The sequence below is a fragment of the Schistocerca nitens genome, chromosome 3 (assembly GCF_023898315.1).
Source record: "Schistocerca nitens isolate TAMUIC-IGC-003100 chromosome 3, iqSchNite1.1, whole genome shotgun sequence".
NCBI classification, from domain to species: Eukaryota; Metazoa; Arthropoda; class Insecta; order Orthoptera; family Acrididae; genus Schistocerca; species Schistocerca nitens.
Window position 1 is genome coordinate 382419802 of NC_064616.1, and position 72089 is coordinate 382491890.

The following is a 72089-nucleotide window of genomic DNA, read 5'->3' on the forward strand; positions in this document are numbered from 1 at the left end:
GTGAGGAAGATGTTTTCAAGTATGTTTTGTATTGTGAAGTGATGTTTTGTGTGTTACGTGCTATCGCAACAAAAGCAATAAAAAAGAAGTGTAACTTAAATTCGAAGTGCTGATTATTTTTTTACATCACCATTGTGCTAACTTCGAAAGGTTTAATCTTCAAGAATTCTTTGTGAAGCGCATCTACAAAACTTTTGAATATAGCAGAATAAAACCTAGGCCTCTTTGCATTCGAGCTTGGAATCATCACCACCTAGATTTTCGACGATTGAGCCATGATTTTACAACGAGACCAGCGTTGGAAACACGAAAAGATGAGTGCCTAGTTTATTCATTATTACATTAAATGATGGTTGGTTGGTTGTTTCGGGGAAGGAGACCAGACAGCGAGGTCATCGGTCTCATCGGATTAGGGAAGGACGGGGAAGGAAGTCGGCCGTGCCCTTTGAAAGGAACCATCCCGGCATTTGCCTGGAGTGATTTAGGGAAATCACGGAAAACCTAAATCAGGATGGCCGGACGCGGGATTGAACCGTCGTCCTCCCGAATGCGAGTCCAGTGTCTAACCACTGCGCCACCTCGCTCGGTTTACATTAAATGACTTTAATAACTGTGCTCTAATGACACCTTGCACATAATAACTTAGTTGTTGCCCGAAAATGCAGTATTTAGCAGCGTGAGCAACACCACAATCATTATTAAATTTTGACCTTTGTTGTGGTAGGGTTGTTAAAATCTGAAGAAATGAAAAAGTGAGTTTTAAAAGTCCTGACTTCACTTCACTCAAAAACCACAATTCAACACGCGAAAGTTCTTCTGGGCGCCTTAACTCATTCATAATAGTAAAGTTGCAACGATGCAGGTCTTTTTTGATAATTTTTCGATACGACAATATCTTAATTCTCACTTGCACAGATATACAGCGTTGAGATTTCTTCGCAGCTTGTCCCAATATTTTCCTCACTCAAATAATGGTTTCTGGTGTTCGAATTCTTTTGGGGTGGTTATTGTTTTTATTCGCTATAGCGAGCCTCTTTCTTCCCATTCTGACGGTACGTTTTGCATAACAAACTTTGCTGACCCTTCTGTAGGAAGGTGTCACTGGATGCAGTATGGATAGGCGTGGGGCCAGCACACCGCTCTGCCGGCCGCTGTCAGTTTCCGTGATCTGGAGCCGCTATTCGTCAACACCGATTAGTCAGTCTGCATTTGTCTGCACCAGTCTGCATTTGTCCGTACTAGTGTATAGTCAAGTTTCAGTCTGCGCCTAATAAGATTACCATATTCCTGTACATAGCCATGAAGAGAAATGTATAGACACTTTGTCAAGTATCAGAGGTATTTGAGATTAAGATTAACGTACCAAGACCAAAGGAACATCAGATTGTCAATTGTAAACAGCATCCAGAATCAAGTTACGTAATGTCTATGCTTTCTATTATTTTAATAAATGTGTGTGAAAATTAATCAAGTTCTCTTTAAAGTTGGTCACCGTCAATCTGCTACTCTAAACGTGCAAGTGGTATTTCTATCGTCTGACCTAACGGCAGAAGATAAACACGCCACGATAAGACCACGAGACATATTGCAGACACTCGCCTACTTCGGTAGAGCGACAAGTCAAATAATGTGATGGTGTGTGTACCGAAGGTCTTACAGTACGCACACCACACAGAATTGTTCAATCGATGCAATGCGCTTAGTTTGTAAGGTTTCAGTATGAGTTTATTCACAGCTTTGTTAGCAGATGCTTCCCACACTCCGTTATGCAGTGCTAAATTGTGTAACTGGTTTCTGAGACTTCTTTCGAAGGTTGCACGTGTCTCGTGGACTTCGGTTAAAACCGATACGCCACTTGCTGGCGGCTGCGGCTGCGCCTTGACTGCCTTCTGGGTCACCAGTATTGATTCCCTTGCCTGACGTGGTACTCACTGTATAACACGATTCTGCTCTCCGAAATGAAATAATATGTGTACTGCCACTGGTGTGGGGTTGAGCTATGATCTAGGCACACGTTATCAGCGTACAACTTATCATCGTGTTTATCTGAAAATTTCACCCCTGAAATTTCCCGGCACATTAAAAGTATGTTTGTGACCTGCACTCGAGATCGGAAGTTGGGAACGGTGCCTTTGGCAGGTAATGCTCTTATCATCTGAGGAACGGCTTCCCTTCTACCGGTAGCTCTCTTCTGCTTTCTAAATTTAACTGTAGCCTGTATACCTTGATAGACTGGCACTTTCGCCGGAAAGGATAATGCGGAGAAATAGCTTAACCACAGCCCAAGGGTATATTACCAGAATGAATCTATCACTCTATAGCGCCGGCCAGTGTGGCCGAGCGGTTCTAGGCGCTTCAGTCTGGAACCGCGTGACCTCAACGGTCGCAGGTTCGAATCCTGCCGCGGGCATGGATGTGTGTGATGTCCTTAGGTTAGTTAGGTTTAAGTAGTTCTAAGTTCTAGGGGACTGATGACCTCAGATGTTAAGTCCCATAGTGCTCAGAGCCACTCTATAGCGGAAAGTGCGCTAGTTTGAGGCTCCCCTCGCAGATTAATCAGCCAATTTCGTCTTTGTTTTGCAGGTATCGTGTAAGTCGTCGCTGTTCGTATGTCCTGATAATACTAAACAGATAATTCAAAATTTTATCCATTCATATTATAAAAATTGATGTACGTATATATGTATGTATGTATGTTCCACATCTAAACCCCTGAACCGCTTTCAACCAAACTTGGTATGTATGTGAGTATCTATGTTTGTACGTTCCACATCTCCTCGTAACCACTGGAACGATTTCAGCCAAATTTGGTACGCATACGAGGTGTGGCTAGAAAAAAACCGGACTTGTACTGGTGAAACAATAAAACGAATGCAATAAGGCTGAAAGTCGCGTGGCCTGTCACGTGACTCTCGCTCCGCCTACTGCTCGAGTTTCATCTGCCTCCTGCACTCAGTCTGCCCGTGGCGTCTGTTTTAAGTAGTTGACGTTTTGTCTGTGCGTCGGAAAATGTTGAGTGTACAGAAAGAACAGCGTGTTAACATCAAATTTTGTTTCAAACTAGGAAAATCTGCAAGTGAAACGTTTGTTATGTTACAACAAGTGTACGGCGATGATTGTTTATCGCGAACACAAGTGTTTGAGTGGTTTAAACGATTTAAAGATTGCCGCGAAGACACCAGTGATGACACTCGCACTGGCAGACCATTGTCAGCAAAAACTGATGCAAACATTGAAAAAATCGGTAAACTTGTTCGACAAGATCGCCGTTTAACAATCAGAGCAGTGTCTGAGTTAACAGGAGTTGACAAGGAAAGTGTTAGGCAGATTCTTCATGAAAGTTTCAACATGAACAAAGTGTGTTCAAAAATGGTTCCAAAGTGTCTCACAATTGAACAGAAGGAACGCCGAAGAATGATTTGTTCTGACATCCTGGAAAACATTGAAAGTGATCCCACCTTCTTACAAAATGTTATTACTTGCGATGAATCGTGGTTTTTTACTTACGATCCCGAAACTAAACGCCAATCGATGCATTGGAAAACTCCTGGTTCTCCACGACAAAAAAAAGCACGAATGTCAAAATCGAAATTCAAGGCAATAATGATTGTTTTTTTTTTTGACATCAAAGGGATTGTGCACATTGATTGGGTACCAGAGGGACAAACAGTGAATCAGCATTACTACATTAGCGTCCTGGCTACCCTACGTGAGCGAGTACGGAGAAAACGGGACGATTTGTGGAGAAAAAAGTCATGGATCCTTCACCAAGACAATGCCCCAGCTCACAGTGCATTGTCAGTGAAGACGTTTCTGGCAAAACACAACATTCCCATCTTAGATCATCCACCCTACTCACCTGATTTGGCCCCCTGTGACTTTTTTCTTTTCCCTAAAGTCAAGTCAGCTTTGAAAGGAACTAGATTTGAGACTGTTGAAGCAGTAAAAGAAAAAGCGACGGAAGTAATGTATGGACTTACCGAAAATGATCTGCAGCATTGCTATGAACAGTGGAAAATTCGTATGGAGCGGTGTAGAGACCGAGGAGGAGAGTACATTGAAGGAGATAACATGAAATTGTAAATAATTGTAAATAAATGTTTTTTCCAGCATCAGTCCGGTTTTTTTCTAGCCGCACCTCGTATCACCTACTGTCTGGTGGGGTTAGGACCCACTACCTGTCAAAGGGGTGAGGGTGAAAAAGCAGCCTAGCCCAAGACGTGCGAATAGCCATACTTTAATCATTCAGTATTTGAGACTGAGAGCACTTAGTGACTTGTAACAAACTTTACATGTAATTTCAAACCTTTACGAAACTTTTTCTCGCTGACAACAGAGGTGTACACATTCCGCTTTTAACCCGCCCATGCTTGCCTGTTAGCCAGGCGGGCAAGCTGCCGCATATTGTCAGCAGAACGGGTAGGCTGCTTTACTCCTATCCAAAACAAGCTTTTCCCAAATCAAGCAAGCACAAGAGTCTTGCTTGCGTGCCTATCTTCCCACTGTGCTATGCTACGTATTAGATATTATTTCGATACGAACAGTTTTCTCTGCAACCTCACCGTCTTTCGATTAGTACTGGCTGTCATTCTCAGTTCGAAACATCATCATGTCAGCTCTAATACATGTTTTCTCTAGTAAGCTTCACCTCAGAAAATCGAGATCCTTTGCATCTAAGAACCTGAAGATGACTATTATATTACAACGGCAACTAAAGTAAGGTTTTGAAGGTCTAGTTGCTGTAAAATTAGTTTGTTTGAGCCAAACATGACCACAGATATATCAGTTTTAATTACTTTTTCCTAGACTGCAGATTTGTAGAATTCAATCTAAGAGGCCAAAATAGTTCATTCTAAATTCTCCAAATGCATTCTAGCAAACACGAAGTTCGTTTTTCATTTTATTTTGATCTAAAAAGAACATGACTGGAAGAAGAACTTCCTCTCGTACTAAGTTTTCGACGCACTACGTTACATACCACCACAATGTGGTTCTTAATATCCACTGAGCCATATTTTTTCCTACTTTAGTCAATGTTAGCCCTACGTTTAGAAAGCCTATATACTGCAAAATGGCATCAAGACTTAGCATACATTTCCATACACTTGTCAGCTACTATGTCTTTGTCCTCATTCAAAATATTTATGGAGTAAGGAAACTGCGGATCAAATTTACAAATGTGTCGCAACATACTCTAGTTCCTGAATAAGTGTTTAATAACTTTTTACACGGTTTGCATTGCGGGACACCTACCGATTTATTTGAAGCTGCCTCAGAAACACACGAAAACTTTTCCTATGCTGGACTTGGGCTCTGTTTCGTGACTGGTATATATTCCCCAATTCATCATTTTGTCCATTAAGTTTGATTTGTTCATTTTTCTGGCCTCACCGTTATGGTAAATGCGCTGCAGTGGAACAGTAAACAGATACCTGGCTAGACGCGTTGGATTGACAACGCAACCTGTTATCATGTGCAGCAGGCTGAACTGGTCCCGTGAAGCTTGCCAGGCTAACGGAAAGCCAAGCTGGCCTGCTTACCACTGCGCAGCCGGCCCAGGTGGCCGAGCGGTTCTAGGCGCATCAGTCTGGAACCGCGCGACTGCTACGGTCACAGGTTCGAATCCTGCCTCGGGCATGGATGTGTGTGATGTCGTTAGGTTAGTTAGGTTTAAGTAGTTCTAAGTTCTAGGGGACTGATGACCTCAGATGTTAAGTCCCATAGTGCTGAGACCCATTTTTCTTCACCATGGCGATGGGAAGGCGCGAATCCAGGGGAAGAGCTCCTTGACACCTGTGCTGCGGAACGGAGACAAGCTCGCAGCGGCTCCATTACGCACTGCGGAATATTCAGGTGGGCATCCATGGGTGCAGTGGAGCTGGTGAAAGGGACCAAGACTCCCCAGATGAATCGCACACTAGCTGCAGACCATGTACACCCCTTCATGACGATCATGTTTTACAACAGCAGTAACATTTTTCAAAAGGATAATGCGCCATTTCACAAGACCAGATGTGTGGTGGAGTGGTTCCAGGAACAGAGTAGAGAGTTCCAGTTGATATGCTGGCCCCCAATCTCGCCAGATCTGAACCAGATCGAAAACAACTGGAATGTGATTGAACCTGGCGTCAGAGCTTCTCGCCTCCCTCCCCTGAGTTTTCGGGAATTAGGTGACTTGTATGTGCAGATGTGGTGCCAATTCCCTCCAGTGACCTACCAAGGCTTCATTGCTTCCATGCCATGACGCTTCGCCGCTGTTATCCTTGCCAAAGGTGGACATACCAGTTATTAGATAGGTGGTCATAATATTCTGGCTGATCATCGTATATGTGAAATATATTTGACATGTGCATACGTGGGCAAAGCCATGGGAATAAAGCTCATTCCAAACACCTGGATCGATTTCAACCAAGTATGGTACAGATATCAGTTGCGACTTGGGAAGAAACACTGTGGGGATAAGAACCACCGGCGCCCTGTTGGAGTGAGTGTGATAACGTGGAAAGAGAAGGGTAGAGGAAGAGATGGACACAGAGCGGGGGAGAAGGAAATTGATGGAGAAAGGTTCCAATGGTTCAAATGGCTCTGAGCACTATGCGACTTAACTTCTGACAAGGGAACCTCCCCATCGCACCCCCCTCAGATTTAGTTATAAGTTGCCACGGTGGATAGACCTTGAAAAACTAAACACAGATCAATCGAGAAAACAGGAAGAAGTGTGGAACTATGAAAAAATAAGCAAAATATACAAACTGAGTAGTCCATGCGCAAGATAAGCAGTTTCAAGCATAGACAAACCTTATAAGCGCAGTGGTACCGTGATTTAGCGTGAGCAGCTGCGGACCGAGAGGTCCTTGGTTCAAGTCTTCCTTCGAGAAAAAATTTTAATTTTTTATTTTCAGATAATTATTAAAGTTCAGGCACTCACACATAATCAACTTCGCTCTCCAAAATTCCAGGACATGTTCAGATTTGCTTGGACATATGCAGGATTTGACGGTCTACACACGGAAAAATTTGAAAACGTTAAAAACATATGTTTTCACACAGCACAGGGAAAAGTGTGGGACTGTGAGACTTTTGGATTCATTTGTTGCAGTTTATGTGACAAACTCTTATGTTTTCATCACTTTTTTGGTAGTGATTATCACATCCACAAGAAAACCTAAATCGGGCAAGGTAGAAGATTCTTTTTACCCATTCGCCAAGTGTACAAGTTAGGTGGGTCGACAACATATTCCTGTCATGTGACGCACATGCCGTCACCAGTCTCGTATAGAATATATCAGACGTGTTTTCCAGTGGAGGAACCGGTTGACCTATCACCTTGCGATCAAATGTTTTCGGTTCCCATTGGAGAAGCACGTCCTTTCGTCTACTAATCGCACGGTTTTGCGATGCGGTCGCAAAACACAGACACTAAACTTATTACAGTGAACAGAGACGTCAATGAACGAATGGACAGATCATAACTTTGCGAAAATAAAGAAAAATTTTTCGCTCGAGGGGAGACTTGAACCAAGGACCTTTCATTCCGTAGCTGCTCACGCTAACGACGGGACCACGGCGCTCCTCATTTAAGATTATCTTTGATGTTGCCTATGGTCGCGTGGACGACTCAGTTTGTATATTTTGCTTATTTTTTTATAGTTCCACACAGCTTCTTCCTGTTTTCTCGATTGATCTGTGTTCAGTTTTTCAAGGCGTATCCACTGTGCCAACTTATAACTAAATCTGAGAGGGGTGCGATGGGGAGGTTCCCTTGTGAGGTCATCAGTCGCCTAGAACTTAGAACTACTTAAACCTAACTAACCTAAGGTCATCACACACACCATACCCGAGGCAGGATTCAAACCTGCGACTATAGCAGCAGCGCGGTTCCGGACTAAAGCGCTTAGAATCGCTCGGCCACAACGGCCGGCGCGGAGAAGGAGATGGACAGGCAGAGGGGGAAGGAGGAGATGGACTAATGCAAGGTTGAAAGGTGGCTAGCCACTCTCTCACTTTAACTACTCTGTAGGTCAGATTAATATTCATATTTTAAATCATGATCTCCGTGTTCCCCAGTACTACATTTGCTACGTGTGGCTTATGACTATTTTACATGAGGAAGTTGTGAGCAGAATGTTCTTATAACTTCATCAGTAGCTCTGTAAGAGAAAGACGTATTGTGGGCCATAAATGTTGTGTCCAGCGATCTGGCTGTGCTAATGATTTGGGGAAACAGCGCTCTGTGAATTCTGTCTGCAGAAGGACCTCTGGCTGAAGCACTCCACTCTTCCCACTTAGGGTTGGGGCAGGAGGGTGCAGGCTCGCAAAACATTATACATGGACCAGGCGACAATCCGTCGTGAAGGTGGTCAGATGGCAGAAAGTGAATGGAGGAAGCCATTTAAGAGAGACTGCTGTAATCTGAGGTTTTGTGCAAACGGCGGAATGGTCATAAAACTATAAGCATTCTCATGTTAGAAGTTGAGACAATACAATCAGAGTGGCTGGTGCATGGCCGGCCGCGGTGGCCGAGCGGTTCTAGGCGTTTCAGTCCGGAACCACGCGGCTGCTACGGTCGCAGGTTCAAATCCTGCCTCGGGCATGGATGTGTGTGATGTCCTTAGGTTAGTTAGGTTTAAGTAGTTCTAACTTTTGGGGACTGATGACCTCAGATGTTAAGTCCCATAGTGCTTAGAGCCATATGAACCATTTAGAGCTGGTGCATGTGTTTAGTGGAGGCAAGACTGTAACTCCCCTTGACGCCAGGAAGTCGCCAGGTTCTTTCAGCGAACAGAAAAAAAACAAATATTTGACAGGCATGACTGTCTGGGAAGCTTAACAGCCTTCTTTCAGAAATTGGAAACGGTCGGCCTGGAAAGATCCCATCTAGGTAGAAGTATTTTGCAGAAACATGGCCATGCTTACCGTGAAAACGACGCCTCCCTAGTCTGAAAACTTCCTTTTTCAGATAAGAGAGATTTTGAGTCACTGATTGACTCCCCTCAGAATGTGCAAAGGAGAGGCTTGCTCCCCCAGTGTGAGAACCCTGGTGCTGTGTCTGGATTGGCTACCAGGCCAGCAGAACAGTCAAGAGGGGAGAGTCAATGAGTGGAGGCTAGTTCGATTGGCTTGTGCAAAGTGGAGGCGGGTTTTTCTGCTAATATGGCTCCTGTACGAGGTTTGATTCTCTGCCTTCTTCATCTACTGGTCCTCCTCTGGTGGAGAACTTCAGGTCTTTCCCTAGTGGGTGAGACTTGTGGTATGCAAATTGTGGTTGAGTAAGAGCCAGTGGCAGTTTACAACTGTACCGACAGTGGAACTACATATCATCTGGGACATGTCGTGTGTCACGAGGGTGAACTTATTCGTCCTGAGTCTGCCGTCTGACATTCGACGATTCCAGTACGCGCCGTCGTGCCTGTCCATCAAATTGGTTGGCCACAACAGCGAACGGGTGCACCTGCTCAAACTGAAATCTGCCGGGATTTCAGGGTTGTGATAGGAAAGTTTCCCGCGTTCTAATAACCAGAAAGCCAGTCAGCGTAGCGTGCGAGTTTTCGTGGACGCGTCAGAACACTACAGCTGTCACCGCGCTGCGCCTCTCGCCCACAGCGTGCTGTTTTCTGCAGCCTCCTGAATCAGCGTGAAAGGGTTCAGCATTGCTGCACCAGCGCGGGGGTCTTAAATGATATTCACAGCTCCCTGTTCTCCGTGTACCATAGATTGTGGTGTACCTGGTGGTAGGTGATTTTATTTGAATAGATTTGGCGTCACAGAGGATTCATGTAAACGAAATCCGATTGCGTTGTAAAAGGGATTAATTCAGGGGAGAACTTGTATAGTTTCCACTCCAATGAATGCTTTGCCAATCAAGCACCATTCCTTTCCTGATTTGTGTTTGTCATTTTTTTGTAGGATTTATCAGCTGGAGTGTAGTTATAAATGGATGCATAAAAACTTGTCATTAGGTTTGTAAACTTAAATACGCCACTGTTCTCATTCATACTCCTCCAACAATTCACTGTTTTCATAGATACACCAGCAGTTCAGGATGAAATCGTACTAAATTAGTTAATTTAATGATTAATTTGAGTTCTGGAAGTGACCGCAGACAAAGGCAACAAAAGCGGCATGTGTAAATTCACTATTTTCATTTATTAAAATTAAGGGTGTAGCTCACGATTTGAAGATTGTTGAGAAGATAATACTTTTCTTTATGGAAAAACAATAGCATTTAGCATCACTTGGACATATATTTATGAAAAATGAAGCGACCGCGTGCAAGGTTAGAATAAATACATACACAGTCAGTGCCGGGACCTCAGCTAGTATTAAATTAATGTTAAAAAATGCTGAAAGCTTTCCCAATCGCACTGACTGGGAACTGTTACCGATTAAAACAGAAAATACAGTAAGTAGGCCACAGATGTTGCGTGAAAATGCGTAAATCACACAAGGCGAGCATTTCCATTGCCTGTTCTGATTCGCAGTAGCGGATGCTCCAGCCACGGCAGTCCGATATTTATACGTAGATACTGAAGGATTCGCTCATCGCACTCCTAGTAGCATGCGTGTTTCGTTTAATACCTGCTATTTACAGATTTAATAATGCCATTTGAACCTGACGTGCTGTAGGTTATGGTCCTTAGAACTCTCGCTTAAATCGTTTTGTATAAGAAAAGTACAGTGAGCATATTTTTCTGTTACGTTAGACGCATATTTTCCGTTTATTCAACGTACACGTTCCTTTTCTGAATGCAGTCGTTCCTGCCTTTGATTGAAAAGAGAGATTTTTCTGCCTGATTTTGTAGGTTTTCGTATCTACCTTAACCATGGTTGCTTCAACTACATCAAGAACGTCGGTACCAGTCTCGGTGCAAACATCCTCTAAGATGTAAAGTCCCTATGTCACCATCAAATCTAATGTATTTCCGTCGTGGGTCAGATTGTAATTTGTCCAGCTAATACATTTAACACTTTCACAAAAAGTTTCTGCTCGTCTGTCGCTGATAAAATTTTAAATCTCCTGCTTTGTTGAAGAATGGTTAAAATATCGTTCAAATTCTGTAACAGTTCTGAGGAAAAGGAACTCACCAACAACTGAACTAGAAATAGATGCTGTTTTGGACATAAAAGGCTACTCTCGCCACGGAAAATGGAATAATTGTGCGTGTGACGAGTCATGCCTAGTTCTGGTCGTCGCTGTGAGGGTATGGTGCAAGCTATCACCTTGTTTAGGTAAACGTATCTTGGGAGCGGAACGCAAATCCACGAATGACTTTCCTGAATTAATTCTGGCCTATTAGTTGAACGATAGAGTCCAACAGTACACCGCTTCAAAATAGTTCCTATTTAAATAGGTGACAAGTTTATAAGTTCTAAGCACACCTGTTAACTCCAATGTCAGCAACTGATTGTAGCTGAAGTTGATGTATCAAATGCTCTACATGACGCAAGAAGTACATTTGAAATCCACTAATTTATACAGTAAAATATAACTGTTCTAGTGTTACTAGTTATCTCAGTAGACTCAAGCTAGCAGTGAAATCCACAAAAACAGACTCAGTGTCCCTCGCAGTTCATGACTAATTTGAAATATGGAAGTGGTAGATGAAGATGAAATGGGAGATATGATACTGCGTGAAGAGTTTGACAGAGCACTGAAAGACCTAAGTCGAAACAAGGCGCCGGGAGTAGACAACATTCCATTAGAACTACTGACAGCCGCGGGAGAGCCAGTCCTGACAAAACTCTACCATCTGGTGAGCAAGATGTATGAGACAGGTGAAATTCCCTCAGACTTCAAGAAGAATATAATAATTCCAATCCCAAAGAAGGCAGGTGTTCACAGATGTGAAAATTACCGAACTATCAGTTTAATAAGTCACAGCTGCAAAGTACTAACGCGAATTCTTTACAGACGAGTGGAAAAACTGGTAGAAGCCGACCGCGGGGAAGATCAGTTTGGATTCCGTAGAAATGTTGGAACACGTGAGGCAATATTGACCCTACGACTTATCTTAGAAGAAAGATTAAGGAAAGGCAAACCTACGTTCCTAGCATTTGTAGACTTAGAGAAAGCTTTTGACAATGTTGATTGGAATACTCTCTTTAAAATTCTGAAGGTGGCAGGGGTAAAATACAGAGAGCGAAAGGCTATTTACAATTTGTACAGAAATCAGATGGCAGTTATAAGAGTCGAGGGACATGAAAGGGAAGCAGTGGTTGGGAAGGGAGTGAGACAGGGTTGTAGCCTCTCCCCGATGCTATTCAATCTGTATATTGAGCAAGCAGTAAAGGAAACAAAAGAAAAATTCGGAGTAGGTATTAAAATCCATGGAGAAGAAATAAAAACGTTGAGGTTCGCCGATGACATTGTAATTCTGTCAGAGACAGCAAAGGACTTGGAAGAGCAGTTGAACGGAATGGACAGTGTCTTGAAAGGAGGATATAAGATGAACATCAACAAAAGCAAAACGAGGATAATGGAATGTAGTCGAATTAAATCGGGTGATGGTGAGGGAATTAGATTAGGAAATGAGACACTTAAAGTAGTAAAGGAGTTTTGCTATTTGGGGAGCAAAATAACTGATGATGGTAGAAGTAGAGGGGATATAAAATTTAGACTGGCAATGGGAAGGAAAGCGTTTCTGAAGAAGAGAGATTTTTTAACATCGAGTATTGATTTGTCAGGAAGTCGTTTCTGAAAGTATTTGTATGGAGTGTAGCCATGTATGGAAGTGAAACATGGACGATAACCAGTTTGGACAAGAAGAGAATAGAAGCTTTCGAAATGTGGTGCTACAGAAGAATGCTGAAGATAAGGTGGGTAGATCACGTAACTAATGAGGAGGTATTGAATAGAATTGGGGAGAAGAGGAGTTTTTGGCACAACGTGACTAGAAGAAGGGATCGGTTGGTAGGACATGTTCTGAGGCATCATGGGATCACCAATTTAGTACTGGAGGGCAGCGTGGAGGATAAAAATCGTAGCGGGAGACCAAGAGATGAATATACTGAGCAGATTCAGATGGATATAGGCTGCAGTAGGTACTGGGAGATGAAGAAGCTTGCACAGGATAGAGTAGCATGGAGAGCTGGATCAAACCAGTCTCAAGACTGAAGACCGCAACAACAACAACAACAAGTAAAAACTTCAAACTGCCAAGCTCGCTAAATGCAACTTTATTTTGATGACCGGTTTCAACAATCTAAGCTGCCATCATCGGATCTTATGCAAATACACGTTCGTGCATCTCCACCATATTACAGTACGCCGTGACACATCATAAAAAAGTAATTCAAGGAACATGAAGCACGTGATATATCGGCATGAAAATTATTAAACAATGTTTACTAAAAATGGCATGAACGTTGCACCAACTACACACTCTCATGTTCGTACAACAGCTAAATAATTGATCAGATACAGATTTATACTGTGTATCAACCGTCCTCACCCCCCTCGCCCCCTCCATGAAAGCTTTAAAGTGCCTCTAGGATCTCGCTTTCAGAAAAATTCTGTCGTGATAAAGTCACGAAATCATCAAAATCACAGCACTTGCACAATGCGACCATTTGCCACCCAAAAAGCATATGACCACTTTGCGCCCCGAATTAAACCACACAACTTTTCTAACTCGTGTTTTGGTGACGCACTCCTCACCCTTTTTAGGCTCTACCCAGTGTTCCCTCCTCTTGACACCGAAGTCCAGCTTACTATGTCATATCCTCCCTACTTCTTTTAGCTTCCTTCGTTTTGGTTGCTGGTATAACCTCTTCTCTATAATGGCAGTCTGTCCTAGTGATATGCATTACATTACAATTTCACACAACTTTTGAACCAACTGCACAACATTAATTAAGAGACTTGCATAATAAATCGTGCTGAAACATCGAGCGAAATGACTCCAGACGCTATGCAATTAAATTAATAACTACTTATAATATATTATGTTAGTAGGACGGTAGGGTGGGTTCTAGGTTTAAAGGGACACTTGTCTCAAGATAACAAGTTTTACAGGGACAAATAGCGTGGTTTAAAGGGACACACTTCCGGTGATAAAATAGAGGGGTATCAGTGCATGTTCTGGTCCAGATAATAATCTTATCTCAAGGTCTTCGATGAGGAATTCTGGTCGCGTTACGCACTTGGGCTAGTTTTATTCAAGGTCACCCCCACACACTCCTATCTCCTGGTAAATCGCCAGCAAGTGCGCAAGATCACCCAGAGAAGGGGCCCTGCCCATGTACCTTACGCAATTTCACTAGTTGTACTCAGGCTAATGATATAATTCGATACCAATCACATATTCTTGTAAAATATAAAATTGCCCAGAAATCCTCCCATCTCTCTCGGCCAATGGGAGCACATTGAAATAGAGGGAAACCCTTCCCGTTCCCCCTGGCACAATAAGATTAAAGCTCCTCTCTCCCAACTCATCTTTTATAACAAGTTCAGTTGCCTAGGCCTCTTAATTCTAGGGGGAGAGATTCAGATTTGTTATAAACAAATTATTATTAATAATAATTCTACAGTGGCAAGGTTTGGAAATAATGACAATGATATAAAAAATTAAGTAATGGTTAATTAATAGCAATTTTTGCAGTACAATTAATTAGAAGTAGTTTGACTTTTTATTAAATTTCTTTTTCTATTTTTGGTCTCTTTACAAATCTTTCCTTTCTTATATACAAGAATTTGCAAAGCTATTTTAATAGTATTTTAATAGCTTATTCACAAAACTTATTTGTTTCTTATATACAACAATTTGCAAAGCTATTTTTTAAAATCTTTTTTTGAAATATATACACTGATTTACTTTTGTTACAATTTTTTCTGATTCTTTACATACATCACTAATACTGTCAGGAAATACACTAAAAACTAAATACTATGTTTCTCACTTAATTTGTAATTGCTTTTTATTTTTTAATCACATATCGTTATATATACAGTATTTAAATATTTGAATCACTGATTGTTCTATTTATATTTCGATCGTTTCCTTTCTTTTATATGGAAAACAGTGACTACCAGCAGCAGATGAGGAAAAACCACACATACAGACACAAGTATACACAATATTTACACACACACACATAGTGTGCATATAATTTGTGAGCATACATGGTGTGCAGTCATTGACACATATACACACAACTATGACAAGCAGTTCATCCGACCATACCGCAAATACATCCACTATTTACAAATAAAATTAAACAGTCACTCATTCACTCACTCAGTAAGTGCTTTGAGTATGAGAGGGTCACTACTGATGAACCATTTGACATCATGACGTAACAGTCCTACTTTCAGCTGCAGCACAGTATGTACTGCATGGCTTCGTGATAAAAAGACTGCTTGGAGCTACACATATGGAGCGGCGCCAACGCCCTCAAGCAGGAATCTACTGTAATCTTCTATAGAGATAGCCTTTGAGGCTGCATGATGCACACCCTTATCCTACCTTTGGGTGGTACCTGCATGTATACCGTATACTTACATTTTTTATCTTAACCCCATAAACTCCAAAATCTGTAAGTCATTCGCTTCATCTTTCATTGGGCTGACAACCTCCTTGTTTTGTGTTGTTATGTCATAAGGATTATCGGTCGCGTATCCAGACATGTTGAATGTTTTGCAACTGTACCTTATGGCTTACTATAGCTCGCAGCCTTTAACCCAGTAGATGAAACTGTCAGTACCCATATAAAGTAATTTGGGATCAGGAAAGTTTGGTTGCGCAAACTTAAAGCGAAACCGGTACATGTAGTGTTTGAGAAGTCCAGAATACACATAACAATATAGACAGGCTTCGCGAACTACACTGAAACCTTAGCCATCTCCACAGCGACTAGTCCTTGATTGGAAATGGTGGCTTGATTGAAATTTGGCTTAGCGATGTAATCTTCTGCGTCATATCGCCCATCCCAATGGTACACTAAATGAATTTCGTAGTATTCCCTAACATTTTTCATTGTTTTACCGAAAATTGAATTGTTCATTAATTTATAAAAATCTTTTTCGAAACCACAGGCCGCAAATGTGTTCATTGTGGTGTTTATATCAATGTTCTCCTCCAACCAATGAGACTGGTCGAAGGGGATTCCACAGGTGATTCTAACAAGTTTCATCCCCAACCTGAGACACTGTTCGGGATTTCCGTAGTGCAGAATGTATCTATGCTTGTTCCCTAGCGTTGTCATCAGCCTGGTGCTGGAAACTTTACGCAGGGCTAGGCGCTTTGGACACAGCACCAAGCCGCTGTGCATGTCATGCAAATGGATGGGACATCCCTGCACTGCCTCCAGGACATACCCCTCACCAGACTCGGCATCCACATGTAGGATCTTTTCATTCATACTGGCAATCACACCTTTGGACAACCATTGGAAACCTCCAGCCGGCAGGGATTGCTGCATGGCTTGTCTGTAGAGGTTGTTTACATCCTAGTAAACTCATTAGGCATTTCCACACATACCGATTCCTGGTGTGAGCAGTCAGACAGATGCCTTTCTAGATACCCTCTCTTAGTAAAAGAGTTGAGGCATCTACAGAAAAATACCTTGCACTTTTTTGTGCTCCGTTGCGAGAAAAGTAGGCGGGACATGGTTCTGATTTAGATGTAGTGCTGCTTCTCGTGCTTGGAGAATAGCAACAAATTTACGTGTTTAGGACACTGACCGGCTAATTTTGGAAAGTAAAGAGGACCAACTAATTTATTCTTGACTTCTTTCTGAACAATGTGTTCATCACCGTCTCCTAGATTACTATCATCATCAACATTAACTCGGTAAATAGGAACAGAGTAATTAGGGTTCAGCCTTTCGAATTTTGGTAGGTCGCCGGCCGGAGTGGCCGCGCGGTTAAAGGCGCTTCAGTCTGGAACCGCACGACCGCTACGGTCGCAGGTTCGAATCCTGCCTCGGGCATGGATGTGTGTGATGTCCTTAGGTTAGTTAGGTTTAAGTAGTTCTAAGTTCTAGGGGACTTATGACCACAGCAGTTGAGTCCCATAGTGCTCAGAGCCATTTGAACCATTTTTTTGGTAGGTCCTGGAGATTTATGAGGAATTAGATGCCTTTGAAATTATAATGCCCTTGGACATTAGATTTATTGTAAGTACTTGGAAGCACTGCATTTGCTGGATAATTTCTATTGCTAGCCAGAAGTGACCATATGAAGCAATATTCATACCTCTCATCTAGAGCCTGGAGATTAATAGGTGATTTTTAGCGGTAATATCTTTCAGAAGGTAGAATGAACTGGACTCCCCATTAAGTAGATCAAAACCTTGCGACTATATACCAAGGAGGAGTACATGGCTGAATGGCTTTTCTGACACTCTTTCCTGTATTTTGGAAAAATGGCTGAAAATGAGACCCTTGGCAAAAGTTCTATACTACTCGGTGACTGAATTGCCCCATGAAATAGCACCAGTTCTCCCCCAAATCTAGATGATGCTCTTCTCCTCACCGGCATCACTGCCCACTTTTGAGTGGGGTGGGGGCGGGGGGGGGGGAGGGTTAACTCACATATTAGTCTTGGATCACTGTAGCCTGTATTCATGTGGTCAATATGGGCTTGTGAGATTCTTTCCCCAAACACATTAGCAACAACATAGTAGTTCAACGCAGCTGCAGGATTTACCTGAGGATCTGCAACAAAACGGGCAGGGGTATTGATGCTTCTAGCTGCAGAGCAATTTCGAGGTGATGCCTGATGCCATTCTAGTGTCACTACCTAGTTTAGAGTAAAACTTGTAGGACTTTGTGAGAAAACGACTGTGGGGCGTTGTTTGGGTACTGCTTGCCGGTAAGTGCAGTCTAGCGATATATAGGTTATAGCAACATGCACGTAAAATGATTGCAAGATGGGCTACCCATGCTTGGCGAAACCTGCACCACACAGTGGTAATACATGGAGCAGGTGGGCTGGTGTCACCACACCATGGCAAGAACTATGTTATGAGCAACGTGACTGGCGGCTGGAAAGTAGTACAATCAATGCACCCTACAGCGATATAAATAACTGTGAATTTTGAGGGAGATTCATTTTCAGTCCTACAGCACTACCACGATACCAGGGCTATGATAGGGGATGAGACCACTGGGTACTGCCAAAAGCAGCCATGGGTTTGAGACTGAATTAGGGCAGCTGCCTCTTGCGCTAAGTCCACTCTGTGGTACTTGGTGTCACACCACCACCGTCCTCCTGTCCATACCTGCCCCTGGCAGAGGGTCATCTCCCATGCACAGTAGTCTTCCCTTGTCACCATGATGGATGTGAGCTGGACCTGAGTTGCCTGGGCATGGCAGTTCAACAGCAGAATATCATTGCAGTAGAAGAAGGAGAGTTCCGCTGGTGTCAGGACCTTGGCTGACTGACGGGCAGCTGGGTTGCTGCCAGCCTGACATCAGGATCACAGGGTACTGACACATGTACCTCTTCACCAGAGTGGAAGCCAGCCATCTGCTGCCTATCTCCATCCTCTGCACTGGATGGGGGGCGGGGGGGGGGGGGGGGGACTCTGCTGGCAGACACTTGAAGGTAGATGTAAACTGTCATGAGAAAGCGTGCTTTAAAATTTTCAAGAACTGGCTAAAAGTGATGACTCTAGAAATATACTACAAGATGGGGCAAATGAAAGTGGCCCGGCGAACAGAGTTCCAGGGTACAAAGAAACTGGCATAGTAAATCAAATACAGACCAACATGACTGTATCAGATGTTGAAAGCGACCACTATTCATCTCTTGGCCCTTTTGATCCCTGGTCAGCAAGCTGCTGAAGGCGGATCAAAATTGGGTTGCTGGAATTGCTGCAGTCTCATCAGATATATTCTGCTGCAGTTCTTGAAGACTCTGAGGATGAGGGTTGTTGTGATACACCTTAGACTTGAGGGCTGCCAACACAAAGTAACTGCACACTGACGGATCAGGTGACCTGGGGGCCAGCTAGGGTCGCGGTCAGACTGACCTCTGCTAGCAAATCTGTCAGGCGCCAAGATTGTGTAAATGTGATCCGAGGTTCGACTGGCTGTGTGGACAGTTGCGCCAGCCTTTTGGAAGTAACTGTAGGTCTTTTCCCCCTGCGCTAACGCTGCCACAAATTGTTTCAAAATGTTGGCAATGTAACGTGCCGAAGTCATCGTCTGATGAAAGATGGGACCAATAATGCGGCGTGCAGCCACTGCACACCAAACCACAACCTTCTGATCGTCAAATGGTGTTTCATGAAAGTTATGCGAATTCTTCACTGCCCAGACCTGTAATTCTGTGAGTTGGTGTAGTCACTCAGGTGAAACCAGGCTTCATCAGACATAAAGAACAGACCCACGTCCAAGCCATCCACTGTTATCTCAGTGTACTGCCACTCACAAAACTGGAGGCGCTGAGAGCATCTGCCGGTTTTAATGCACGAACAAGAGACACTCGGTGGGGATACATGTGCAGGTCCAGGTGGAGGATTCATCTGCATGATCGACATGATATGCTGTTCTCTTGCGACTGGTGTCAGGTTGATTTGATAGGACTCTGAAGCATTTTCTGCAGAACTACAACCACATTTTCTGGTGAGCGGGCATGTTCCAGAATTTTTTTTTACTTTTTCAAAAGTTATGCTGTCTGACGCCATTTTCGGACTAAGTGGTACTCTTTACTGGCACTTTGACACCATTAAACTTCATAGCAATCAACTGACCACGCCGTTTCCACCACTTTATTGTAACGTAACTTTCCACACCGAACACCTGTTGCTCCACTGTGAGTACCATCGTCCCAATTGTACTTCTCCAGTCACACTAACACAGCCCACACTACGCTCTGAACCGGTGTGGATCACGTGCGGGGGTACACGTTGTGTGCGCGTCACGGGGTGTGGATATATGCAGATATTGACTTCCAGCCGTCTGGGCCACTTTTATTTGCCTCACCCTGTGCAACCTCCTATGTATCCCTCCCATAGGGATCGTGAACACAAGATTAGATTATTTACAGCACTCGCAGAGGCATTTAACCAATCATTCTTTCTGCACTCCACACGTGAATGGAACGGGAAGAAACCCTAATACCTGGTACAATGGGATGTACTCCCTGCTACGCACGTAACAGTAGTCTGCAGAATATAGATGCAGATGTGAATGTATATGCTGTTAAAATACACACCATGTTGTCATGGGTCTGGCCACATAACGTACAATTTACACTCATGCTCATAAATTAAGGATAATGCTGATACATGGTGAAATAACGCTCTGGTGGGCGGTTTGCGGGTTTAAATCACCTCGGGGTATGACCATGCGGTGAATTTGACCTGCGGTCGTCGCACGGTGGTGCTGGCAGCAGTCCACATACGCAGAGGTGTGTTGGTGCATGTCAGAGTACGGTGCAGCGAATAAGTGTGCAGACTTTTCAGACGTGCTAATGGGATGACTGTGTGTTGAAAATGGGTCAAACAACACATATTGATAACGTTATGAGGGGTAGAATACTAGGGCGACTGGAGGCTGGTCAAACATAACAGGTCGTAGCACGGGCCCTCCATGTGCCACAAAGTGTGATCTCAAGATTATGGCAACGATTCCAGCAGACAGGAAACGTGTCCAGGCGCTAAAGTACGGACATCCACTGTGTACAACGCTACAAGAAGACCGATATCTCAGTATCCCACCATCAGTGCCCGCAGACGGCCACAGAGTACTGCAGGTAGCCTTGCTCGGCACCTTACCGTAGCCACTGGAACAGTTGTCTCCAGACACTCAGTCTACAGACGACTGACCAGACATGCACCTGGAGACCTGCAAGGCGCATTCCACTGACCCCTGGTCACAGGAGAGTCCATAAAGCCTGGTGTCAAGGACACAGTACATGGTCATTGGAACAGTGGTCCCAGGTTATGTTCACGGACGAGACTAGGTATAGTCTGAACAGTGATTCTCGCCGGGTTTTCATCTGGCGTGAACCAGGAACCAGATACCAGCCTCTTAATGTCCTGGAAAGGGACCTGTATGGAGGTCATGGTTTGATGGTGTGGTGTAGGACTATGATTGGTGCACGTACACCCCTGCATGTCTTTGACAGAGGAACTGTAACAAGTCATGTGTATCGGAACGTCATATTGCACCAGTATGTCCGCCTTTTCAGGGGCGCAGTGGGTCCCACCTTACCCTGATGGATGATAACGCACGGCCCCACCGAGCTGCCATCATTGAGAAGTACCTTGAAACAGAAGATATCAGGCGAATGGAGTGGCCTGTTCTCCAGACCTAAACCCCACCTAGCACTTCTGGGATGCTCTCGGTCGACGTATAGGTGCACAACTTCAAACCCCTAGGACACTTCAGGAGCTCCGACAGGCACTGGTGCAAGAATCGGAGGCTATACCCCAGCAGCTGCTCGACCGCCTGATCCAGAGTATGCCAACCCGTTGTGCGGCCTGTGTACTTGTGCATGGTGATCATATCCCATATTGATGTCGGGCTTCATGCGCAGGAAACAGTGGCGTTTTGTAGCACATGTGTTTCGGGACGGTTTTCTCAACTTATCGCCAATACTGTGGACTTACCGAGCTGTGTTGTGTGTGTTCCCTATCTGCCTATGCTATTAGCGCCAGTTTTGTGTAGTGTCACGTTGTGTGGCACCACATTCTGCAATTATACTTAATTTATGAGCATGGGTGTAGAATAAATACACACATAATATGTTGACAGGCTTTCTTAGTACTCACCTTAAAGAATGAAACTATACTCCACAACATTTTGTTGTCATTACATCTGTGCGCTTTTACCATACATCATAAAATGATCAATTGTTTGACTAAGTACAGTAATAACATTATTTTTGTCCAGCTTTCATAAACTGTCTCGCTCATATGTGAAAGAAAATGCAAAAATGTTTTTCTAAATACAAACAAAAGAAAGTGACAAATTCTCTCAGTAAAATTTATTTTGTTCACATTTCGTACATAGTTTTCAGAAATCAATCTTTTGGCTATGAGATGCACCCGCAGACGACTACTCTTACATTTTAACACTTCACCATGTTCATTGACAAGGCATTGTGGATACTTCTTACTTCAGCTTTTGCAATAAATAAATCAAAGCTGTAGGCATGTTCCCACATACCATCCAAAACTTCAAGCAATGCTTAAACATACGTGTTTGTTGTACTCTTTTTCTTTTTTTGTAACTCCACAAACATGGTCGCTCCTTACATAGTTCAAGAAAATGTACAATAGTTGTTAACGGACACTTTTTAGAAATTTTTTGGCTTTACAAAACACATACATGTAAAAATTACTGACACAAAAATCAAAATACTGCGATGGTGCTTGGTAATTCAGTCACAAGATAGCAGCCAAATGATGCTAATTAGTGGTGGGGGAACGAAAGTGATGTCACAAAGTTAAAGCGACTTTAACTTTTGTAGTATGGCTAAAAGTGACGACACTTGAGCGGATGCGCAGAAATGTTGGTGTCTTCACACTTAACTTCAGTGACGCCACTCGAGTGACGTCCAAGTGGTGTCGCTTTTGTTGCACATGGAAACCTGGCTTAATGGAAACTCAGGCCCCAACTCAGATATCGATGTCGACACAGTAGCACACATCATAAAGGCAAGTTTCCACATGCAGCAAAAGTGACGTCGCGTGCCTTCCAATCCAAGCGGCGTCACTGAAGTTGATTATGTAAACATCCAAATTCTTGAGGTACCACCACTCAAGTATCGCCAGTATGGTATTAGCCATGCCACAAAAGTTAAACTAGCTTTAAATTTGTGACACGACTTTCCTTCTCCCAGCACCGATTAACATCTTCTGACAGTCATATTGCGGTTGAATTTCGAAAAACCGTCACAATGTTTTGATTTTAAGGCACCTGTAAACGTTCAAATATTTTATCGAAGTTAACTGTACATGCCAAATATTTGACCGTGTATGGTGCAGTCTGACGTGTTTGTCAAGCATAGATCGTGTATGACGTGTTCGCGAGAAATTTTGATTGACAGAATATTTGACAAGACGGCGGACGTTATTAGTGTCGACGTTTCGCCTCATATGTTTAGTGAAAAATTGTTTTATTACGACTTATCATCCACTACTGTCGAAACTGCGATCAAGTATAAAAACATAATAGCACTGACAATTACCACAGTGACAGAGCTGCCACATCTTTCCCAGCCGTGTATTGCACATGGAGAGGTTAAGAACAAAATCAATATTTTATGCATACAGTGACGTACAATCGGAGTGGAATGAAATAAAAGAAGTCGAAGTTCTCCAGTTCTTTCAAGGACGATGTGGGCTATATATTCCCAATTTGAGGTATTTTCATCACCTGTCATTAGAGGATCAACTAACAGAGAATAAATTTTCAAATATTTGTGTCTTCTCTTACAATGTGAGGAGGAAGTAACGCTAAACAAAGTTATTAAACGTCTCACTGTTCATCTGCAGAAAGTTGATGTAATCATCAGGTTCTGAGTGAAACATTTATCAGAATAAAGGATGACAGCCAGAAACAGTTGCAGGATAGAATTTTTTTTATTAAAACTCTTTACCACGGTTTCGGTACATATAAACATACCTTCATCAGAAGTAAAACTTCCTGAACAGAAAGACACATTCATTAGAAAAACCATATCAACGAAAGTGAGAAACAGAAGCTTAAGTAACAGTGAAATTACTAAAGTGATACAGGCACAAAATCTTTAGTACTTACTAAAATTACATCATGCCATGGAGAATAATAAAATAATTATGCCAAAGGCGTCGTCAGTAATTTAAAACATCTCCATTTATACGACATGTGCAATGGGCACAAGATCATAGCGAACAGTTTAACATCGTTGCTTCGCCTATGAACTATTGAGACACGAGTGTGAAAGCACTAAGGCAGACTGTTTCGCCGCGAGAGGGCACTTGCATGTGCAAGACTCGCGTATATTAAAATCCATAAATACATACATAAGTGCATCAAAAAATATAAAGGTTGTGTTAATTCAAACTCTGTCTTAATAATAAAAAGTATCAGGCCAATTAAAGACACTTATGTAAAATAAAAATATAGAACCAAATTTGCCTGTGTCCTAGTGTCAGACGGATAAAGCTTGAGCTTGGCAGATCTAACGAGAGAGGGCACAAGTGTAATGCGCGAGAGTCTCGCGTAACGTAGGCATGAAATACATACTAGCGAAACAACCAAAATGTTATAATAAAATGAAACCATCTGTCATTATGAATAAAACATAGTAGTCATTTAACCACACATACACATTAAAATACATAACTAACAAACATCACAATACTTAGAATCCCAACAAGACAGGAAAAGCGCATTTCACCGGCATCAACAAGCAAGAAAATAACTACTAGTCAGCCAGACTAAATTACATTAAGGCAATGAGGGGTTTGAAACTGTCTAAAAAATTTTTGTTTTTAAGCTGCACCTGTTCATTAAGAACAAAACCATCTTTTAGAGACAGATGCTTAAAAATCTCTAATTCTTCGAGCAAGTCTAGTTTGTAACCTTTATTAGCTTCATGAAGCAACTCTACGTCGTCCAGTTCACATGGCGTGTGCCGTAAGAGCCATAGATGTTCTGCAAAGGTGGAATTATATACGTTTTCCCCATTTTTACCTAACATGTGTTCTTTATACCTAACTTTAATGGGTCTACCTGTCTGCCCTATGTAATAGTTTGGGCAGTCGTTACAAGTAATTTTGTATACACCGGACTTAGTGCTGAGTTCTTCTCGTGCTCCAATATTATGAATTACTCTACGTTTCAGGCTATTATTTACGGAAAAAGCAACTCTATAACCGTATTGTTTCTGTAAAAGTCTTCTTATCTTATATGATATGGCTTTTCTAATGAATGTGTCTTTCTGTTCAGGAAGTTTTACTTCTGATGAAGGTATGTTTATATGTACCGAAACCGTGGTAAAGAGTTTTAATAAAAAAATTCTATCCTGCAACTGTTTCTGGCTGTCATCCTTTATTCTGAAGAATTTTAACAGTTGCTGCTGCAGCCATGTTTAAAATCGTGAAACATTTATATTAACAGGTTTTCAGTTGTCGTAGGCTGTGTTCCAAAAATGAACAGCATAGAGACAGCAGTGATGACACTTTCTGCAGGACCTGATGATCGTTTTGCTGGACAATGCTCAAGCACGTACAGTGCAAGCTGTTACTGATTTATTTGACTGATGGGGCTGCTAAGTGCTATACCACGTACTGCACTCCCCTGACGTAAGCCCTCGTAAGCTCACCTCGATTTTTAAACTGAAGGAAACGCTCCACGGCATTCGCTTCAGAACTGCTACAAATTCGTTGGGCAACAACTGCTCGAACTGTCAACACAACTGGCACTGCTAAGAGTATCCTACGACTTCCACACCGCTGGCAACGGATTATACACAATGCTGGTGACTACTTTGGAGGTCAGTAAAACATTGAAACACGTACCTATTTTGTGCGAGCTGTAAATAAATAGTTGTCACTCTTAAAGTTCCAATCCTCGTATTTCGTCTTATTTAACTTATTTGGGTTGCAAAAGTGAAAATATTAGCTTTTAGAGAATCGTAAATAGCATCCCACACAAGAATCTGAAATCGTTCTATTGAGAATGTGGTATAAATGTTCGAAAGATGATAGGTTATCACGTCAAACACCGGAGTGTCACTTCTAGTTCCACTCGGGCCAAGACTCCATCTCTAATGCGAGTATCGGCTTGTTTAATGGAGCTCACCTCACATCTCTGCAAGTACTCGAAATTGGCTTTTGTTATTCGAAAGTAATTCACGAAAGGGCCTACGTTTATGATTGGTATGTCCATTATAAGTGTGTTTGATGTCACTCTTATTATTTATGCGTAAAACTCACATCCAGATCCAACAAATATGCTTTCTCTTCTATTTAATAGTCCGCCCCGATAGCTGAATGGTCAGCATGACGGATTGCCGTCCTACGGGCCCGGGTTCGGCCCGGCTGGGTCGGAGATTTTCTCCGCTCAGGAACTGGGTGTTGTGTTGGCTTCATCATCATTTCATTCCCATCCGGCGCGCAGGTCGCCCAATGTGGCGTCGAATGTAATAACATCTGCACCAAGGCGGCCGGACCTGCCCCGCAAGGGACCTCCCGGCCAATGACGCCAAATGCTCATTTCCGTTTTTTCTTCTACTTAATGGATACTTCTAATCCTGTAACCCGAGTGACAATACCAGTGTGGAATGCACATCGGTTGCTTATAGTTGTTACTTCAAGCTGCCACCGTAGTTATTGTGCTGACGTCGCTTATACGCCAGGAATAAAAGCAGTCTCAGAACTTTTTGGACGGAGTGTGTATAGCAGCCACCTTAGCAAACATCGTATCTTCTGTACAGTGTGATAGCCTTACAACGGTATCTTGATTACATTACGAGCACACTGAGGTGAAAAAAGTAATGGGAAAACTCCTAGTATTGTGTCGGACCTCGTTTTATCCGGTGTAGTGCAACAACTCGACATGGCATGGACTCAACAAGTCGTTAGAAGTTCCCTGCAGGAATATTCTGTGCACGAATTGATCTCTCGATTATGTTCCATAATCGGTCGATAGGATTCATGTCGAGCAATGTGAGTGACCAAATCATTCGCTCAGATTCTTCAGAATGTATTTAAAACCAGTCGTGAACAACTGTGGCCCAGTGACATCTTTGGGAACGTACATGGCTGCAAATGCTTTCCAAGTAGCTGAACATAACCATTTTCAGTCAATGATCGCCTCTGCAGGACCAGAGGACCCAGTCCGTTGCCACCACCAGCTTCCACAGTGCCTTGCTGACAACTTGGGTCCATGGCTTTGTAGGGTCTGCACCTCGCTCGGACCCTACCATCATCTCTCACCTGCTGAACTCGGGTCTCATCTGAGCAGGCCACGGGTTTCCAGTCGTTTAGAGTCCGATCGATATGATCACGAGCCCAGGAGAGGCGCTGCAGGCGACGTCGTGCTGTTAGCAAAGGCACTCGCGTCGGTCGTCCGCTGCCAGAGCCCATTAACGCCAAATATCGCCACACTGTCCTAACAGATACGTTCGTCGTATGTCGTGCATTGATTTCTGACGTTGTTTCACGCAGTGTTGCTTGTCTGTTTGAACGCAAACGCCGCTGCTCCCGTTGTTCGTTGTGAGAGGCACTGCCTGAAATTTTGTGTTCTCGGCACACTCTTGACACTGTGGTTCTCGGAATACTGAATTCCCTAACGTTTTCCGAAATGGAATGTCCCATGAGTTTAGCTCCAACTACAATTCCGTGTTCAAAATCTGTTAACTCGTGTCGGAAACCTTTTCACACGAATCACCTGAGCACAAATAACAGCTTCGTCAACGCACTGCCCTTTTATGCCTTGTGTACACAATATTACCGCCATCTATACATGCGCATATCGCTATCCCATGAGTTTTGTCACCTCAATATATGATAAATGTTATGTGTTGCTTCGTAACATGCATGGCCGTATGAAATTAGTGACGTTATTAATATCGTCAGTGCTTCAAAAAAAAATTATATATATATATATATATATATATATATATATATATATATATATATATATATATATTCAAATGGCTCTGAGCACTATTGGACTTAACATCTGAGGTCGTCAGTCCCATAGAACTTAGAACTACTTAAACCTAACTAACCTAAGGATATCACACACATCCATGCCCGAGGCAGGATTCGAACCTGTGACCGTAACGGTCGCGCGGTTCCCGCCTGAAGCGCCTAGAACCGCTCGGTCACAATGGCCGGCTATGCCGGCTATCATAAGTGCGTCAACATCAGTCCTCTCAGGGTCTCAGGTAGAATAAAATTTGCAGGCATTATAGTGTTTTCATTATATACTTGTAAATAACTGTAAATGTGTGGTAGGGCACCCAGTACTGACATGACAGCAGGATTTGTAAGTACTGACTATTCCACGCAATGTGTCCGCTTTTACCCGATAGCCCACGATCTACGTACAACTATTCCTAATTAGGAAAATGAGAACGAGCCTTTGCAATACCTGGCGGTTGAGGACATTGAAGGACTTTGCAACTACGTACAACAAATTGGCTTTGGAATCCTGGATATTTCAATTAAACTACCTTGTTCTGTTTTGTACTCTGGTGGACTTTGACTAGGCACGGACAGGTTACGAACTAATTCACTTTTTATACTGTGACTGTTATTTCTATGGGCGAATTAATTTAGAGTATTAGCAAAGGTAAGAGTCAAACATTTCAGTTTCTGTCACAACGCCGTGATTTTGAATAAATAACGGCACCGGCTCTGCTAACTTCAATGTAGCAGCTACGCTATCCAGAATTTTTAAAGGAACGCTAAGCGAATTTGTTCGTGGCACGAAGGTAGCGTGTTTCAAAGACAAAACATGTAGACCTATCTAATACTACGAGTTAGTGGGTTTAATGATAACGCGCGTGAAGTCGGACCTGTTGTTTAGGACAGTGTGTCACGTTGATAGTAGAAGCATTTTGTAGGAACCTTGTAATGCGGCGCTGATACTGCTTGAGACAGCGATATGCCTGGTCAACAGGAGACGTGATGCAACCTGAAGACAATTTGGCTGCAATTCTGAAGCATAAACTTCGTATTCGTAAGGGTAGCGATCCATAAAGCCGTTAGGTCATAATGACTGAGTTTCTTCATTGTTTCTCTGTTTCGTTTAAAGGAAATACCGGTATGGGTGCTTCGATAAGGACGCCAATTTCCTTCCTCATCCGACCTTCTGCTCACTCCATACGTCGTCGACGGGACGTAAAACTCTAATCTTCCTTCCATTTTCAACATATAAATGAAAATTTCTAAGCATACACGTACACTGTCATAGCCTGAAATATCCGACACGTTTATGTAGGAGATACTGTGCGTATCTCAGTTAACGTATCAGTGCTGAGAACTTACACAGGCCGATGTAAGACTTGTCGAAATATTAAACTAATCACGTTACACATTTCCGAGCCGTAATAAACAAGCAGGTTTTGTTGTTAGCAAGGGCATATGTTTGCATATCTAAGCACTTAAGTAGGTTAACTATCAGCGGTATTACACTACTCCATAACGCGAGTCATTTGGAGGCCGAATGTATGTTGTCAACGTGACGGATAACAGCACATACAACTGGTTCTGCATGGGTTCAACACTGGTGTACTGAAAGACTGATTAACGTGTTCGTCGCATACATTTGATTTAATAACGCGAAAAAGTGCTGACTTGCTTAAGATTATTGATTGTAAGCAGCTCAGAGGTGTATAAATTCTCCTTCCACCCTACCTGCCCCGTCTTAATGGTTACCATTAAAGCAGCTCAACCTGCCGCAATGGAGACACAAGACTTAACGCGTTCCGAAGCAAAATGGTTAAAACAGGCCAACTTGGGTTTCAGCAAGCCTGGCAAGCTTCACGGGACCCGTTCAGCCTGATACGTCTGCCAACAGGTTGCACTATCAATCCAACGTGACCAACCAGGTATATGTTTGCGTCGGTACTTTCACTTTAGCTCATTTATAATAACGATGGGAGCAGCATAATGAAGAAACCAAACTAAAAGGAGGTTGAGGAAAAATTAAGAATTAGGGAATATATACCAGTCACGAAACAGACCTCAAGTCCAGCAAGGAAAAAGTTTTCGTGTTTATGAGGCAGCTTCAAATAAATAGGTAGGTGCCTTGCAATGTTAATTATGTAAAAAGCTACTAAACACTCACTCGGGGACCTCGAGTGTGTTACGACAACACGCCTCTGTAGCCGAACGTTCTAGGCGCTTCAGTCTTCAGGTTTCTTAGATGAAAAGAATCTGGACTTACAGATATGGTCCTGCTTACTAAAGAAAACATATACAGGGCTATTACAAATGATTGAAGCGATTTCATAAATTCAGTGTAGCTCCATTCATTGACATATGGTCACGACACACTACAGATACGTAGAAAAACTCATAAAGTTTTGTTCGGCTGAAGCCGCACTTCAGGTTTCTGCCACCAGAGCGCTCGAGAGCGCAATGAGACAAAATGGCGACAGGAGCCGAGAAAGCGTATGTCGTGCTTGAAATGCACTCACATCAGTCAGTCATAACAGTGCAACGACACTTCAGGACGAAGTTCAACAAAGATCCACCAACTGCTAACTCCATTCGGCGATGGTATGCGCAGTTTAAAGCTTCTGGATGCCTCTGTAAGGGGAAATCAACGGGTCGGCCTGCAGTGAGCGAAGAAACGGTTGAACGCGTGCGGGCAAGTTTCACGCGTAGCCCGCGGAAGTCGACGAATTAAGCAAGCAGGGAGCTAAACGTACCACAGCCGACGGTTTGGAAAATCTTACGGAAAAGGCTAAAGCAGAAGCCTTACCGTTTACAATTGCTACAAGCCCTGACACCCGATGACGAAGTCAAACGCTTTGAATTTTCGGCGCGGTTGCAACAGCTCATGGAAGAGGACGCGTTCAGTGCGAAACTTGTTTTCAGTGATGAAGCAACATTTTTTCTTACTGGTGAAGAGAACAGACACAATGTGCGAATCTGGGCGGTAGAGAATCCTCACGCATTCGTGCAGCAAATTCGCAATTCACCAAAACTTAACGTGTTTTGTGCAATCTCACGATTTAAAGTTTACGGCCCCTTTTTCTTCTGCGAAAAAAACGTTACAGGACACGTGTATCTGGACATGCTGGAAAATTGGCTCATGCCACAACTGCAGACCGACAGCGCCGACTTCATCTTTCAACAGGATGGTGCTCCACTGCACTTCCATCATGATGTTCGGCATTTCTTAAACAGGAGATTGGAAAACCGATGGATCGGTCGTGGTGGAGATCATGATCAGCAATTCATGTCATGGCCTCCACGCTCTCCCGACTTAACCCCATGCGATTTCTTTCTGTGGGGTTATGTGAAAGATTCAGTGTTTAAACCTCCTCTACCAAGAAACGTGCCAGAACTGCGAGCTCGCATCAACGATGCTTTCGAGCTCATTGATGGGGACACGCTGCGCCGAGTGTGGGAGGAACTTGATTATCGGCTTGATGTCTGCCGAATCACTAAAGGGGCACATATCGAACATTTGTGAATGCCTAAAAAAACTTTTTGAGTTTTTGTATGTGTGTGCAAAGCATTGTGAAAATATCTCAAATAATAAAGTTATTGTAGAGCTGTGAAATCGCTTCAATCATTTGTAATAACCCTGTATTAGAGGTGTTCTGATGATGGTTCTCATTGAGAATAAACAGTACTAGCCGAAAGAGCGTGAAGCTGCAGAAAAAACTGTTCATATCGAAATAAATAAATAATCCCGAAATACGCTGAAAAGGAGAAAAAGGACAAATAAAATCCACTCATTTTCTGGCCCACAATAACCCAAAATGAATGTATATGCCTTTAAGCTTCGTCTTGTGATACTCGAGTGAAAAAGGACATTTCATCAACTTCGGAACCCCACTCACAGCACTACAGTGAATGCGTGCAGAATAATCAGCTTCATCGCGTAGCACAGCAGGGAGACGGGCACGCAACCAAGATACCGTTAGCCTGCTTAGGTTGGCTTGGGTCGGAGTAAAGCAACCCCTGCCCGCTCTGTTTATAAAGCGCGGGATCTTGCCTGCCTGGCTAACAGGCAAGCATGAACAGTTTAATAGCGGGATGCATGCATTTTGTAACGGTAATACCGGTCGCCTTCAAATGTGTGTGAAATCTTATGGGACTTAACTGCTAAGGTCATCAGTCCTTAAGCTTACTACGCACTACTTAACCTAAATTATCCTAAGGACAAACACACACACACACCCATGCCCGAGGGAGGACTCGAACCTCCGCCGGGACCAGCCGTACAGACCATGACTGCAGCGCCTAAGATCGCTCGGCTAATCCCGCGTGGCCCCGTCGCCTTAAAACGGCAATCGAAGCTATCGTTATCCCTCTGTGAGGAATTTTTGAGATATGATCGTGAGATAACTTAATGGAAACAGAACAATCAAACTGGGATTCGTTTCCGGAACACTCCAGCAGAGTATAACTAACAGTAAACGGCAACCCTTTGCACAGCTGTGCAAATAGGTAAGAGGTGGTAAGAAGCACTGCTTTTCTGCTGCCACAAACATAAAACATGATATCCTGCTCTAATGACAGTGGTAAGAACTGGCAGTTGGAATAACATATTACAAAAAAATACCGCTAATAAAGACCTAAACATGCCACTAAGATCGCGAAAAATCCTCCCTAACATGTATACCGCAAATATACTCTCTAAAACACAAACCCACCAACAGCTCTGGGCAAATGCACAGTGCTAGAAAAATAACTGCCATACTGCATTCGCTGGGAGCATCGTAACAACACGTATGCTTCCCACAGTGTCGAGAAGCATTGTGCAGAGGCCAGCGGACAACTAGAAGCGATTACAGCACTGCCAAGAGACATTGGTGGGAACTACTGACTGCTCATCAAATCACAAGGATTGATATGGTCTATTTACATGTGTATAGTGAGATCAAGTAATTAAATTTCAAGAACACTCGACACAGATTGACGGTCTTGTATGAAGAGACGTTTGAGAACACAAGCACACTCCTCAACATGGCACCCATAACCCATGTGGTCGCAAGGACAGGCAAAAGCACACAGAAGACTAGTTTACGATTTATCCACGCAGGGAGCACTTTGAGCGTCATCATCTGGACAGTCCAACAGAAGTTGGCATCCTTTTGATATCTGATACCTGGGAAACCACCTCCATTCTCTCTCAAGTGGCTACTTCCTGTTTGTGCATGCGTCAACCAACCTGTCCAAACCTGTCGACCAAGGTATCCCCAAATACTGCAATCTGATAAGTTCTCACCAAATTAGTGGGCAGATATTGAGTCTATATAAACCCTACCACATCTACCCCCAGCCTCAGTCTGCTATCATTCGACGGTGTCTCGGGTCATCTCCTTGCTCATGTGTGTGTGCTACCAATTTGTTTAGAAAAACGAAGTGTGGCAATAGCAGCAATGCAATGTAAGTGGCGGCAAATACCCAAGGCAATAGGAATTTATAGGAATTATCTGGTAAGGTAATATTCGAATATATAACAGGAACTTTTTCTTCCACTAAAAATTCTGCAGTAGCGATATTAAATACATTTTGTCTTATTGTTTCAACATACATCTACCAAATTGTCGATGAAATTAATGCTGAGATGCATCAGCAGCAGCAGATGCATCAGAGGCAGCCACTACGCAAACAGCAGCACAGCGTCATAAGTAGGATATACACTGAAGTGTCAAAGAGACTGGTATAGGCATACATATTCAAATACACAGATATGTAAACAGGCAGAAAATGGCGCAGTAGTTGGCAACTCCGATATATCACAACAAGTGTTTGGCACTGTTGTTAGATCAGTTACTGCTGCTACAATGACAGGTTATCAAGCTTTAAGTGAGTTTCAGCTTGGTGTTATAGTCGGCACATGAGTGATAGGACACAGCATCTACATGGTAGAGATTAAGTGGGGATTTTCCCATACGACCATTTCATGAGTGTACTGTGAATATCAGGAATCTGGTAAAATATCAAATCTCCAACATCACTGCTGCAAGAAAAATATCCTGGAAGAACAGGACCAACAATGACTGAAGAGAATCGTTCAGTATGACAGAAGTGCAACCCTTCCACAAATTGCTGGAGATTTCAGTGCTGGGCCATCAACAAGTGTCTGCATGCAAACCATGCAACAAAACATCATCGATATGTGTATCCTTGATGACTACATAACACAAAGCTTTATGCCTCACCTAGGTCTATCAACACTGACATTGGACTGTTGATGACTGGAAACATGTTGTCTGGCCGGACGAGTCTCGTTTAAAGATGTATTGAGCGTATGGATGTGTACAGGTAACAAGACAACCTCATGAGTCCATGGACACTGCATGTCAGCAGGGGACTGTTCAAGCTGGTTGAGGCTCTGTAATGCTGTGGGCTGTGTGCAGTTGGAGTGATATGGGACCCCTGATATGTCTAGATACGATTCTGATATAAGCATCCTGTCTGATCACCTGCATCCATTCATTTCCATTGTGCATTCCGATGAACTTGGGTAATTCCAGCAGAACAATGCGACACCCCATACGTTCAGAATTGCTACAGAGTGGCTCCAGAAACACTCTTCTGAGTTTAAATACTTCCAATGGCCACCAAACTCCCCAGACATGAACATTATCGAGCATATCTGGGATGCCTTGCAACATGCTGTTCAGAAGAGATCTCCACACCCTTGTACTCTTATGGATTCATGGACAGTCTTACAGGATTCATAGTGTTAATTCCCTCCAGCACTACTTTAGACAGTAGCCCAGTCAATGCCACATCGTGTTGTGGCACTTCTGCGTGTTCCCAGGGACCCTACACAATATTAGGCAGGTGTGCCAGTTTTTTGGCTCTTCAGTGTATATTCTTCTTCATATACGTGATATGCTGCTGTTATTTAGTGGTCAGTCAGTGAGTCTTTGTCGTTGTACATGATTTCAAAATCAAAATCGATATCTATAACTTTTTCACTCGGAATTCCATAGTACCGAATACATGTCGTCTGATTGTTTCAGCGTATGTTCTACGTTAACTGGTGAGGTGGCTGCTGAAAGCCAGCAACAGCAGCAGCATCAGCACTGTTAGCAGTATACATATTTTTCTTGTTTGTAGTAATGTGTATATGCAATACGTTACTGTTTGACAAGAATTTCATTATACACTCCTGGAAATTGAAATAAGAACACCGTGAATTCATTGTCCCAGGAAGGGGAAACTTTATTGACACATTCCTGGGGTCAGATACATCACATGATCACACTGACAGAACCACAGGCACATAGACACAGGCAACAGAGCATGCACAATGTCGGCACTAGTACAGTGTATATCCACCTTTCGCAGCAATGCAGGCTGCTATTCTCCCATGGAGACGATCGTAGAGATGCTGGATGTAGTCCTGTGGAACGGCTTGCCATGCCATTTCCACCTGGCGCCTCAGTTGGACCAGCGTTCGTGCTGGACGTGCAGACCGCGTGAGACGACGCTTCATCCAGTCCCAAACATGCTCAATGGGGGACAGATCCGGAGATCGTGCTGGCCAGGGTAGTTGACTTACACCTTCTAGAGCACGTTGGGTGGCACGGGATACATGCGGACGTGCATTGTCCTGTTGGAACAGCAAGTTCCCTTGCCGGTCTAGGAATGGTAGAACGATGGGTTCGATGACGGTTTGGATGTACCGTGCACTATTCAGTGTCCCCTCGACGATCATCAGTGGTGTACGGCCAGTGTAGGAGATCGCTCCCCACACCATGATGCCGGGTGTTGGCCCTGTGTGCCTCGGTCGTATGCAGTCCTGATTGTGGCGCTCACCTGCACGGTGCCAAACACGCATACGACCATCATTGGCACCAAGGCAGAAGCGACTCTCATCGCTGAAGACGACACGTCTCCATTCGTCCCTCCATTCACGCCTGTCGCGACACCACTGGAGGCGGGCTGCACGATGTTGGGGCGTGAGCGGAAGACGGCCTAACGGTGTGCGGGACCGTAGCCCAGCTTCATGGAGACGGTTGCGAATGGTCCTCGCCGATACCCCAGGAGCAACAGTGTCCCTAATTTGCTGGGAAGTGGCAGTGCGGTCCCCTACGGCACTGCGTAGGATCCTACGGTCTTGGCGTGCATCCGTGCGTCGCTGCGGTCCGGTCCCAGGTCGACGGGCACGTGCACCTTCCGCCGACCACTGGCGACAACATCGATGTACTGTGGAGACCTCACGCCCCACGTGTTGAGCAATTCGGCGGTACGTCCACCCGGCCTCCCGCATGCCCACTATACGCCCTCGCTCAAAGTCCGTCAACTGCACATACGGTTCACGTCCACGCTGTCGCGGCATGCTACCAGTGTTAAAGACTGCGATGGAGCTCCGTATGCCACGGCAAACTGGCTGACACTGACGGCGGCGGTGCACAAATGCTGCGCAGCTAGCGCCATTCGACGGCCAACACCGCGGTTCCTGGTGTGTCCGCTGTGCCGTGCGTGTGATCATTGCTTGTACAGCCCTCTCGCAGTGTCCGGAGCATGAATGGTGGGTCTGACACACCGGTGTCAATGTGTTCTTTTTTCCATTTCCAGGAGTGTATATCTAACAAGGTGCAATATTCTTTGTGGTTGTTGTAGATGATTTGCTGGTAGGAGAAGAGGAACAGCGTAAGATAAGTGTTGAAGATAAGTAGAAGCCATGGCGGATCTCCTGTAAGTGCATATTCTGAAAAAAAAAACAGAAAATCTCATAGTTTTTTACGAGTTTATATGTTTTTATTATTAAAAGAATTTATATGTGTTTTTAGGTGATATCAATGAGATGGTCAGGTGCCTCTTCCCCAGTTCACTGGAGGACGAAATGCCACAGTGGGTAGAGGAGATGGAGAGTGACCTTCATCGACATGAGGAGGTGTTGGATGACCTGAGGGAGATGACAAGGAGCTAGAGCAAAATAAGTAATTCATGCACATGTACTCACTCTACTTACAAATAATAATAATGTGTGTTCCTTCTTTCCTTGTAGTAGCAGCAGCTGGCGATGTCTGGAACTTTGTACTTAATTTTTGTTGTTTTCTCTCTCTTTTACAGCAGCTGCATTAGGAGAACAATTTCCTCAATATACGATGACGTATCAGTGGCCCACCTTCACCAAACTGGGACCTGGAGAGGCATGCCTTGCTGGTAAGGGTGCCGCTAGTCACCACACAGGAAGCCACCGCCACTGCAGCTGCCATACCCGCTGCCACCACTGCCTTGGCACCACTGCCTTGGCATCCATGGGTAACCCTCCCCCCAGCAAGCAGGCCAGGGCTTCAGCAGCAGCAGCAGCAGTGGCAGCAGATGCAGACAGGCTGCTCGCACTGGCCTGATACTGCAGCATCTCCTCTACCTCCACCTACTCATCCTCACTGTTCTTGCAAGGTATGGCACATACCCCTCAACATCTCACCACAAGCAGCTTCATCATCTAGCTGTAGTAGTATTAGTTGTAGTAATCTTGTGGCTTGCAGCAGATCCCTCTCCCATCCTTTTAGTAAATGACATCAGATCAGTGAAACCACACCGCAGTTAGAATACTCAATGATTGCAGGTGTCTTTGAGGAACGAATCTCATTCACTAGAATCAAGAATCCAGCAGGAGGCCACTGTGACCCTGTTCGGTTTCTAAGAGCATGCCTTCCTGTCATGGAAACGAAGTTCCTCATGGCTGTTAATGATTTGAGATATCCCATCTACAATGCAGTGCGGTGCTGTGCATCTAACTGTCGCAGCCCCACTAAAATTGCCTATGGCGTTCAAGAGACGAGTCTTCATTATCTGTGTAGGGGGAGGGGGGGGGGGGACGGCGTGATAACGCGGAGGACACCGATCACTGAGCGGTTTCGTGAACCCACCTTGAGAGCTATACTCGCCCTGTTTTCTGAGATGGAAGTTAGAGGATCAGCTAAACACACAGCCAGATACTACACCTGGACATCCAAACACAAGTCTTTGATCCAGTAAATGGAGAATCTAGCTATACAGAGCCACCTAAAGATATAGTAGACAAGAAAGCATGAATTAATTTCAAAAATGAAACGGATCAGCCTTCTTTCACATGGTCAGTTCTGGCTTCAGAAAGTAATTATTAGGTACATCCAGAGTGCATATCTCAGTATGGAAGACACCTTGACATTAATAAGTGTTATAACCTTGATGGTACTGAGTTCCTCATCAAGATCCAGCACATACCTAAATTTGAGGCTCAGAATACTGGAATATTGGTTCATGTATTATGACCTGGGGGAAAGCAAACTCAGATGAACAGAACGAGCATATAGTCGTTTCACCCCTCCATTACGTAAAATTTACCAGTGAGAGTATGGTGTACGGAAACATGCTCCTATTCTTGGATGAAAAAAATAATGAGAAAGGCAATTATCATTAAGTTTGGATCAAAGACGTGTACCAACTTATATTCTCTCAATTGAGTAAATATGAATATAAAAAAGCGTATTTACTTAAGGTGAATAAATTACTTTTCCTCAGACAATTTACTAGCAGCGCATCTAGTAGATTGCACTTCCAGGGACCTGGTACTTGTTGTTATGCCTACTGAGGAAAACAAATTCACAAAGTTTTAAAATGCTAACCATCAGGACCAATGTCAATTCGTGGTGTATGCCGTCTTTGATTGCCTCCTTGCTCCTGTGACTCACTGCGAATTTGACTCCACAGCCTCACATACTGCCCTCACAGAAAAACATATCCTGTGTGCGGCAGCGTACCAAATTCTATCGTTCTATGATTCGAGTCTTTAGTGATGCACATCTTATGTCTGGGATAAGCCTATGGTTTGGCTTCTCATTGAGCTTGGTAAACTTTCATGGGAGGCTGATAAGCTTTACAGTGATAACGTTCCCATGACCAAATCGAAGGAGAATGAAGATTAGTACAATAACGTGATTGACTGTCATATTTGTGGGGTGCCGTTACACAGAAGCGCGGAAATCCCTTGTGACGTCCACTCTCATCTTACAATAAGTTCTATGGTGCAGCTCACAATATGTGCAATTCAAAGTACCAGTTACCAAGACACATACCCGTTTTTCCATAATTTAAGCAGGTATGATGCTCACTTTCTTTATGAGCACTTGGCTGATTTCAGCATGGAGAATAATCAGGCCAGTGTCCTGCCTGAGAACGATGAGATATATATTTCACTCTTCAAACGAATGGTGCCAAGAGTCACGCTCCGCTTCCTTGACTTGCTACATTAAGCTCGTTGGAACTCTAACTTGGGAGGATATGCAATCACTTGAGCTGCGTTTCCTGATGAGGAAATGTTCCAGCTTGTGACTAGGAAGGGGTTTTCCCCATACGAGTATCTGGACAGTATGACAAAACTCAACAAAACTGGGCTACCTGACATAACTGCATTCTCCAGCTACCTTAGAGGCGATGCGATAGCGGATGCAGAGTATGAGCATGCTGTGAATGTCTGGCGGGAATTCATCTTTTCTTTGAGCAAAGGATCCATGGGGGACTTTGCCAATGCATCCATAGGCACATCAAAGCAAATAGTCCACAAATGGGTGACAGGTTCAGTGCATCCCTTGATTCGAGTTACATTATGTACCTGGATGTAAATAACTTCTACAGGCACGCCATACAACACTCATTACCAATTGGTGAGTTTCGATGGGTGCCTGAACCCAATGCAAGGTATTAGATGGGAAGATCGAAGGTATGGTGGCTGATTCTGATGTGTGGTACGCGGTGGAGGCAGAACTCACATACCATATTAGTTTGCATGATGTACACGCCGATTTACCACTGCGTCCAGAGCAAATTTTGCTGTATGGAGGCTTCACCCAAACCAGATAACAACACTGGGGAATAAGCGGAGATATATTATTCATTATCATAATCTCCAACAGTGTCTCACCGTGGGGATGCAGCTGGTTAGAATCACCCGGGCTATCTCCTTTAAGCAGTCCCCCTGGCTGAAGGAGTATCTTGGTCTGAATATGAGACAGAGAGCTTCCATGATGCGTGACTTTGAGAAAGTTTTTTATAAATTAACGAATAAGACAATTTTCGTCAAAACGATGGATAATTTGAGAAAACTGTGTGAAATTTTTATTAGAAGCGTATAGAATGGGTGTTGTGGCGTAAGAAAATACATTGCCAGACCAAATTTTAAGTGGATCAGAACATTCAGTGAGAACTTTATTGCTGTGGGGATGGCGAAGACTGCAGTAGAGTTTAAGAAACATATTCATTTGGTGATGTGCATGCTAGACCTATCCAAACTTTACATGTACCGATTTCATTTTGAGTTCGCAAAAATTCATTTGACAGATTCTAAATAACTTTATATGCATACAGATAGCTTCATCTACTGGGTGAAGAACTGTGATTCATATGAAGTAATGAGATACCCCGGTAATAAATTCGACATGTACTCATACACAGCCGATAATCCTTATGATATTGTTCCTCAGACCAAGAAGGTTATCTGCCTTATAAAAGACGAGGCGAATGATTTGCTAATTGTGGAATTTGTAGGTCTGCTACCAAAAACTGCACACTGGAAGGTGCCACCCAGAGGTGGATGAAGGATGTGCATTGTGTGGCATTGAGAGCCCTTTCTATCGAAGGCTGTTTTCAGTGCCTGTACAGTGGTGTTCGTTGTACAGCACCATAGGTGCCACATGTGGTATCACAAACTAGTATTCGATAGAGCGGACACAAGGTGTACACTTGCTGCAGTCTAAAACTGACCTGTCGCCTCATGACGATAAAAGGGTCATTTGTGATGACGGGGTTGAAACTCTCCTGTACTCACACTATTCACTTGTAGTGAGAGATGGGGTGCGGGACTTATTGAGTTAGAGGGAGAGAATGAGTGTGTGTGCGTGTGTGTGTGTGTGTGTGAGAGAGAGAGAGAGAGAGAGAGAGAGAGAGAGTCATGTAAATAACTGTTTATTTATGTATGTGAGGAATGTGTGCTGTATGCACACATTTGTATGTGTGTGTGTGTTTTATGATAAAAGTAAAAAAAGTTAAAAAATTTAAAATGTAAAAAGGCATAAACAAATATATGTTACCTAAGTATTTATTTATTCATACACAATGTATGTGTACTGTGTACACACATGTGATTATATCTATGCAGCATGTGTAAATAGAATATTTTTGAAGGTTCACCTGCCACTGTCCAAGACTGATCATATGTAGCAGACAGTCCACCAGAACTATTGTATTTTTATTGTAGATTTGTGAATATTGTAACTATCCACATGCAGTGCTACTGGAAAAAATTGTAAAAATATTCTCAACCAGTGTCACTGTTGGGAGGTTCTTTTTTTTCCTAGTTATTAGTGATAGCATGTAAATTGGGAGTATCTCTGCACTGAAATATCAACGTCAAGAACTGAACTGTACCTCAAGAACTAATATGTACCTCAAGAGCTGAACTGTATCCCAAGAACTGAACTGTATCTCAAAAATCAAATTGTATCTGCGTGTATTGAATAAATGAAAAAATTCTTTATCATATGTCTTTGTTGTCATTATTTACAAAAACTCCTACCCCTATTGCGTTGTGTATGTGCAGGACACAAATGACATTAGTTTTTCTGAAGATCAGTGCTATTAAGGTTTGAAGTTTATGATTGAAGATAACAAAACATATAGAATGGCTGCATGGGATTACGCCTATCGTGCTGTACATATTGGCTTATTTGAGCAGGAGGCATGTCACTGTGTCCTCTTCCAAAGACATATAGCAAACATGTCTAAAATTATATCTCCTGTGCTCGAAGAAAATCACAGATACAGTATCTGGGCAAAACTGTGTACTATCAAAATGAAAATAGGGTGAAGATAAATCATATCCACATCGTGAAGTAAAACTTAATTTATTTCTCATCCAACTTGCAAGTAAGTTTACATTTTCTTAAGCCAACACAACACTATTTTCATACATCTTCTTCTTTGTCTTTTCGATGCAGAGCAGGACACTCGTAGAATTCCAGGTCCTGATGAACCAATGGTAGTTGCTGCTGGTCCAGACACACCAGAAGCTGCTGGACAAAGAAGAAGAAACAATAAGCATCCACAGACAATGACGTGAATGAAGAAAGGAAACTTGAGAAAGAAGAGGAGGAAATGGTACATGCGGTAATCAACGACATGCATGAGTACTTACTTTTCAGCATTTTCTGAGATGGAGAGGCAGATGAGGATCTCGGCTGTTGTTTACACTTCATGGTTCTTCTTCCAGAGACTACGACTGAGACTGTTGAGTTACCGCGTCTGCCTTATATCCTCTAAATCATGATCATGTGACTGGAAATTAATTAGTCAATCAATTTCTTGACTTCAACAGTGTTTCTGGATCGATTACCAGTCACACATCTGCCCTGGAAGGAGTTCTCTTGTGCGCCGGTATCCAGCATGGGAAGGTTTGGGGGTTCCCGGGTAAACGCCGTTTTGTTTTTGGTTCGGTCTGGCCGCGACAGATGGCACGTGTGACACAGCAGGGTCACGCGACAGCAACTGATCACTTCAGAGAGGGAGAGAGAGAGAGAGAGAGAGAGACAGAGAGAGAGAGGGGGGGGGGGAGAGAGAGAGAGAGAGAGATAGTATGTGTTTTGACAGGAATTTCTCTGGTAGAAATATCACAGTGTTGCCGCCACCTGATGCTTTAGGGATTAGTGCGACTTCCGATCTGTGCACCGTATGAGCCGGCCCTGTTTGCAGGCCTCTCTCCCAACTTGCACGTGTGGGGATACACAACGTAACCAGCACATCTGCCATGTGGTTGGTGCGAAGAGGCAATCGGAAGATTTTTAACAGTGTAACCATGTGTGGTGAGTTATGCTGATGTCAATTTCGTGACGCTATTCCTTGCGCGATTAGACAAAAAAGCAATCTATTTAATTAATTCTTTTCGATGTATTTAACAAGATCTGCATCTCCCAAAACAGCAGAGAACGATGACCTTCTCCCACCAAATAAAAGAGACGTCCAACCGCTGCGAATTAAATTTTATAAATAAATAGTATATCCTTTGCTATGTAATTGGCATATTCTGATTTTCCTGTCACGAGATCCTTCCTCTCCGGCATAGAGTGAGTCCTTTTCCCGCCAATTTTCCGATGGGGGAGGGGAGGGGCGAGAGGGTGGGGGTGATGGATGTACCAGAGGGGAAGTGGCAAATTAATCTAGCGATTTAATTAATTAGTCAATTAATTTGATATCAAAGGTGTGCTTGTATTGGCGAGGGATTTTCCTAGAGGGGTGGCGAAGGTGGAAGGGGAGGGGGAGGGATGGGGTAGGGTATGGTTCAAATGGCTCTGAGCACTATGCGACTTAACTTCTAAGGTCATCAGTCGCCTAGAACTTAGAACTAATTAAACCTAACTAACCTAAGGACATCACACACATCCATGCCCGAGGCAGGATTCGAACCTGCGACCATAGCGGTCGCTCGGTTCCAGACTGTAGCGCCTAGAACCGCACGGCCACTCCGGCCGGCTTAGGGTTTCTCAGGACAGATTCTCTGTAGGGGGTCATAAATCAATTAACAGAACAGTAGGTTGAGAGGAGGGGGTGGTGTTCATAAATCAATCAAGTCTGGCCCTGTATGTATGCTTGCCTCTGAATGTATGCAACCTGCACAAAATATTTGTCTCAGCACCGCCATCACCACAGTGCTCGTGTAACAGATTTTTTTTTTTACATTCTGACGATGTTTTCTTGGTATAACCACGAAATACCACTTATTTTTAAAGTATAACTGTCAGATGACCAGTTCTTAAACGTCTACCAAAGATTATTAGATCCCGCACACCAGGTTTTACGTAACATCTAGTTACGTCACAGGCACGTTTCCACACAGCAAGTTAACTTGTAAACACGCTCTGGGGCCCCTCGCACGCCTTCGACTTGGCAGCGTCCACTCCCTGATATCGAAGGCGGACTGCGGCTCACTTACTTGTGTTTCCAGCGGCTGCAGGTCAATGAACATTTCAACGTATCGCCTCTGTTCCAGTGGCCCATGACGCTACCATAAAATGATAATAAAATTTCAAGAGTTTACTTTCCTTCGTTTATCACCTTCCACAATAATGATGCTTTTTTCTGGTATCTCTTTTTTCTTAAGACCTGGTCCATTGTTTACTGTCTTTTGTCAATAATTTTATATGGTTTTATAAGGTTTAATGCGTACTTGAGCTTCAGCTGTCGCAGAATTTAATACTGTTTGTATATACACTAGCGCTCCCACTTTCTATACAGAAGAGTTCAATGCCCTTCTTGCCAACAGTTTGGCGGTTGACTTTTCTCGGATATGGTATGTACGATGTGAAACTTCGTGAGTATCATATATTTTTAGAGTTGTCACTCTGTTTTATTTATTCTGTAGCAAAGGTATGTGGCTTCTACATCTACATCTACATTCATACTCCGCAAGCCACCCAACGGTGTGTGGCGGAGGGCACTTTACGTGCCACTGTCATTACCTCCCTTTCCTGTTCCAGTCGCGTATGGTTCGCGCGAAGAACGACTGTCTGAAAGCCTCCGTGCGCGCTCTAATCTCTCTAATTTTACATTCGTGATCTCCTCGGGAGGTATAAGTAGAGGGAAGCAATATACTCGATACGTCATCCAGAAACGCATCCTCTCGAAACCTGGCGAGCAAGCTACACCGCGATGCAGAGCGCCTCTCTTGCAGAGTCTGCCACTTGAGTTTATTAAACATCTCCGTAACGCTATCACGGTTACCAAATAACCCTGTGACGAAACGCGCCGCTCTTCTTTGGATCTTCTCTATCTCCTCCGTCAACCCGATCTGGTACGGATCCCACACTGATGAGCAATACTCAAGTATAGGTCGAACGAGTGTTTTGTAAGCCACCTCCTTTGTTGCTGGACTACATTTTCTAAGCACTCTCCCAATGAATCTCAACCTGGTACCCGCCTTACCAACAATTAATTTTATATGATCATTCCACTTCAAATCGTTCCGCACGCATACTCCCAGATATTTTACAGAAGTAACTGCTATCAGTGTTTGTTCCGCTATCATATAATCATACAATAAAGGATCCTTCTTTATATGTATTCGCAATACATTACATTTGTCTATGTTAAGGGACAGTTGCCACTCCCTGCACCAAGTGCCTATCCGCTGCAGATCTTCCTGCATTTCGCTACAATTTTCTAATGCTGCAACTTCTCTGTATACTACAGCATCATCCGCGAAAAGCCGCATGGAACTTCCGACACTATCTACTAGGTCATTTATATATATTGTGAAAAGCAATGGTCCCATAACACTCCCCTGTGGCACGCCAGAGGTTACCTTAACGTCTGTAGACGTCTCTCCACTGATAACAACATGCTGTGTTCTGTTTGCTAAAAAATCTTCAATCCAGCCACACAGCTGGTCTGATATTCCGTAGGCTCTTACTTTGTTTATCAGGCGACAGTGCGGAACTGTATCGAACGCCTTCCGGAAGTCAAGAAAAATAGCATCTACCTGGGAGCCTGTATCTAATATTTTCTGTGTCTCATGAACAAATAACGCGAGTTGGGTCTCACACGATCGCTGTTTCCGGAATCCATGTTGATTCCTACATAGTAGATTCTGGGTTTCCAAAAACGACATGATACTCGAGCAAAAAACATGTTCTAAAATTCTACAACAGATCGACGTCAGAGATATAGGTCTATAGTTTTGCGCATCTGCTCGACGACCCTTCTTGAAGACTGGGACTACCTGTGCTCTTTTCCAATCATTTGGAACCCTCCGTTCCTCTAGAGACTTGCGGTACACGGCTGTTAGAAGGGGGGCAAGTTCTTTCGCGTACTCTGTGTAGAATCGAATTGGTATCCCGTCAGGTCCAGTGGACTTTCCTCTGTTGAGTGATTCCAGTTGCTTTTCTATTCCTTGGACACTTATTTCGATGTCAGCCATTTTTTCGTTTGTGCGAGGATTTAGAGAAGGAACTGCAGTGCGGTCTTCCTCTGTGAAACAGCTTTGGAAAAAGGTGTTTAGTATTTCAGCTTTATGCGTGTCATCCTCTGTTTCAATGCCATCATCATCCCGGAGTGTCTGGATATGCTGTTTCGAGCCACTTACTGATTTAACGTAAGACCAGAACTTCCTAGGATTTTCTGTCAAGTCTGTACATAGAATTTTACTTTCGAATTCACTGAACGCTTCTCGCATAGCCCTCCTTACGCTAACTTTGACATCGCTTAGCTTCTGTTTGTCTGAGAGGTTTTGGCTGCGTTTAAACTTGGAGTGAAGCTCTCTTTGCTTTCGCAGTAGTTTCCTAACTTTGTTGTTGTACCAAGGTGGGTTTTTCCCGTCCCTCACAGTTTTACTCGGCACGTACCTGTCTAAAACGCATTTTACGATTGCCTTGAACTTTTTCCATAAACACTCAACATTGTCAGTGTCGGAACAGAAATTTTCGTTTTGATCTGTTAGGTGGTCTGAAGTCTGCCTTCTATTACTCTTGCTAAACAGATAAACCTTCCTCCCTTTTTTTATATTCCTATTAACTTCCATATTCAGGGATGCTACAACGGCCTTATGATCACTGATTCCCTGTTCTGCACTTACAGAGTCGAAAAGTTCGGGTCTGTTTGTTATCATTTGGTCCAAGATGTTATCTCCACGAGTCGGTTCTCTGTTTAATTGCTCGAGGTAATTTTCGGATAGTGCACTCAGTATAATGTCACTCGATGCTCTGTCCCTACCACCCGTCCTAAACATCTGAGTGTCCCAGTCTATATCTGGTAAATTGAAATCTCCACCTAAGACTATAACATGCTGAGGAAATTTATGCGAAATGTATTCCAAATTTTCTCTCAGTTGTTCTGCCACTAACGCTGCTGAGTCGGGAGGTCGGTAAAAGGAGCCAATTATTAACCCAGCTCGGTTGTTGAGTGTAACCTCCACCCATAATAATTCACAGGAACTATCCACTTCTACTTCACTACAGGATAAACTACTACTAACAGCGACAAACACTCCACCACCGGTTGCATGCAATCTATCCTTCCTAAACACCGTCTGTACCTCTGTAAAAATTTCGGCAGAATTTATCTCTGGCTTAAGCCAGCTCTCTGTACCTATAACGATTTCAGCTTCGGTGCTTTCTATCAGCGCTTGAAGTTCCGGTACTTTACCAACGCAGCTTCGACAGTTTACAATTACAATCCCGATTGCTGCTTGGTCCCCGCATGTCCTGACTTTGCTCCGCACCCTTTGAGGCTGTTGCCCTTTCTGTACTTGCCCGAGGCCATCTAACCTAAAAAACCGCCCAGTCCACGCCACACAACCCCTGCTACCCGTGTAGCCGCTTGCTGCGTGTAGTGGACTCCTGACCTATCCAGCGGAACCCGAAACCCCACCACCCTATGGCGCAAGTCGAGGAATCTGCAGCCCACATGGTCGCAGAACCGTCTCAGCCTCTGATTCAGACCCTCCACTCGGCTCTGTACCAAAGGTCCGCAGTCAGTCCTGTCGACGATGCTGCAGATGGTGAGCTCTGCTTTCATCCCGCTAGCGAGACTGGCAGTCTTCACCAAATCAAATAGCCGTCGGAAGCCAGAGAGGATTTCCTCCGATCCATAGCGACACACATCATTGGTGCCGACATGAGCGACCACCTGCAGATGGGTGCACCCTGTACCCTTCATGGCATCCGGAAGGACCCTTTCCACATCTGGAATGACTCCCCCCGGTATGCACACGGAGTGCACATTGGTTTTCTTCCCCTCTCTTGCTGCCATTTCTCTAAGGGGCCCCATTACGCGCCTGACGTTGGAGCTCCCAATTACCAGTAAGCCCACCCTCTGCGACCGCCCGGATCTTGCAGACTGAGGGGCAACCTCTGGAACAGGACAAGCAGCCATGTCAGGCCGAAGATCAGTATCAGCCTGAGACAGAACCTGAAACCGGTTCGTCAGACAAACTGGAGAGGCCTTCCGTTCAGCCCTCCGGAATGTCTTTCGCCCCCTGCCACACCTTGAGACTACTTCCCACTCTACCACAGGTGAGGGATCAGCCTCAATGCGGGCAGTATCCCGGGCAACCACAGTCTTAGTCCGATCGGGGGATGCGTGGGACGAGCTGGCCGTCCCCGACAAACCCCCATCCGGACCCCCACAGTGATGCCCATTGGCAACAGCCTCAAGCTGTGTGACCGAAGCCAACACTGCCTGAAGCTGGGAGCGAAGGGATGCCAACTCAGCCTGCATCCGAACACAGCAGTTGCAGTCCCTATCCATGCTAAAAACTGTTTTGCAAAGAACGTCTGAACTAATCTACAGAGAGCGCAAACAAATCGACAAAATTTAAACGGTTATTAAAATACAAGATTGCCTAGTAAATGCAGTAATGCTGCTACTAACGCACTGCTGACACACTGCTCGGCAGCGGAAGGAGACTACGCGATTTTACACTATTCAGGTACTAAAACGCGATGCTACAACTCGCAAATACTATAATACGCCCGAAATTTATGTATCAAACAATGCAAGTACCAAAAACACTCAAAGAAATTAAGAATTAGACTATGTAAGAAATGAGTGAGCTAGGAGTATACGACTTGCTGCTGCAGCTGCTTATCCAACGGCGGCAGGGAGCACACTGACTGACCAACCGACACTGGCCGTTCAAAACAAAAACAAAAGACAAACGACTACGCGAATTTACACTATTCAGGTACTAAAAAGCGATGCTACAACTCTCAAATACTATAATACGCCCGAAATTTATGTATCAAACAATGCAAGTACCAAAAACACGCAAAGAAATTAAGAATTAAACTATGTAAGAAATGAGTGAGCAAACCTGTTTTATTTCTGCCGCTCAATCTTTGTACATTTGTTTTCAAAACACTTGCTTTACATATATGTATTTTTTTGCCAATCCTTTGAAGGAGACTACCGTCCGATTATTATTTTGACGTTGGCTTGCCAGTGAACCAAATAAAGATTTTCTTGTGCAGCTGACGACTGACTTTTTATCTTTGTGGAAATATCCTGCAGTTACTGAATTACAGGTAAGAAGAAAATCATACACTCTTTTAATCAATGCCAGACAGAATAGCTGCTTGCATAAGAGCCAGAGGCGGTCCAATACATTACTGATTTGCTCAGTTTGTGAAGCTCTTTCTCTTGAATAAATCATCCTATTTTTCTGAAATTGTAATCATCAGTTTGAGACTGGTTTGATGCAGCTCTCCATGCTACTCTATCCTGTGCAAGCTTCTTCATCTCCCAGTACCTACTGCAACCTACATCCTTCTGAATCTGCTTAGTGTATTGATCTCTTGGTCTCCCTCTACGATTTTTACCCTCCACGCTGCCCTCCAATGCTAAATTTGTGATCCCTTGATGCCTCAAAACATGTCCTACCAACCGATCCCTTCTTCTAGTCAAGTTGTGCCACAAACTTCTCTTCTCCCCAATCCTATTCAATACCTCCTCATTAGTTACGTGATCTACCCACCTTATCTTCAGCATTCTTCTGTAGCACCACATTTCGAAAGCTTCTATTCTCTTCTTGTCCAAACTGGTTATCGTCCATGTTTCACTTCCATACATGGCTACACTCCTTACAAATACTTTCAGAAACGACTTCCTGACACTTAAATCTATACTCGATGTTAAAAAATTTCTCTTCTTCAGAAACGATTTCCTTGCCATTGCCAGTCTACATTTTATATGCTCTCTACTTCGACCATCATCAGTTATTTTACTCCCTAAATAGAAAAACTCCTTTACTACTTTAAGTGTCTCATTTCCTAATCTAATCCCCTCAACATCACCCGATTTAATTTGACTACATTCCATTATCCTCGTTTTGCTTTTGTTGATGTTCATCTTATATCCTCCTTTCAAGACACTGTCCATTCCGTTCAACTGCTCTTCCAAGGCCTTTGCTGTCTCTGACAGAATTACAATGTCATCGGCGAACGTCAAAGTTTTTACTTCTTCTCCATGAATTTTAATACCTACTCCGAATTTTTCTTTTGTTTCCTTTACTGCTTGCTCAATATACAGATTGAATAACATCGGGGAGAGGCTACAACCCTGTCTCACTCCTTTCCCAACCACTGCTTCCCTTTCATGCCCCTTGACTCTTATAACTGCCATCTGGTTTCTGTACAAATTGTAAATAGCCTTTCGCTCCCTGTATTTTACCCCTGCCACCTTCAGAATTTGAAAGAGAGTATTCCAGTTAACGTTGTCAAAAGCTTTCTCTAAGTCTACAAATGCTAGAAACGTAGGTTTGCCTTTTCTTAATCTTTCTACTAAGATAAGTCGTAAGGTCAGTATTGCCTCATGTGTTCCAACATTTCTACGGAATCCAAACTGATCTTCCCCGAGGTCCGCTTCTACCAGTTTTTCCATTCGTCTGTAAAGAATTCGCGTTAGTATTTTGCAGCTGTGACTTATTAAACTGATAGTTCGGTAATTTTCACATCTGTCAACACCTGCTTTCTTTGGTATTGGAATTATTATATTCTTCTTGAAGTCTGTGGGTATTTCGCCTGTCTCATACATCTTGCTCACCAGATGGTAGAGTTTTGTCATGACTGGCTCCCCCAAGGCCATCAGTAGTTCTAATGGAATGTTGTCTACTCCCGGGGCCTTGTTTCGACTCAGGTCTTTCAGTGCTCTGTCAAACTCTTCACGCAGTATCTTATCTCCCATTTCATCTTCATCTACATCCTCTTCCATTTCCATAATATTGTCCTCAAGAACATCGCCCTTGTATAAACCCTCTATATACTCCTTCCACCTTTCTGCCTTCCCTTCTTTGCTTAGAACTGGGTTGCCATCTGAGCTCTTGATATTCATACAAGTGGTTCTCTTCTCTCCAAAGGTCTCTTTAATTTTCCTGTAGGCAGTATCTATCTTACCCCTAGTGAGACAAGCCTCTACATCCTTACATTTGTCCTCTAGCCATCCCTGCTTAGCCATTTTGCACTTTCTATATATAACTATTAATGAATTGCTTATGCATGTTGGTGAAGGCGGATCGCTCTCCAATTGTACCGCCTCCATTTTTCCGTTTGTTTAACAGGGTGTACCAAAGCTCTCCCGTCCGCACTGATTTTCGACGATGTTATAAGTTGCGCTAGGGACCGCATCTACCTTCTTTCGATGTTAGCAAGCAACTACGCTGTTATGCGGCGGCTCGTTTCGGCCCATTCAACATCTGTCCTTCAAGTGTAACGAGCGAGTAACGGAGTTTATATTTCATACCTGCCGCAGCAAATTTGTGTTCGTGGGGTCCCTATTCTAATTCGAACGTTTGACTTACGCTATACGTATTCGTTTCGGAATACCGTTTCTACGTCTTCCGTTAACTATACGTGGTTAACATAATGAAGACAATAACATTTGTGGCCGGCCGCGGTGGTCTCGTGGTTCTAGGCGCGCAGTCCGGAACCGCGGGACTGCTACGGTCGCAGGTTCGAATCCTGCCTGGGGCATGGGTGTGTGTGATGTCCTTAGGTTAGTTCGGTTTAAGTAGTTCTAAGTTCTAGGGGACTGATGACCACAGCAGTTGAGTCCCATAGTGCTCAGAGCCATTTTTGAATAACATTTGTGAAATACAACTTTGTTTGCGGAAAACATAATGATGTTCGAAGTCGCCAGTTTTTCCACGACAAACGACTTTCAACAACTTATTATATGCATTATTGTTGCAACTGATTGCCGAGAATTATATATATATATATTTTAATTACAAAAAACAAATACTAAAAAAAAAGGTTGCATGGCGCGAGATTCGATCCGGCGACCTTCGGATTACGAACCCGAGCGCTTACCGTTGCGCCATGACGCTGTAGAAAACTATTAAACGTAGAGAGTATTTCACGGCAACGGTTTCTTTTAACTGTCGATTTTCTCCACAACGGCTGAGAAGTGCATCTTGGTGCTTTGCCACATTACACCTCTGGCCATGAGCTTTTATTATGCGCAGTATGAATCGAATCTGAATTTCACAATTGGCGGTCTCCCCTTGTAAGCGTGTACATCAGTTCTGCCGATTTCTGTCCAATTCGGATAATTCCTTTGTGGTGCGTCGTTTTTTTGTCTTCGACTGTACATTACAAACAGCCGGCCGGGGTGGCCGAGCGGTTCTAGGCGCTACAAATTGGTTCAAATGGCTCTGAGCACTATGGGACTTAACATCTATGGTCATCAGTCCCCTAGAACTTAGAACTACTTAAACCTAACTAACTTAAGGACAGCACACAGCACCCAGTCTAGGCGCTACAGTCTGGAAACGCGCAACTGGTACGGTCGCAGGTTCGAATCCTGCCTCGGGCATGGATGTGAGTGATGTCCTTAGGTTGGTTATGTTTAAGTAGTTCTTAGTTCTAGGGGACTGATGACCTCCGAAGTTAAGTCCCATAGTGCTCACAGCCATTTGAACAATTTTATCATTTACAAACATTTTTATTTAATCTGTGAGTGGGCGCATTTTCATAGGAATCATTCGTAGATGACCCAGTGGGTTTCATGCTCTGATAAACTGGGGATTCATCTCCTAAACCAAACGCCGTATTATTAGTAGTAGAGGAATGGGAAGAATTATTATCTGCGTGCAGTCGCGAGTGGAGTGTGGATAGCCCAGGTGAGAATAATGGTGTTCTAAGCTCTCTCATTTCTGTTCTTGCGAAGAGTGTAGCTAGTTCTATCTTCAGCATTACTTATGTTGTTGGCTGGAATTTTCTGAACGTAGCAGCATAACTGAAGAACAAGTGATGTGTGCCGTAAAACTAATGTTTAGCAGGCTTGCTTTGCAAACAGTCAATGAATTTGTTAACTGCAGTCTTATCGAATGGATCGTCTTGGGCTGTGGATTCAGCTTTCGTTTTTTTTTTTTTTTTTTTTTTCCTTTGTAGGTGGCGGTGGAATTTGTGAAAGGGCTGGAGCTACTTGTGTTTCGTATTCCTCACTTTCACTCTGAGGTTAAGGAGTGTCGTTATCAAGCAATGCGGTATATTGCTTATCGTGGAATTCATTCGAAGGATATCGTCCAAAAAGTGCATGTGTCCACTCCATGGTCACTTGTTCACCTTTTAACCTTTTCTTGTAGCTGAAATAACTTTCCCATAAAATTAATTTTTTTCCACTTTGTTTTGGCTGCATCACCTATACCAATTTTGAATGTAAATTATATGATTACTATTATTAAAGAACTGTATGAGTCAGAAGTGATAATGTAAAATAATAATAAGAGAAATTTTAAAAAGTGGATGGATGCTGGTGAATACACAGATTTTACAATTTACTGAGGCTCATTTTGTATTTAGATGTGTACCTGCGTATGTAGCTTTGTTTTTCAACTATTTCTCCCTTTTTCTTTCATATGTATAGTAGATTGTAATTTTCAGTATTTTTCCAGGTATTTGGCTACAGGCGACAGTCTCCAGACCATCGCTTTTTCTTTTCGCCTGCGACGTTCAAATGTGTGTGAATTCCTGAGGGACCAAACTGCTGAGGTCATCAGTCCCTGAACTTACACACTACTTAAACTAACTGATGCTATGAAATGAAATGATCGTATGGCATTGTTGGCCGGGAGGCCCCATGCGGGGAAGTTCAGCCGCCGTATTGCAAGTCCTTTTTAGTTGACGCCACTTCAGCGACTTGCGAGTCAATGATAATGAAATGATGAGGAACACACAACACCCAGTCATCACGAGGCAGAGAAAAATCCTTGACCCCGCCGGGAATCGAACCCGGGACCCCGTGTGCGGGAAGCCAGAACGCTACCGCAAGACCACGAGCTGCGGACAACTGATGCTATGAACAATACACACACCCATGCCAGAGGGAGGACTCGCACCTTGGAGGGAGTGGCCGTGCAATCTGTGACACGGCGCTCTTAACCGCGCGGCCCTGGGACGTTCAACTTTTTCCAAGATAGTCAGAAAAATTTGTCGAGAAATATGGAATGTCTTACAGCCAATCAATTTGTCTCTTCTAACGACACGTATGTGTAACTAAAGCTGAGTATGGTTTTTCAGCGTTATGGGGTTTACCGAATTGTATCGGAACCATATATGGAAAACACCAAATTGAAATCTCCCAAGAATGTGAACCCACTCTACAAGTTTATGGTAGCTTATATAGGAAGCTATGGACTACACAGTGAAGTGCTATTTTTGAGAATTCAGCTTTCTTCCGAGAGTACATTGATGGAAAAACAGTTCTACTTCCAAAGCTACTGCATGGCACACGTAGTCCCATCCAGCACGTTATCGTTGACGACGAAGGCTTTGCACCTCAAACGTACCTAATGAGACCGTATCCAAAAGCCAAAATGATATCTGATCTAAGAAAAAATCTTTTCGATGCATAGCTCTCTCGACCGCGTCGTGTCGTGCAAAACGCTTTCGGTATATTGTCTTTAAAATGACGTGAATTTTAGAGAACCATAGACCCACAGATATATGCAGATTGCATAGTTACGGCTGCTTGTTGTTTGCATAATTTCATTATAATTGTAAGAGTCACCCCTCAGGTCAGAAGGTCAATCGAGGTTGGAGATGTTAGGCGGTGACATTTCAGTGTGTCGGAGACTGAGCTCCGAGGTTTGGGAGGTGTTTCAGTCTTAGCGCCCGAAGGCGCCAGACAAAAAGCACTTTCTGGAACAAAATTTTATCAATAGATACTAGATAATAGAACATTAAAGCTACAACGAGCACAGATAACTACACGACCAACTTACAAAAAACGATCTCTTTCGATAAATACTTATCTTCGGTGTTATTCCCCCGTCGTTAAACAGGAGGCAACATATGCAAGTGAAACATTATTGAAACTAAACACTCGAGCAACAACTGATAAACTGAAGAAAGTTGACAGAAGAATATTCCGAACGATCATTAATAAAAAGACCAACTTAATGGTCAGTGGAGACTCTTGTCAAAATCGGTAGTTTACCAAGAAAGTGAATTCATTGTTGATAACATGCGAAAAAGAAGTGTTGCATTTTAGTCACATTTCTTACTCATCGAATACTGGACATCTGAAACAACTTTTTGATTAGTTTTGGAGCAGTAAGGCAAAAAAAAAAACTAGTTTAAGGGTGTACATATGGATCTAAATGAACTGAACATTACCAAACATTGAATTGAACATAGAGAAGAGAAGCTGCCGCTCAAGAACAAATGAATACGACTGGCATACAGAACGTCGCAGAAGTACGTCATATCTGCTGAAGAACGAGCCACCAGAAGTTTTGGGAAAGGAAGAAACTGTGGACTGCTAAGATCTTAACTTATTCATTGTCGACTCTGTTGTATAATGTTTGATTTTAGTATTCCAGTGTGGACATAAATTATGTGAATAAATAAATAAATAACGTGTTTGCTATAACGAATATTGTCTTTCCCGGTGCTCAGGAAACAGACCAGTCTGTTTGTCCAGGCGACGGCGAGAAATGCACCCGAACAGTTTGTGAAGTTTTGCAGAGGGTAAGACATCCTGCCTGACAGCGAAACGCGCAGCGGTGAACTCGAAGGCCTCGACACTCTCGGAGAGGGACCCGCGCTTAGACCTGTACCCACAGCATCTTCCGGATGGCGGTTGTCGTGCAGGAGGAAGCCCTGGCTTCTCTCAGCGCACACAGCGTACAGCCAGGAAGGTGGTACACGTACAGCCTGGGAAGCAACACGCAGGCGCCCATCCAGCAAGCAGAAGATGGCAGCCTGCAGTCAGTCTAGTCTAGGCCCTTTATCAGAGGGAGGCCCCGTAGGTCTGCATCTCCTATCACGGATGCGACCTATCAGGAGCGACGGCGTGAAACGACACAAAGTCCACTCACAGCCGGCAGGTTGCAGTCTTGTAGCTGAAGTCTGCAGACAAGTAGCAAGCAGCTGCGCTAACCTGTAACTAGCGAAACTGTCATTCCGTCGAGAACGGTGATGCAGACGAATTAACAGACGCACTGAAGACGAGCAGTCCGAAACAGGGGTATTTAAAGCAGGATATCACGACACTGTAGCAGATTAGGCGGCCGCCTGCTCTCGCGTAAACAAAGGTTTCAGTGATCTTGTCACACCGTCGTGTCACAAGTACGGACGGTTTTTCATGCCTCTGCATTTCTCATCAGTACCAGCACGTCTTGGAGCGGCGGATACCGGATGTTGCATGTTATTAATCCGTATTGTAGAGTTTGCAGAACGGCGTCCTGAGTGCCGTCATATAGCACCGTTTGCGCTCCTCGTTATGGCTCTGTTCACTGCGTAGCAATGAGGCACGAGTGTTGCCCTGCTTTTGCATGCTGGCACTCTTCGAGTACTCTAGATTACAGTTGTCACATGCGGTCCGAGATGGACTTAGTTCTTTTACCGTCTATGTCGAGCAGTAGCTTCGAAAATCTATTATGAACCCGGAAACAGGGTTGCTGTGCAAGTCTTCCCTTCTTCAAGAAATTCGCCCCGAATTTTCGGTTGATGTCAGCTCAGGACAACTTCAAATATATACACCATGTTTACAAAAGGTTTACATTTAGCAAATATTGCGTAACAACACACGGGAGTGGATTTACTGATCATTACCACTCCGTTCCTTAAAATATAGTTTCAACTCCTAATGACTATAATCTGACAAGTCTAATTGTTACTGTACGTATGGCGTCAAGCCATTCCAAGAGGATCAGATGCAATGGTAGGTCTGAAGGACTAGTAGCTTTATGCCTCAAGGGTAGGTGGAAGATAAAAGTTGCTACCAGTTAAAACACTGATAGTAATAACATTCCGACGATGTTGTTCTCGAACAATCTGAATATGCCTAACGTCTTTTCCGTAATGGTCCGTACTTTTTCCTCCGTGAATAGCCTATAGATCTAGTGTATGAGTTCTGGAATCAAGCTCTCGTTAAGAAAGGTGAGATTCTGGATAGGTAGGATACTGATTAATCATGGCCGTACTGGTAATGGTTCAGAGACCTTAAATCTTCATTCCTGTTGTCAAATTTTTTGTTCCTTTCAAATCAGCTTTATGCCAAATTTTTCACTTTATTTTCGTATTTTCTCCAGCATATCTTTTTCACTGCCTGGTATAAGTTTTGATTAAATGTCCCCAGTTCTAATTCCAGTTTCCGTATCTTTTAGAACTGCAGTTCTCATTAAATGTTCACTGAACAAGTTTACAAGAAACGGAGACAGTATACATACTTGTCTGCCTGGTTTTCCTACACTCCTGGAAATTGAAATAAGAACACCGTGAATTCATTGTCCCAGGAAGGGGAAACTTTATTGACACATTCCTGGGGTCAGATACATCACATGATCACACTGACAGAACCACAGACACATAGACACAGGCAACAGAGCATGCACAATGTCGGCACTAGTACAGTGTATATCCACCTTTCGCAGCAATGCAGGCTGCTATTCTCCCATGGAGACGATCGTAGAGATGCTGGATGTAGTCCTGTGGAACGGCTTGCCATGCCATTTCCACCTGGCGCCTCAGTGGGACCAGCGTTCGTGCTGGACGTGCAGACCGCGTGAGACGACGCTTCATCCAGTCCCAAACATGCTCAATGGGAGACAGATCCGGAGATCTTGCTGGCCGGGGTAGTTGACTTACACCTTCTAGAGCACGTTGGGTGGCACGGGATACATGCGGACGTGCATTGTCCTGTTGGAACAGCAAGTTCTCTTGCCGGTCTAGGAATGGTAGAACGATGGGTTCGATGACGGTTTGGATGTACCGTGCACTATTCAGTGTCCCCTCGACGATCACCAGTGGTGTACGGCCAGTGTAGGAGATCGCTCCCCACACCATGATGCCGGGTGTTGGCCCTGTGTGCCTCGGTCGTATGCAGTCCTGATTGTGGCGCTCACCTGCACGGCGCCAAACACGCATACGACCATCATTGGCACCAAGGCAGAAGCGACTCTCATCGCTGAAGACGACACGTCTCCATTCGTCCCTCCATTCACGCCTGTCGCGACACCACTGGAGGCGGGCTGCACGATGTTGGGGCGTGAGCGGAAGACGGCCTAACGGTGTGCTGGACCGTAGCCCAGCTTCATGGAGACGGTTGCGAATGGTCCTCGCCGATACCCCAGGAGCAACAGTGTCCCTAATTTGCTGGGAAGTGGCGGTGCGGTCCCCTACGGCACTGCGTAGGATCCTACGGTCTTGGCGTGCATCCGTGCGTCGCTGCGGTCCGGTCCCAGGTCGACGGGCACGTGCACCTTCCGCCGACCGCTGGCGACAACATCGATGTACTGTGGAGACCTCACGCCCCACGTGTTGAGCAATTCGGCGGTACGTCCACCCGGCCTCCCGCATGCCCACTATACGCCCTAACTCAAAGTCCGTCAACTGCACATACGGTTCACGTCCACGCTGTCGCGGCATGCTACCAGTGTTAAAGACTGCGATGGAGCTCCGTATGCCACGGCAAACTGGCTGACACTGACGGCGGCGGTGCACAAATGCTGTGCAGCTAGCGCCATTCGACGGCCAACACCGCGGTTCCTGGTGTGTCCGCTGTGCCGTGCGTGTGATCATTGCTTGTACAGCCCTCTCGCAGTGTCCGGAGCAAGTATGGTGGGTCTGACACACCGGTGTCAATGTGTTCTTTTTACCATTTCCAGGAGTGTATTTCGCAAGTTTCTGTACATCCTTGCTGCACTTTTTGAGTTGATTCCTGGTTTTTGTACAGATTTTTGAATAATTTTATAATGTGCTCTGCTATTTCCATGAAGTCTAGTAGCACCCACGTTTTTTAATGACTGTCACAGTGAAATGCTTTGATGTAGCCCATGAAGCACAGGAATAACTTTTGTTGATATTTTCTGCCTTTTTCCACGATCCATCTTACATTTGCTATTTGGTCCCTGGAGCCTGTACCCTTTCTGAACCCTGCTTTTGCACTTGGCCGCTCCAGCATATAGTATTGAAGCTATTGTTCTACGATTTTCACATATACCTCTCCATCTACATGAATACTCTGCAAATCACTTTTAAGTGCCTGGCAGAGGGTTCATCGAACTACCCACACAATAATTTTCTATTTTTCCGATTCAGTACAGCGTGCAGAAAACACGAACACCTATACTTTTTCGTGCGAGTTCTGATTTCCCTTATTTTATTATGAAGATCGTTATTCCCTAAGTAGGTCCACGTCAACAAAATATTTTCGCATTCGGAGGAGAAAATTGGTGATTGAAATTTCGGGAGAAGGTTCTGCCGCAACGAAAAACGCCTTTGTTTTAATGATGTCCATCCTAGATCCTGTATCTTTTCAGTGACGTGACACCCTCTCTCCTATTTCGCGACAATACAAAACGGGCTGCCCTTCTTTGAACTTTCTCGATGTACTCCGTCAATCCTATCTGGTAAGGATCCCACAACGAGTAACAGTATTCTAAAAGAGACCGGACAAGCGTAGTGTGGCAGTCTCTTTAGTGGATGTGTTACATTTTCTACGTGTCGTGTCAATAAAATGCAGCCTTTGGTTAGCCTTCCCCACAACATTTTCTGTATATTCTTTCCAATTTAAGTTGTTCGTAACTGTAATTCCTAGGTATTTAGTTGAATTTACGGTCTTTGGATTTGACTGATTTATCGTCTAAAGCAAGTTTAACGGATACCTGTTAGCACTCATGTTGATGGCCTCACACTTTTCGTTATTTAGAGTCAAATGCCAATTTTTGCACCATACAGATATCTTTTGTAAATCGTTTTGCAATTTGTTTTGATCTTCTGATGACTTTACTACTCGATAAAGACAATGTTTCTTGCAAAGAACCTAAGACGGCTGCTCAGATTGTCTCTTAAATCGTTAATATACATAAGGAACAACAAAGGGTCTATAATACTACTGTGGGGAACGCAGAAATCACATCTGTTTTACTCGAAGACTTATATTCAATTACTACCATCTGTGACCTCTCTGACAGGAAATCACGAATCCAATCACGTAACTGAGGGGATATTCCATAAGCACGCACTTTCACTACAAGCCGCTTGTTTGGTACGGTTTCAAAAGCCTTCTGGAAATCTAGAAATACGGAATCAATTTGAAATCCCTTGTTAATAGCACTCAACACTTCATGTGTCCGCTCCCGGTATCTGAGTGCTCAGCGCGATGGACTGTCACTCCTGAGGGCCCAGGTTCGATTACCGGCTGGGTCGGAGATTTTTCTCCGCTTAGGGACTGAGTGTTGTGTTGTCCTAATCATCATCATTTCATCGCCATCGACACCCAAGTCGCCAAAGTGGCGTCAAATCGAAAGACTTGCACCTGGCGAACGCTCTACCCGACGGGGGGCCCTAGTCACACGACATTTACATTTATTTAACACTTCATGTGAGTAAGAAGCTAGCTATCTTTCACAAGAACGATGTTTTCCAAATCCGTGTTGTCTGTCTGTCAATAGACCGTTCTCTTCGAGGTAATTCATAATGTTCGAATAGGATATATGTTCCAAAATCCTGCTGCACATCGACGTTAATGATTTGGGCCTGTAATTTAGTGGATTACTCCTACTACCTTTCTTGAATATTAGTGTGACCTGTGCAACTTTCCAGTCTTTGGCTACGGATCTTGCGTAGAGCGATTGATTGTATATGATTGTTAAGCATGGAGCTATTGTAGCAGAATACTCTGAAAGGAATCTTATTGGTATACAGTCTGGATCGGAAGACTTGCTTTTGTTAAGTGATTTGAGTTGCTTCAATACTCTGAGGATATCAGCTTCTACGTTACTCATGTTGGCTGCAGTTCTTGATTCGAATTCTGGAATATTTTCTTCGTCTTCTTTGGTGAAGAAATTTCGGAAGGCTGTGTTTAGTAACTCTGCTTTGGCAGCACTGTCTTCGATAGTATCTCCATTGCATCGCGGAGAGAAGGCATTGATTGGTTCATGCCGCTAGCATACTTCGCACACGACCCCATCTCTTTGGATTTTCTGCCAGGTTTCGAGATATAGTTTCGTTGTGGAAACTATTATAAGTATCTCGTACTGAAGTCCGTGCTAAATTTCGAGCTCCTGTAAAAGATCGCCAATCTTGGAGATTTTGCGTTCGTTTGAATTTGGCATGTTTTTTTCGTTGTTTCTGGAACAGTGTTCTGACACGTTTTGTGTACCAAGGAGGATCATCTCCATCGTTTGTTAATTTATTTGGTATAAATCTCTCAATTGCTGCCGATACTGTTTCTTTGAATTCAAGCCACATCTGGTCTATACGTACATTGTTAATTTGGAAGGAGTGGAGATGTCTCTGACTCGTTTTGGGATTCCCTTTCTTCAGGATTGTTACTAAGTGTTTTTTCCCACAATTTAGGCAAGGTACATGTAGACCAAATTTTCTGACACAGTACCGTTATTAATTTTTTTGCTTCATTTTCTACATTTCTAATAGCTTTATTTGGAGACCATCAAACCCTGGCGCTCTTCTTCCAGAAAATTCTTTTAGTACCCATCTGACCTCGTCTTCTACAATTGTGCATTCCACATCATATCCTGTTGTCTCTTCATTGACTTTGCTACTTCCTTCTATAGCTTTTCAACATATTCTTTCCATCGCCTGAGGTCGTCATTCTTTCAGTTAGCATCTCGTTGTTGTTCCCTTCTACCATGCCAATAGCTGGATGGAATGTTCTGGTTAGTTAGGTTTTTGAGTCCCTTTAAACATGTCTCTCGTTCTCCCTTTTTTGCTATTTTCTTGTATTATCTAAAATGGGATGCTCTTTAAACATGTCTACTGTTCTCCCTTTTTTGCTGTTTTCTTGTGTTATCTAATACTTTTTATGTATCCCTCTTTTTAACTTGGTAGTTGTGACAAAATTCAAGCAGTACAGCTGTATAACAAGATTGTCTGAACGATAGAGATATAAACTACCTGAATACGAGAAACAAACACGGTCCCACGTGAATGAAGTTTTATTGACACACTATACATGCTGTTCTCTGGCTGTGACCTCAGCATCACACATCTAACACGCAGGCCTGAGTGGAGCTAGCAACACCGAGCACAAGTTGACTGGCAGCACCATGGTACAAGAATGCCAATAGGCACCCAGCCTGCATTCCAGCAGGGTATGTTAACGCGGGTTAATCTGTAATTAATGCCGTAAATAAATCAGTTTACTTCCATACATACCTCTACTGTACAGTAGGGTACTGTATTGTATTAAACCGGGGACCTAGAAACGACAGAGAGGCTTCGTCCCGCCGTAGCCCTCAGTGGTTCACAACCCCACAACAGGTCACAGCAGTCCACCCACCCCACCGCCGCCCCACACCGAACCTAGAGTTATTGTCGGTTCGGCCCCCAGTGGACCCCGCCGGAACGTCTTGCTTCTTGCAATTTGTAATTAGGCTTTCGCGGAATGATTTGCGCCTGTCTTCAAGAGTCCGCCAATTCAGTTCCACGACGCTCTCGCATGAAGCAAACAAATCTATGACCATTCGTGCAGTCCTTTTTAGTAACCATCCAATATCCCGTGTTAATCCTGTTTGGTACGGGTCCCACACACTTCCAAGGTGGGATGCATAGGCGATTGTAGGCCACAGTACGCCATCTATTTATTTCTTCTGCAGTCTGTCTACCAGACCTCTCGTTTCGTATTATCACGAAATAGGGGAGAGAGTGTCACAGATTTAATAAGTAAGCTGATGTGACAATCATTAAAACGAAGACGTTTTTCGTTGCGACGAGATCTTCTCACGAAATTTCAGTCACCAACTCTCTACCCTGAATGCGAAAATACTTTACTGTCGCCAACGTACACAGGAAGATCCTCGTAATAATTAAGAGAACAGAGCTCGTTCAAAAACATTTATGTATTCATTTTTCCCACACACTGTTAGAGAGTGGAACGGTGGAGAAATAGTATGAAGGTGGTTCGAAGAGCCTTCTGGCACTTAAATGCGAATTGCAGAGTAGTCATGATACAGAGCGTGCAAATTCCAGGAGATGGTTCAAATGGTTCTGAGCACTATGGGACTTAGCTGCTGAGGTCATCAGTCCCCTAGAACTTAGAACTACTTAAACCTAACTAAGGACATCACACACATCCATGCCCGAGGCAGCATTCGAACCTGCGACCGTAGCGGTCGCGCGGTTCCAGACTGAAGCGCCTAGAACCGCTCGGCCACCACGGACGGCATTCCAGGAGAAATTATTATTATTATTATTATTATTGTTGTTGTTGTTGTTTTATGTTTCACAAACACGATTATATCTCTGGGTGTATTCAAGCCAACTACAAGTTACATCCAGCTTCCTCAGGAATATGCGTGATAATTTAAGTGATTTCACAACACTCGACACAAGATATGGGCTGTTATGCAAAGTATTATATCTCGTTCCACTGTGATATTTTATGAAAAAGGGTAGAACGTTTCCCCGGAAAAACACTACAAAAAAATGAATGTCGCTTTTCTTCATTTTCATAAAATTATTTTTCTTAGAGACGCGGCAGATGGCCTGAAATCCGACACAATGGAATTTCACGAGTACAGCATGATACGTGGCTGAAGTGTAAAGCTAAGTTGCACTCTTAAAAGCACTCGGTTCTCGAAAGTATATTCGATCCCGCTTGGTTGCCGAGAACAGAGTTCTCGATTGTGACCGTGAGCGACGTGAGGTAACCGGAGAGAAAGAATGCTGAAGGCAGCTGACTCACAAGCACGCCGTGACGCACAGCCGCGTGACTGCGAGTCATCTACGCTGGAGCCTGCTAGTCACTCTTTTAAACGCACACTAGGAATTTTTCATGCTTCAGAATGCGAGTTCACAAGTTCTTATAAATTGTGTTCAGTTGGCACTGGTGTGGTGTGACAGCTGTCAAAATAACTATAGCACACAGACAACCTGTTGCCGTTGCTCTAGTGGTGAGACCGAAGACTGGCTGAATTGGTTCTTGCGTTGCTTTATCTTGCGCAAGATTTTTCATATCTGCACAGCTACTGTAGCCTGTGCCCAGTTGCACCTGCTCACCGTATCCATTCATTGGTCTCGTTCTACAATTTCCAAGCCCCGACACGTCTCTGCATACGGAGCAAAGTGGTAAGACCCTGACTCGCATACAGCAAGAATAGTCCTCAAATTCCTGTGTAGCCGGATAGTTTTATGTTTTCTATGATTTCATATCGATTAATGAATGAGTGAAGTATAAATGAAACTAAAGCACAATGAATGTTCTGACTAGTCTATTACTGTCCAAATCGCACTTAAGTTTTAAAGTGGTTTAGTAGAATACTCGTGGTATTTTTTATACATTTTTATTAGGTCACTTTCTTGCCTGTCTGCACTTGATATTAAATTAGCTTCCCAGTGAACTAGAGACTTGAAATTTTAGACGTAGCTCAGAACTGGACGCCGATGCAATATTAACTTTGTTTCTTGTCAGTCTGTCTAATGAAAGTGCGTGCCTATGAGGTATCGCTTCAGCTGTGAGACTAGATTCGTAATTTCCTGTCAGAAAGGTCACAGTTCATAAAAAATGACGGAAAGACATCAAATAAAGCAGTATTAATATCTGCCGTTCCCCAAGGAAATGTTATAGGCTCTCTTCTGTTCCAGATCCACATACACGATTTAGGGGAGAGTCTGAGCAACCCTTTCAGATTGTTTGCAGATCATGCTGTCATTTACCGTCTTGTAAAGTCATAATAAAATGGAAAAGAATTGCAAAAGGATTTAAAAAAGGCTATCTGTATGATGCAAAAAGTGACAATTGGCTCTAAATAATGAAAAGTGTGAAGTCATCCACATGAGTACTAAAAGGAATCCGCTAAATTTCGTTTACACGATAAACCCCATAAATCTAAAGACTGTAAACTCAACTAAATACTTAAGAATTACAGTTCCGATAACTTACGCTACAGTCTGGAATCGCGTGACGGCTACGGTCGCAGGTTCGAATCCTGCCTCGGGCATGGATGTGTGTGATGTCCTTAGGTTAGTTACGTTTAAGTAGTTCTACGTTCTAGGGGACTGATAACCACAGCAGTTAAGTCCCATAGTGCTCAGAGCCATTTTTGAACCGATAACTTAAACTGGAGCGATCACGTAGATAATATTGTGGGGGAAAGCAAACAAAGACTGAGATTTATTGGTCGAATACTTCGAAAATGTAACAGATCTACTAAAGAAACTGTTTATACTCTGCTTGTCCGCTTCTTATGGAGTACTGCTGTGCGGTGTGGGACCAGCATAAGGTAGGGTTGACGAAGGACATTGAAAAAGTTCAAAGAAGACACCTCGTTTTATGTTACCGACTGATAGGCAACAGACTGCCACGGATATGATACACAAATTGGGGTGGCAGTCTCTAAAACAAAAGACGTTTTTCGCTGCGTCAAGTTCTTATTATGAAATTTCAATCACCAGTTTATCCTCACAGTGTGAAAACATGTTGTTGATGCACATGAATAAATGATCATCATAATTAAATATGAGATATCAGAGCTCGTACGGAAAGATCAAAGTGTTCGTTTCTCCTACGTGCAATTCGAGAGTGGAACGGTGGAGAAGTAACTTGCAGGTGGTTCGATGAACCCTCTTTCAGGCACTTAATTGTAAATTGCACAGTAATCATGGAGCTGTATATCTAGATGTAGATGTAGATATAGATGTAGGGGTGGGGAGAAAAAGGAGATAACACCTGACATCTCAGTTGCCCTGCAGGACTGGCGTGTTGTGTATCTACATCTACATAACTACTCTGCAATTCACAATTAATTGCCTGGCAGAGGGTTCACCCAATCACTTTCAGACTATTTCTCTACCTTTCCACTCTCTTTTATTTTACTACGATGATCATTTAACCCTCAGATGGTAGGTGTCCGCAGAAGAGGACGGACAAGCGTACTGTAGGCAGTCTCTTTAGTAGACATCTTGCGTCTTTTGTGTTCTGCCAGTAAAACGTAGTCTTTGGTACACCCTCTACATCTACATAGATACTCCGCAAGCCACCGTATGGTGCGTGGCGAAATGTAGGCTGTATCACAAGTAGTCGTTTCCTTTCCTGTTCCACTCGCAGATAGAGCGAGGGAAAACGACTGTCTATATGCCTCCGTATGACTCCTATTTTCTCGTATCTTATCTTCATGGTCCCTACGCGAAATGTATGTTGGCAGCAGTAGGATCGTTCAGCAGTCATCTTCAAATGCCGATTCTGTAAACTTTCTCAGTAGTATTCTTCTAAATGAATGTCTTCTTCCCTCCAAGGATTCCCACTTGAAGTCCCGAAGCATATCCGTAACACTTACATGCTGATCGAAACTACCGTCAACAAATCTAGCGGCTGTCCTCTGAATTGCTTCGACGTCTTCTTTCAATCCGACATCGTGCAGATACCAAACACTCCAGCAGTATTCAAGAATAGGTCGCACTAGCGTCCTACATGCGGTATCCTGTACAGATGAACCACACTATTCTAAAATTCTTCCAATAAACCGAAGTCGTCCACTCGCCTCCCCTGCCACAGTGCTCACACGCTCGTTCCATTTCATATCGCTTCGCAGCGTTACGCCCAGATATTTAAACGACCTGTTAAGAGTGGAGCTTTAGGGTTCTTTTGTGTCATTCTTTTTGTCTGGTTCTGTGTCAAGATGTGTGTGATTATTTTTCCCCTCTTAACAAGCCTTCCAAAGGTCCACAAAACCCTCATTCCAGTCAGGCCAGTGGTTGACTTTAAAAAAGCCCCATCTTACTTACTAGGGAGACGCATGCACACATTCCTACAGAAGACATTCACGTACACAAACAACAAAAGTATCAAAAACACAGGAGACATAATAGAGAAAATCAGGAATGTCAACATCCCCCCAACAGAAAAACTGGTATCTTGTGACATAACATCCATGTACACAACCATAGCCACAGAAGAAACTATAAACGTTATGGAACAACAGCTAAAATGCAAGAAATTCCCAGAGTTACATATAAATGAAATCTCATCCATCCTTAGGCTAATCACAGAACAAAACTACTTCACTTCAACAACAACTTCTACTTGTAACAAGCGGGGATTCCCATGGAGTCCCCCATCAGTGGAATATTAGCCAACATTTTCTTGGACCATATAGAGAACACAATATTCAATAACATTGTAAAACAAGGAGGGTACAAAATAATCTACTGGTACCGATATGTGGATGACATAATCTGTCTTGTAGATGAAACACATAACAGGACAGAAGAGCTACACAGTAACATCAACACAGTACACCCACAAATCCACTTCACAATGAAAATAGAAAACAACAAGAAACTAAATTTCTTGGCTCTTACAATCACAAGAAACAACCACCAACATGAATTCTACATCTACAGAAAACCCACATCCACAAGCACTGTTATCCACAGCTCGTCCAACCACCCAACAGTGCATAACTATGCCAGTTTCACACACATGCCCCACAGGATAAACAGAACACCTCTTAAATCAGAAAACTACACACAGGAACTAAATATAATCAAACATATTGCTGTTGAAAACGACTACAAAACAGACATCATAAACAAACTCAACAACAAGGTAAAACGGAAATATGCAGTACACACAGACAACACACCAGACCACACCGTTTCATAAAAAAGAGAGATATGGTACACACTAACATACAATAACAAAATATCACATAGAATAGGAAACATCTTGAAAAACCAAGGTATCCCAATAACATTCAGAACAATACAGTTCATAAAAGACTAAGACCAGTCAGAAAAACCTCAGACAAATTCAGCAACGCTGTAATATATCAACTCTCTTGCAACTTCTGTCAGGCCCACTACATAGGACAAACAAACAGAAATTTCCGAACGAGATACACAGAGCACATGAGAGCTCTGAAAAGTGACAGCACACATTCAACTTTTGCAGAAAATCTAATGAACAAAAACCATAACCCCACTAATATCGAAAACGATCTACGCATTCTGAGAAACAGCAACAGTCTACACCGACAACTAACAATAGAAGAAAATTACTACATAGAAAAGGCTATAGTTAAGGGAAAAATGTAATAAATGAAAACACAACACTCTGCAACAACACTCTCTTTACCGCTCTGATAGAACTGGCCAAGGACCCAGAACAGAAAGCACACACACGCAAAAGAACCAATTCATCATCACACACAGAGACAAAAATAACGAAAAGAAGTCGTCGTAATTCGCGCTACAGTTTTTCATAGCCTCTCTGGCCACATGCGATACGCCTCTCGCGACACACGCGAACAGCAAGATGGCGTAATATTCTCGATCAGGAACAAAGTGCAAAAGTTTTGTTTTTCTGTGTATAAAAGCAGCCACATACCATCCAACGAACGTGAGTACACGAACAGCAAAGCAAAAGCTCAGTACACACCAAATAACTGGTTTCCACAACACTACCACAACCCAACTATATACTGCTGACATACGAAGTTCACCTTTTAGTATTTGTTTACTAACAGCCGCCCACATGGTTGCAGATGACATGATGTTCGCTATGTAAAAATACGGCAACAGAAAAAAAGAGCACATAAAATGTCGCAAACAGCGCCAATAATTGCTTAAAACATGCTGTAACATACAATAAATAGGGTAATATGAAAGTATTAATAGAAATCTATATTTCAAAAGACGAATTGTAAAAATGTAATAACGTTTTACTGTTTGTACAACCATGCAATTTTCTGTATGTTTTAGATTAAAAAAACCGACTGATGATGGTGATATTTGTCGCCGAAAGTAGTTTGGGATAGTAAAGAAATAAACGAATAACAAGGTGTTTTGCATCAAGGCGGATTCAATTTCTGATCGTCTCAGTTATGTGACTGGATTCGTGATTTCCTGTCAGAGAGGGCACAGATCGTAGTAATTGAATATAAGTCTTCGAGTAAAACAGATGTGATTTCTGCGTTCCCCAAAGTAGTATTATAGACCCTTTGTTGTTCCTTATGTATATTAACGATTTAAGAGACAATCTGAGCAGCCGTCTTAGGTTATTTGCAAGAAACATTGTCTTTATCGAGTAGTAAAGTCATCAGAAGATCAAAACAAATTGCAAAACGATTTACAAAAGATATCTGCACGGTGCAATATTTGGCAATTGACTCTAAGTAACGAAAAGTGTGAGGCCATCCACATGAGTGCTAACAGGTATCCGTTAAACTTTGGTTACACCTTAAATCAGTCAAATCTAAAGGCCGTAAATTCAACTAAATACCTAGGAATTACAGTTACGAACAACTTAAATTGGAAAGAATATACAGAAAATGTTGTGGGGAAGGCTAACCAAAGGCTGCATTTTATTGACACGACACGTAGAAAATGTAACACATCCACTAAAGAGACTGCCACACTACGCTTGTCCGGTCTCTTTTAGAATACTGCTACGCGTTGTGGGATCCTTACCAGATAGGATTGACGGAATACATCGAGAAAGTTCAAAGAAGGGCAGCCCGTTTTGTATTGTCGCGAAATAGGCGAGAGGGTGTCACGTCACTGAAAAGACACAGGATCTTGGATGGACATCATTAAAACAAAGGCGTTTGGCGTTGCGGCAATCTTCTCCCGAAATTTCAATCACCCACTTTCTCCTCCGAATGCGAAAATGTTTTGTTGATGTGGACCTACATAGGGAGAAACTATAACCATAATAAAATAAGGGAAGTAAGAACTCTCACGGAAATGTATAAATGTTCGTTGTTTCCGCTCGCTATACAAGATTGCAATTACAGAGAATTGTGAAGGTGGGTTCAATGAACCCATTGCCAGGCACTTAAATGTGATTTTCAGAGTATTCATGTAGATGTAGATGTGGAAGGGCCCGCTGCCATTCATCACACCAACTAGAAATTTTACCTTTGTCATCAACCTACAGTCTGTTATCTTCGACGCTTTTCTGTACACTACAGCATCACCAGCGAACAGTCGCATATTGCTGCCCACCCTGTCTGACAGATCATTTATGTATACAGAAAATAGCAATGGTCCTATCACACTTCCCTCCGGCACTTCTGATGTCACCCCTGTCTCCGATGAACACTCGCCGTCGAGGACGCCATACTGTGTTGTATTACTTAAAAAGTCTTCGAGTCACTCACATAGCTGGGAGCCTAGTCCGTATGCATGTAACTTCGTTAACACTCTGTAGTGGGGTACCGTGTCGAATGTTTTCCGGAGTCAGCCTGTTGCACTTCATCCATAGTTCGCACTATATCATGCGAGAATAGAGCAAGCTTTGTTTCGCACGAGTGATGCTTTCTGAAGTAGTGCTAACTCGTGGACAAGAGCTTTACGGTCTCTAGGAAATTTATTATATTCGAACTCAGAATACGATCTAGAATTCTGCAGCAAACCGACGTAAAGAATATAGGTCTGTAATTTTGCAGGTCCATTCTTATTCTTTTACCTTTCTTATATACAGCAGTCACCTGCACTTCTTTCCACTCGCTTGGCTCTTTGCGCTGGTCGAGTGATTCGCAATAAATGCAAACTCATAAAGGACCAATGACGTAGAGTACTCTTTGTAAAACCGATTGGGATTCCATACGGAGTGGCGACTTATTTGTTTTCAACTCTTTCAGTTGTTTCTCTACGCCAGGGATACTTACTGCTATGTCATCCATATGGGACTCTGTGCGATGGTCAAACGACGGTACGTTTGTACGATTATCCCGCGTGAACCATATCTTAAGCGCAGAATTTACCCAGAACATTCTCCGTGTGATCGTTCCAATTTAAGTTATTCGTAACTGTAATTCCCTGGTACTTGAACTGACAACTTCTAGATAAGTGTGATTTATCGTGTAACCGAAATTGAATGGATTCATTTTAGTACTCATGTGGATGACCTCGCACTTTTCATCATTTATAGTCAATTGCTGCTTTTTGCACCATACAGATATTTTTTCTAAAAAACTTTGAAATTCGTTTTGATCTTCTGATGACTTTAATAGACGGTAAATGATAGCATCATCTGAAAACAATCTAAGAGAGCTGTTCAGATTGTCTCCTAAATCGTATATATAGATAGAGAACAGCAGAGGGCCTATAACACTTCCTTAGGGAACTCCAAAGATCATTTAGTCAATCAATTTCCGTCAATTTCTACAAACTATGATATTACAGCAGATGGCCTATAACACTTACTTATGGAACGCCAGAGATCATTTAGTCAATGAATTTCCGTCAGTTTCTACAAACTATGATATTTCTAACGGGAAGTCATGAATCCAGTCGCACAACTTATACGATACTGCATAGTCACCCAATTTCATTAGAAGTAGCTGCTCAGGAACAGCGTCAAAAGCCTTCTGAAAATTCAGAAATATGGAATCAATTATCATTACCTGGTGTGAATAAAGAGTTAGTTGCGTTCCACAAGAACGGTATTTTCTAAATCTGTGCTGACTATAGGCCGTTTTCTTCGAGCTAATTCATGCACAAAGTATATGTTCCAAACCTACGACGTTAGTGATAAGCGTCTTTAATTCAGCGGAGTACTCCATTTTTCCTTTCTTGAGTGTTGTGTAACCTGTGCAGCCTTCCAGTCTTTAGGTAGGCTACGTATCTTCCGTCGAGCGAGCGGTTCCATACTACTGTTGAGTACAGAGCTATTATATCGGCATATTCTGCAAGGAACCTAACTGGTATACAATCTGGACCGGAAGACTTATCTAGATTAACCGATTAAAGCTGCTCTGCTACACCGAGGATATCTGATTCTCACTTAGTCATGTTGGCTCCCGTTCTTGATTCGAATTCTGGAATATTTACTTCGTTTACTTTGGTGAAGAAGTCCCAGAGAATTGTGTTAAGTAATTTCGCTTTAGTGGCTCTTCAAATGGCTCTGAGCACTATGGGACTTAACATCTGTGGTCATCAATCCCCTAGAACTTAGAACCACTTAAACATAACTAACCTAAGGACATCACACACATCCATGCCCGAGGCAGGATTCGAACCTGCGACCGTAGCAGTCGCGCGGCTTTAGTGGCACTACTGTCTTTGGTGACATTACCACTACTGTCGCACGGTGAAAGTATTGATTGTGTCTTGTCGCTGGCGTACTTTACATACGGCCAGTATCTCTTTGGATTTCCTTCCAGATTTCGAGACAGAGCTTCATTGTGAAAACTGCGAAAAGTCTCGTCCACTGAAGTCCAGGCGGTATGCGAGCGGACGGGTTCGTGCTTGGATGAGCAGCGAAAGGGAGGACAATGAGAAGGACAGAGGGGCGGGAACAAGTAGATGTGTGCAACTTAAGTGACATGCGACACGGGTAAAAAGCTAGTATTTTTGTAAATAACTATTTAAATAAAGATATAATCTCATCAAAATGTTTAAAAATCTACTGAGAAATTTCAGGCTTTCGAGACTAAAAAGCTGAAAATAATTATTGAAACAAAACAAAATTTTTGATACAAGACTTTTTATATCGGTCTAAGAAGTACCGAATAATTTCTCCTAGCCCCATACAGATTCCTAACCCCAT